The sequence below is a fragment of the Panthera uncia genome (genome assembly GCF_023721935.1).
Source record: "Panthera uncia isolate 11264 chromosome D3 unlocalized genomic scaffold, Puncia_PCG_1.0 HiC_scaffold_8, whole genome shotgun sequence".
In the NCBI taxonomy this organism is placed as follows: Eukaryota; Metazoa; Chordata; class Mammalia; order Carnivora; family Felidae; genus Panthera; species Panthera uncia.
This window is the reverse complement of record NW_026057586.1, coordinates 72,447,208-72,518,308: the sequence shown is the minus strand read 5'-3', so window position 1 is coordinate 72,518,308 and position 71,101 is coordinate 72,447,208. Positions and strand designations below refer to the sequence as shown.

At 46.2% G+C, this 71,101-nt stretch overlaps 2 protein-coding genes across 6 annotated transcripts in view; one reads left to right on the top strand and one right to left on the bottom strand.

Moving 5' to 3' along the window:
- GUCD1 (guanylyl cyclase domain containing 1) overlaps positions 1-23,121 on the top strand; it is a 27,278-nt gene extending 4,157 nt beyond the window's left edge. Inside the window, exons 2-7 of one of the 4 annotated variants that reach the window (XM_049619122.1) lie at positions 1,025-1,109; positions 1,891-2,056; positions 3,232-3,323; positions 5,429-5,670; positions 6,189-6,284; positions 6,374-10,177. In XM_049619122.1, coding sequence (XP_049475079.1) covers positions 1,025-1,109; positions 1,891-2,056; positions 3,232-3,323; positions 5,429-5,670; positions 6,189-6,284; positions 6,374-6,468 — 776 coding nt within the window. In that variant the 3' untranslated portion in view covers positions 6,469-10,177. Of the gene's footprint in view, positions 1-1,024; positions 1,110-1,890; positions 2,057-3,231; positions 3,324-5,428; positions 5,671-6,188; positions 6,285-6,373; positions 10,178-18,706 lie in introns of those variants that run through there. The other 3 variants (XM_049619120.1, XM_049619119.1, XM_049619121.1) reach the window with 3 other exon arrangements.
- Positions 23,122-25,940: 2,819 nt separating this feature from the next.
- UPB1 (beta-ureidopropionase 1) lies at positions 25,941-55,948 on the bottom strand. 2 transcript variants are annotated; one of them, XM_049619118.1, is made up of 10 exons: positions 55,123-55,948; positions 48,993-49,164; positions 46,896-46,983; positions 39,385-39,479; positions 36,877-37,038; positions 34,832-35,028; positions 30,961-31,042; positions 29,915-29,957; positions 28,489-28,643; positions 25,941-26,915 (listed from the first exon to the last, which is right to left on the bottom strand). In XM_049619118.1, the coding sequence occupies exons 1-10, from the start codon at positions 55,224-55,226 to the stop codon at positions 26,832-26,834; spliced, it is 1,182 nt and encodes a 393-aa protein (XP_049475075.1). In that variant the 5' UTR covers positions 55,227-55,948; the 3' UTR covers positions 25,941-26,831. The 2 variants fall into 2 exon arrangements, with proteins under 2 accessions (XP_049475075.1, XP_049475074.1); XM_049619117.1 differs by lacking the exon at positions 55,123-55,948 and having other exon boundaries at positions 34,859-35,028; positions 48,993-49,355.
- Positions 55,949-71,101: the final 15,153 nt, after the last annotated feature.

The following is a 71,101-nucleotide window of genomic DNA, read 5'->3' as shown; positions in this document are numbered from 1 at the left end:
GACTAGCCCTCTGATTTTCTCTTACACTTGCTTGTTGTTGCTGACCACCAGGACAGGGATCTGTTTATGTCACTTACACCACATCTCCAGTTCACATGCCAGGTGCTAGGCTCTTGGGAAATATTTGTTGATTGAATGACAGAATCAGACCAAAGTCCCCCACTTTAGAGATAGCCAAACTCAGTCCAGCAAGAGGAAGTCAGTTGCTCAGCCCACAGCCAGCCTGTGACAGAGCTGGGGCTAAAATGCTTAGGTTGGGTTCTTTCTGCTGCTCCACACTGTATGGCAAGAATAGACTGAGAGGTCACCTAGAGTAGTGTTGCACATACACAGATTACATGACACTATCCCTTCCTTCTAACCACGGACTTCACACTTTGGTGGCCTTGCAGGGCTTTGGAGTTAGGTAGACCATGAGGGGCCTCATGAATTCAGACTTGAATATCTGCTGAGCATCTCCCATGTGCCTGCCCTGTCCCAGCCTCCTCAGAGGTCCCACCAAAAAGAGTGCTCTAAAAGAGAGGCCTGTGGGTCTGTGAGTGCATGTAGCAGGGGGCTATGCATGATGGAGGCAACATCGTGGAGAAGTGATACCCAAAGGCAGGAGTTAGGTCAGGCACCTGGGAGGCCAGGAGAGCTCAGGCAGGGGGAAGAGGTATGCAAAGGCCCTGGAGCATAAGGGATCACAGCAGGTGAATGTTCTGCCTAGAGGTAGGCCTAATGAGGATGAGGGAGGCAAGAAGGCAGAGGGTGCTGGGGCAGCAGCCATGAAGGCATTGTCCTAAGAGATGCAGGAACCAACCCATTGCAGGGTTTTGTGCAGGGCTGGCCTACTCTGACTGGTTGTTTTGGGGAGATTACTGCTGTTGTAAGGAGAATGGATTGAGGCACCTGAAAGGCTGTTTACCAGCTTCTGAACAGCCCCTACCGGATCTGGGCAGGAGCCAATGATGGTGGCTCCAATGGGGGTGGCAGTGACAGGCACAATGCCAAAGGTCTGTGACTTCCTTGTGTTTCCACACAGGAGACTTTGTGCAGCTGCCCGTGCCCATCATCCAGCAGCTCTACCACTGGGACTGCGGCCTGGCCTGCTCCAAAATGGTGCTGCGGTGAGTGCTCAGGCCTAGGCTCTCCCCATCCACACCATCTGCTCTGGCTGGAAGGAGAAACAGGGCAAGACCTGGGTGGGATTCATCATCCATATGGCTATTCATGGTTAGGGTTTACAGGAGGCTCAGCTTCCATCCAGGCTTGGTTCCATCTGCAAAAGCAAGCAAAGGGTGGACTAGGCTCAGGGGATAGCCAAGGAAGACCCAGGTGCCCAGTCCTGGCCCACAGAGTGACCCCATGACAGGGACATGGGACCTTCCAACCTCAGGCTCCCTAGTGACACAGTCACTAGGGAGCCGACTGTTGAACTAAGGCTATGTGAATGAATATCACAGGAACCTTAGGCATCAGAGCATAGAGGGACCATAGTGATCTCCTTGTAGGAGATTTTTCAGGCAGCTGCCAGGAACCTCAGAGTAACCTCTCCCATACCTGTTTTATATCTTGGAATTCCAGGAAAGACAGTGTTCAACAAAAGGGTTCTGTGTCTGAAACTTAGAAAACCACTGATGTGGTCCAAGCATCTCATCCTAGAGATGAGGCCAGAGTGGTTGGCAACTTATCCAAAGTCACACAACCTGCAAGAGACTCAAGAAGCAGAATCCTCGACTCTGGGGCCAACACAGTGCCCCAGGCAGCCTCACGCTGTGCCCAAGAAGTAGACAAGATGTAGGATCATGACAAAGGATGGAGCCTTCTGATAGTGGCTGGTGGGCCCTTGGGAGGAGGATGACCCCAGCCAGCTTGGCAAGCCAACCTCAGCAGCCTGTCTGCCCACAGGTACCTGGGCCAGCTGGACGACAATGAGTTTGAGAGTGCCCTGCAGGAGCTGCGACTAACCAGGAGCATCTGGACCATTGACCTGGCTTACCTAATGCGCCACTTTGGCGTGAGGCACCGTTTCTGCACACAGACCCTGGGCGTTGACAAGGGCTACAAGAACCAGGTGAGCACTCAACCGCCAGGCCATCACCCAGGCCCAGTAATTGAAAAAGGGTATGGTCAAGGCCTTGACACCCGAGTGGGCACACAGGGGCACAGAGACCGGGGAACAGCAGCAAATGTCCAGTGGGCAGGACATTCGAAGCAGTCAGACCGGGTGACCTTGAGGTCCAGCCTGCCCAAAGCATCTAAGCAGTGAGAGCTGCCTACCTTCAAGAGCACTTGATGATGTGCAGGGGAGCATCTCAGGCCGCCTTCTGCATCCCTCCTTCCTGTTGTCCAGGGCCTTTGAGCATGTCATTCTGACCTCACCCTGCTGCCACTTGCCCATTTTCTTCCTTGTCACAGGGACAGCTGGCTCCAATCTGGGTAATTGCTATTCAGGAAGAAAAACTAAAATGCCACCTTTCCTATTTTTTTCTTTTTGAAATAGAATGTCAACATAGCCTCGACATTATACCAGTGCACCCCCACCCCCCAACCCGTGTAGTTAGAGCCAGTCTTCCCTGCTGCAGAGGCACATGTCGGCCCAGGCTCCAAAACTTGGCAGAACAGAGTCTCTCCTGGCCTCGCTGGCAAGAGGGTTGTCACATGGTGGCCAGTGCCAGTCAACCTAACTCTCCTTTGAACCTTCCAGGCCGGGGGAAGAACGCTAATGGATCTGGCTTGATCACTGTGGCTGCAAGGCAGAGAAAAGAACCCAAGAACAGGGTCTCTCCTGCCTCTGCCCTGAGGGCTTTAGCCCCCTTAAGTCCCCTATGCCAAATAAAGTATGTCCCATGAATCTCATCTTGCTAAGCCAAGCAGTGGAGGAGCATCTGAGTGGGCTCAGCCACCCCTTTTGCTCATTTACCACAGACTCCCACTGATGTCCTTGGGGTTCACAAGCCCAGGGATGACTAGCCTTGCTGGGGGAGCTAGGCTGCCTGAGCTCAACTGCTTACCTGTCTCCTGAGCGTCCTCCTCATGCCTCTGTGTGGTCCTGTGCATTCTGGCTAGCCATCCTGCCGGCTTGAGACAGACGCAGCTTTCTGCCCGGGTGTGCTGCATCTCCCCTAGCAGGCCGGGCTCGTCCCCTCTTTCACCATCTTTAACTCCATAACATGCTCTTTACTTCATCCAAATGGGGTGAGGACAGCCAGGACAGGCATCCCCTCCAGCCTGCTCTTCCCTCTTCAGTCCTTCTACAGAAAGCACTTTGACACAGAGGAGACCCGGGTGAACCAGCTGTTTGCACAAGCCAAGGCCTGCAAGGTGCTGGTGGAAAAATGGTGAGCCTCCCCTCACTCTTCCTTGTGCACCTACTCACCCACATATTTACTATGGGGGAGGCCTTGGGATGATGTACAGGAAAGGCTAGGGACTTGGCAGTCAGGCGGAACTGGGCTTTCCTACCCAGAATCTCGGCCAATTCTGAGGCTAAGGGCACACAGACTTGGGCTCCTAGGCCTTACTGTTTCCATCCATAAAATGGGGACATGTGGATACACAAAACTCTGGCCTCAGGTGGATCATGAGCAGGGGCTGGAGGAACAAGTGAGCAAGACAGACTCCAGCCTGCCCTCAGTCTGCTCACAGATGGTAGCATGAGACAGAACACAGGAAGCCTTAATGAAGGGGTGACAGCCTAAGGAATGTGCTGGCACGGTGATGGAGAGTAACGGGACAGCCCAGTGTGTAGGGTCTCTAGGGAGGCCTGGCTCTCAGATCTCCACAGACTGCTATGACCTTATGTGGGTCTCCCCCTTCTCAGCTATACGTGAGGAACACGATTCGGGCAGATCCTGGAAATAACTTCCTCAGAATCTAATGACTTTCTTCTCCAGGCTTAGGCATGTTAGCTTTGATCCTGGTTGGGCTCCCCTAGACCACTCTTCTCAGGTCTCCCTGTTCTTTACAGACCTATGTTTTCATTGTTAACATAATGTTACTGCATGATAGGTAATTGGGAAAATGGGAAAAGTCTCCACACGTCCTTCAGCCATGTGAGCACACGTTGGAAGGAAAAGAACAAATGTTTATTTAGTGGCACCTGACATGTGCTATCTTGTTGAGTGGGAAGCTGGTGCTGTCCCCATTCCTCAGGTGAGGAAACTGAGGATGGGAAAAATAGTGTGAGCTGCCCATGGTCACCTTCGGCAACTCGGCCATGCTGTGATCCAAACCTGGCTCTTCCACACCCAATTATTCCATGAAGCACGATGCATTTGTTCCAGCGCAGCCCCCGCTTTTTCTCTGTAGTTGAAATCCCGTTCTTGTACGTACCATCAGGAACTCAGCCAGCTATTTTATTTCAAAGACCAAATGGAAAAATGGCGTCTTTCTCCAGGCTGAGGCAACCAAACCAAAGCGCCTTGTGACTTAGCCATGGGCTGGAGTTGGGTCAGGCCACGTAGTGCTAACGTTGCCACTCCTGAGGAGACTGCTGAGGAAGGAGGCCCCCATAGCCTAGAGAACCACCACTTCACAGCCCCTCTCCCCTTCTGGATTTGCTGCCTTTTGTGGGGCATTGAATGGGGCAGTGCCTGATAGTCTGCCTCAGGGAGCAGCTGGCTCAGCTGAACTGGGGGGTCCCCTGGAAACGCTGCTGACCAGCCCTTCGTGGGCAGCCCCGTCTGCCACAAGGAACCTTAGAGAAAAGAAAAAACAAAAAGAAAAATAGTCCTTTCAGAGAAGCATGTGGCTTTATTTTATTTAAGTTTTTTTTTTTTTTAAGTTCTTATTTATTTATTTTGAGATAGAGAACACGAGTGGGGAAGGGGCAGAGAAAGAGGGAGAGAATCCCAAGCTGGCTCCGCAATGTCAGCACAGCATCGTGACTCAAACCCACGAACCGTGAGATCATGACCTAAACCAAAACCAAGAGTCAGACACTTAACCTACTGAGCCACCCAGGCGCCCCGAGAAGCATGTGGTTTTAAAACTGATGAAGCCATGCTTGGCTCAGATTTTGGGAATTAAGTTGAACTGATAGCTTCCAATGTAAACTGCACGTGATTTAGGGTAAATGATCAAGGAGGGTGCTCAGCAAAAAAAACTTCACTAGCCAGGGTGGGAGGTGGGGTCCCATGTATTGATCCAGTGGCCCTTGACAGGGTCTCATCTGGAGCTGACTTCCTGCCACCCCTAGAAGGATGTGACAGGGCCAGCTGGTCCTTGGGCACATCCAGAGCTCTCCCACCCCCTGCACTGGTCCCATGCTGAATCCTGGGCTGAGCTTGGGCCGTAGTGACAAGGCAGGATGTTCCTATCTGCAAAGAGCTCAGGAGGGAGGGAAGTCAGCCATGTCCCCAAGCTTCGTGATCCAGGCAGGGGTCCACTTGAGAGATGGGGAATGGGACCCAACGGTGCCAGCTGACTCTCCTCCCGCCCACAGCACAGTGAGCGTGCAGGATATCCAGGAGCACCTGGCACAGGGCCACGTGGCCATTGTGCTGGTCAACTCTGGGGTGTTGCACTGCGACCTCTGCTCCAGTCCTGTCAAGTACTGCTGCTTCGCTCCCAGCGGTCACCGCTGCTTCTGCCGGACCCCTGACTACCAGGGCCACTTCATTGTTCTGCGTGGCTACAACCGGGCCACTGGCTGCATCTTCTACAACAACCCAGCCTATGCTGACCGTGAGTGCTGGGCGGGCTGGGGAGAGTGGGTGGGGCAGGCTGCATTCACAGTCCAGTCCCCATGATACCTTCTCATTCAAGACCTCCCTCACTGCCTTCTCCCCAAACTTTTGCTCCTCCTGAGCTCCTGTCATCTGCGCTGCTTCTTTGGCCTACACAGAGCAGCCACAAACCCGAGGTCCTGCCAGCCTCCACACCCTGGTCATTGCTACACCAGGCCAGGCCATCTCCCTCCCACACCGCTGCCCAGGGCCCTGCCTCACCCTTACTCTGCTGTCCCCCACCCTGGTCCCTGCCATCTCCCTCATTCCAGCCCTCCCAGGACAGCTAGCAAGCATACTTGTCAGAGAGGAAGGTCTGCCCAGTTCCAGCTCTTGCTCCAGATCCAGCAAGGGCTCCCCACCGCCCTGGGGACTGGGAAGGACTGTCTTCACTCTAGCACACTTACCCCATGTGTCCTCAAACATGTTTCTTCCCCTCTCTGGGCCTCACCTTCTCCATCTTCGAAACTGGGGAAGGGTCAGAGAATGAGCTCATGAAGCCTGAAATAGGCAAGGAAGGCTTCCTGGGGACGGAAGACGAGTGGCAAAGGGTGGCCAGACGAGTGAGCCATGGTGAGATGTCCTCCAGCTCCCCTGGGCGCCAGTGAGGCAGGTACACCCCCCTCTACCTGCTGACCCCACTCTGCCCTTCCTGCCCTCAGCAGGAATGTGCAGCACCAGCATCAGTAACTTCGAGGAGGCCAGAACCAGTTATGGCACAGATGAGGACATCCTCTTTGTCTACTTGGACAGCTGACGGCGGGAGCCTGGTGTGCCCAGGCCCTCACACCCCACCCTGCCACACCCCAGTCAGGCCCACTCAGGAGGCCTTGGCGCAGGCCCCGAGCTGCTAGGGCTTGGATGCAGAACTGCATCCAGCCTTGGCCCATGTGACAAAGCCCCAGGGAATTCTTGGAGCCCAAGGCGTGCCTGCTTTGTCCACCAGCGTTGCGCGTGTCATCATGCCACTTACCCTGCACACCTGCTGGTTGCTGGAGGCCTCCGCAGAGCATCTGAGTAGAGCCTCCCCTGGGACCCCAGGCCCAACTCCAACCACGCCCAGGGGACTTCCAGCCCCGTGGGCGCCTTTGTTGCCTGCAAACCAGACCCAGGTGGAGAAGGCTGAGCTCGTCTCCCCACAGACCTGGGGGCTGAGCCCTGGAGATGCCACTTGTCAGGATGGCATCTGTGTGTTTGGAGACCGTGTAGCCAACCCCAGCTCCCAGGGCTGCAGACTGCTCCAGGCCTTGCTGGGAACTTCCCTCCCCCCTGTCCCCCCAGAAGTGCTATAGACCTCCCTGTGCCCTTTGGTGAATGCCGCCACTCTCTCACGCCTCCCCGTGGACCCAAGTTCCTGTGGCTGGTTGTCAGACCTCTGGGCCCTGAGGAGGGCTGGGCCTCAGGCCAAAAGGACCCTGAACCCCACCCCTCACCCTGCACCCTCCAGGTACTATAGCATTGTAGGGTGGAGGGCCCTGAGGGGAGTAGACAGGGCCCTGGCTCTTGCTGGCTGAATGTACTCTGAGAATGCCTGACCCTGAGGGCCAAGAACAGCCACTTGAGTCCCAAAGATCCCCCCGCCCCCGCAACCCATGAGGCCTCCTGACACTAGCCTAAGCCCTGACAGTGGGGCCCATTCTCTGGGTATGGGGAGCCCCAAGCCTCACAGTGCTGGAGGTGCTGGGGTGCTAGGGCCTGCACTGCTGAGGGAGTGGGGGGGGGGGGATAGCCTGTGGCCTCCCACCCACCCCAGTGTTCATGCCAGGACATTTTGCACAGAAAGTTGGGTCTCTTTTTTTCTTGACAGAGAAAGGTGGTACCTGCCCAGGATCACATAGCACTGCACGTAGCATGGACTATTTGTTTTGTTTTGTTTTGTTTTTGAGATTTAAGCTTTCACTTGTGGGGAGTGAGAGTCACCCTCAAGTAAGACAATAATAGTGAGATTCAGGTACTTCAGAACCACTGACACCTCTCTTCATAGGGCAGATAAGCCAGCCCAAGTTCTCTTTCAAAGAGAAAGGGACTCACAGCTGGTGGGCTGAGTGCCAGGACCCCTCACTTTATAGACAAAATCTGGCCATCAGTCTGGGGACAGTATGTCCAGGACAGTGGTGGGCCTGGGTCTTGAATGCAGATCTGCACCTAAAAACTAAGGGAAATGGATCATTCCCAAAGGGGCTGAGGGCACCCACCCCTCATGAGCGGTCATTGGCAAGGGAGCAAGGCTACCCCAAGAGCCACATGGCAGCTGCCATCCCTCTGGACCGCAAACCATGCTCAGCATCTGCTCCCACCAGCCGGCTGGCATCTCCCCACCATGGCTGCTCTGAGGGGCAGAGGTGGGCTCTGTTTATGAGGGCTGTCAGACCACCCAGCCAAATCGCTCCTCGGCACCAGATGCAGCCTTTGGCCGAGACGGAGGCGCTATTAGCTGGTTAGCTAACAGGTCAGCCACCCTGGTTTCAGAGACTAGCATTGCCTTCAGACTGGTCTCGTCTCTTTTGCCTTAATGCTGGGTGGCCCAAGATCCCAGGGAACTCTGGTTTCACGCCCAGGAGTACCATATGTGGCAGCTGAGGTTTGGGCGTCCTCAGGAAGGGTCTGGCTAAAATTGTGGTAAGAATAGATGCATCAAGGAAGGCAATGAGGAAGCGAAGCTGTGGATGACTGGTGGGGCTGTCATGGAGAGCGGCCTCCACGGAGAGTGGTCCCAGCACCTCAGTCCATCGTGTGACATTTAGAAACAGTCCCTGGGCAGGCCACAAGTTAGAGGTCACCTGGTCACCTGCCAGAGGTCATCTGGCAGATTAACAAGAAAGCTACCTGTGCCTGAGACGGTGCCATCTGCCCGGGGAGGGTCATGGGGGTAGGATGCAAACCACGCTACGTTGTGTTCTTGCACATGTCATGAAAACAAGGCTGGAGAGAGCCCAGACTTCAGGAACTTCTGCCCATAGCATGTGGCACCCATGACCCCTGTCCCCTTGCTAGGGGCCCAGCGAAGCCACACTGGACGGTTGGTTTTGTTCACTCCAGCCACACAGGGACAAAAGGGATCTTTTGCATTGCAGAGATTTTCTACATATATATATTTTGTTTGTAATGAGCCATTCTCAATAAACATTATTCTCACTGCAAAATGATGGCAACTTATGGCCCACCTTTGTGAATTCTTGTTTCCCTCCTAAATTCTCAGCATGAGCACATGTGAATCCAGGTCCTTGGCCTGCCATACCAGGTTGTAGCTCAGACTAGAATCCTGTTTAACTGCTTTTCAGTTCTGCCTCCCTCCTGATGCTCGTATAAGGATTAGGTAGGCAATGCTAGAAACAGAAGGGCAGAAGGGCGTCAGAGCTGAGCTTGACTGTGGTTCTTGAAGAGGGCGTGGAGGGCACACAGCTTTGGGCAGGAGGAGGGTCTGGGGGGTGGTGGAATCAAATGAGGGAGACAGTGGGGCCCATAGGAGGCAATAGATGGGGGGAGTCCTGTGGGCAGGACTCCAGCGTTCCCTGTACCATCCACCCCCAGTCAGCAGCTCCCCTTACTTGGTAGCTATTGGGGTCTTCTAGTGTTACATTTGATAAGGATTCTGTTTCTGAAAAAAAGGACATGTGTGTAAATCCTGCAGTATCTGGCAGCCTCGGACCTGCCCCAGGTCCCACAGAGAGCTGAAAGAGCCAGAGCAGGCCTCTTGGGTAGGGTCCCAGTCTCCAGCTGGGACCTCATCCTGACTGACTGCTGCTCTGCCCCTCCCCAAGCCCCACCTTGAGGGGATGTATTAGGAGTTCTGACTGAGGTCTTGGACCCTTCTCCAAACTGGAGAGCAGCCCTGTAGACATACTTTCAATCAGGGAGTTGACCAGCCGAGGACGGGGTGCCCTGCTAGAGTATGCCTGGCGGCACAGCACGTATTCTGCATGTGTAACCGACAACACTGGCCCCTTTCTGTGCTTCAGCAGGAGCCTTCTGCCCATCCTAGGGGAAGGGGCCCCATCCTGAATGCACATACCATGGTTGGGACAGGCATGGGAAAGACTGGCTTGGGGCCTCTGAGTGACCATTGAATACAATTGTGGGAGAAAAATGACGATGAAGGAGGTGTTGAACCAGGACAAATGTGGATAAGGTAACAAGAACTGGGTACAGCTGGCTGCTCAGAGCATGCAGATGAGGATAAGAGGGGGACAGGCTGAGGATTCCTGGGAGGGGCCCCACCGGAGCCAAGGGGCCCGGACAGAACAGAGAGCTGGGTGCAGCCAAACTGGTGCCTTTGGCCTGGGGCCTTTTAAGCTGTTGGCCAGGGCTGCAGTCACCTCAAGGTTTGACATCCTGGGGCATCTGCTTCCAGGCTCACAAATAGGGCTGTTGACCACAGACTGCCTGGGTGTCCTCATCATATGGCAAGTGGTAATGACATAAAGTTGGGGGAGGGGGTGGAGAGAGAGAGAGAGAATGAGCACCCAGTATGGAAGCCACAGCCTTTTTTTAAAAAAATTTTTTTTAACTTTTATTCATTTTTGAGAGAGAGAGAGAGAAAACATGAGTTCCGGGGGAGGGGCTGAGAGAGAGGGAGACACAGAATCTGAAGCAGGCTCCAGGCTCTGAGCTGTCAGCACAGAGCCCAATACGGGGCTCAAACCCACAGACCGTGAGATTATGACCTGAGCCGAAACTGGATGCTTAACCAACTGAGCCACCCAGGTTCCCCAAGCCACAGCCTTTTAATAACCTAATCTCAAAAGTGACATCCTAGGGGCACCTGGGTGGCTCAGTCGGTTGAGCATCCGACTTTAGCTCAGGTCATGATCTCACAGTTGTGGGTTCAAGCCCCATGTTGGGTTCTGTGCTGACAGTTCAGAGCCTGGAACCTGCTTCAGATTCTGTGTCTCCCTATCTCTCTCTGCCCCTCCCTCACCTGCTCTCTCTCTCTCCCTCTCTCCCTCTCTCAAAAATAAATAACTACATATTTTTAAAAATGGGGCACCTGGGTGGCTCAGTTGGTTAAGTGTCCGACTCTTGATTTCAGCTTTCAGCTCAGGTCATGATCTCACAGTTAGTGGGTTCAAGCCCCACATTGGGCTTTTTGCTGACAGCATGCAGAGACTGCTTGAAATTCTCTCTTCTCTCTCTCTCTGCCCTTCCCCCTGCTCACACATTCTCTCTCTCTCAAAAATAAACTTAAAAAAAAAAAAGAAGTTACATCCTATCATTTCTGCAGGACTCTGTTAGAAGTGCACCAGTAAATCCAGTATACACTGGGGATTACACAGAGCTAGGATACAGGAGGCAAGGATCACGGGAGTTCTGGTGGTTACATTTTTTAAATCTCATAACAGAGCTAGGAATACCCCTGGAGACCTCTGGTCTAGCACATCCTGAGGCATGCCCTTCAGAATATATCAGTGGTGAGAAGCTCTGTATAACAGGGTACCCTGGTCAGGTCAGCTTGGCAAACACTGCATGCTACCTACAGTCCCCTCTGGGAGATCTAGGATGTACAGAAAAGGCTCTGTATAATCCTGCAGCAAGGGGACTCCCTTTATTTAGGTTTTCCCCCAATTAGCCACAGTTGTTCTTGTGTAACACTAGTATCCCGTGAAGCATGCTGACACTTGAGTAACCGTTGGTCCAGTCCGAGGGGGAGAGTGCAGCCCAGCGAGGGGAGCAACTGGTCCAAAGTCATCACTCAACAAGCTATAGACAGAGCTAGACCCAAACCCACCACTGCTGCTTTCCCAGACCATAGTCAGAAGCAAACCCTGGTGACCCTGGGGGGGGGGGAGTAGCCAATGCCAGAAGAGCCAGGAAGTGAATTCTGAGTTCTGGGGCTAGAGATGGGCTGCCACAGGCCCTTGGGGTTCTGCCTCCAGGTAGAAAACCTGGCATGTGGCCCCAATACTCTGAAAGAGCGCAGATTCTGCTCTCCTTGCTGACTTGCCTCTAGCTACAGTATCCAGGGACACACATCACGGACTTGCCCCCATCCTCTAGCATCAGAACAGAATTGACAAAGCCAGGAAGATACTGAGACATCATCCTGCTGTGCTGCTGGTCCCAGGGGCCAAGTCATGGGACCAGCATGGACTTAAGTGTTCATGGGAAAACCTCAGTGCCAGGAAATGGAGGCTGAGACTCCCACGGGCCCAGCGCAGTGGCCTCTCCAGTGATTTCTCCATCCTCTCCTCCCCTTCACCTCTGGACTTCCTCCTCTTTGTCTCTCCCTGGCCATCTGCCTCAACATGCATCCTGAATACTGCTTCCTGAGAATCTCCCCCAGCCCTGGGAGATCTGGTAAGCTAGTCTCCCCAAGCTGTTCAGAGCCCCTTGATTTACAAGGGTTTAATGTTTACATCTCACAACAGACCCATGAGGCGGCCAAGTTGGCCTCCTCTCTGTGTCTCCCACATGTCAAACTCCTTTCTTCCCGTAAGGCTCTGCTCAGTGTCACCACTTTTAAAGGAGTACCTTTCCCTGCACCCCCCAACCACATCATCCTGTCTACCTGTCTCCTCTACTGTAGCTCCCAGCCCTTAACACCTAGTATGTCCTTGACAAAGTGTGTGAACGAATGGTCGGCAGCAGATGTTTAACAATACCTGTTTTAGTGGCTTTCCTGTATTTGTCAGAGCCAGAGGTCATCATTTAGAGGGAGGTTGCATTTGAACCTTGATGTCCTGCAGAATTCAGGAGACACTCTCTCCTACAAGGATGAGTGGGAGCATTTTTGCATGTCTCATGAGCAGAGGCCTTGGCTACCTTCATTCTAAACTACCTTTTCAGGAATGTTCATATAGCTAGTAGCCTTGGAAGACACGATAGTATCTCCCTTCAAGCCAAAGACAGGCAGATATATCGCCTATTATAAAAGATTCGGGTTCTTCAAACTCAGAGTTCCTCTCCTGTAACAGAACCCACTGAAAGTGCAAGAGTCCCTGGCCCTGGGGCTTGGAAAATCTACAAGAAAATGCTGGTAGTCTGGCCACTGCTATTGCTATAATAAACTGTCCTTTGCTCCGATCCAGGAGTGTTGTCTTCTACTAGCATCCATGAAACTGTGACAGGCCAATTTGAAAATAAGGCCCTTCATGGTTCTTAAAAGTCCTGGCAACAAGGGGATGCTCACAAAGACGTGGTTTTCTGGAAGAAAAAGAATGAGGGCCTTGCAGGCCATTAATGGGAAGTCCATGAGAATCAGTAGCAAAACTTATTGACCAACTTGTGTGGTGATCAGGTGATTAATAGTCCTTCACTCTATTGCCTGTTAGTGAAGAAGAATTGGAGAGGGGCCTGTAGGCTTAGTCCCTGCAAGTAAGTTCAAGACAGTTACCTGGATGGTGCACTGGTCATTGTTAACTCTCCGTGGGCAGGAGGCATCCTGCATTATCTGGTGGTAGTAACAACAAGTAGTAAGTCCTCTTGTGCGTACGCAGATGGTTGTGACCCCTTCCTTTTTTTTAAGTTTACTTATTTTGCATGTGCGCGAGAGAGAGCAAGCGAGCACATGTGATTGGGGGAGGAACAGAGAAAGAGAGAGAGAGAGAGAGAGAGAGAGAGAACCCCAAGCAGGCTCCGTGCTGTCAGCGCACAGCCTGACGTGGGGCTCAAACTCACGAACCACAAGATCATGCGTGACCTGAGCTGAAATCAAGAGTTAGACGCTCAACCAACTGAGCCACTCAGGCACCCCGGTTGTGATTCCTTTCAAACAACCGTTATAGAGATGCACATCTACACAGAGACTAGAGGATAGGGAATTCAAAACAGCTGTGGGAAGAAAGCAGGTGGATCATTGGAACCTCGGCTGGTTTGCTTGAGCAATGAGGGATTGGAGCACGTAGTGCTTGCCAAGGAGGAGTGGCACAGTTGGGCCCTCTATCCGCTCAGCCCTTCCTGCATTCTCTCATGCCAGCCTTAACCACACTAGGAGACCATGGTAAAAGTTCCTAGAGATTTTCTTGCAGTAGGTTCTGCCTGCCGAAAAAAAGCTTTGGCCCTCTCAGAGAGAGTCCCATGAGACAAATTCCTACAGAAAGCCATAGAAGAAGTACTGCCAAGTATTCGGGCTCTTACTGCCTCCAGTTGGGTTTGCAATGCAGATGAAGGTAGCTGACAAGAATGATAAACCCATCCAATGCTGGAATGCCGAAAGAATCAACTCAGAAAGGTTTCTGAGTAAGGGCACCCAGGCTGCTCTGTCAGTTAAGTGCCTGACTTAATTGATTTCGAATCAGGTTATGATATCACGGTTTGTGGGATCGAGCCCCAAGTCAGGTTCTGTGCTGACAGCTTGGAGCCTACTTGGGATTCTCTCTTTCCTTCTCTCTCTGCCCCTCCCTTAAGCTCTCTCTCTCAAAATAAATAAATAAACTTTAAAAAAAGGGTTTGGGGCACCTGGGTGGCTCTGTTGGTTGAGCGTCCAACTTTGGCTCACGTCATGATCTCACAGTTTGTGAGTTCGAGCCCCACATTGGGCTAGGCACTCAAAGTGAGGGGCCTGGAACCTGTTTGGATTCTGTGTCTTCCTCTCTCTTTGCCACTCCCCCACTCTCGCTCTCACTCTTGCTGTCTCTCTCGAAAATAAACATATATATGTTAATAAACATGTTAAACAATGTATACATTGTCATATATATATATATATATATATATATATATATATATATATATATGTTTCTGAGTCTATCTCCCTCACTCCCTCCTGGTCCACTCTCTCTCATAAAGCAGTTTGGATTGGGGGATTAATTTTAAAAAATTGTTTTAATGTTTATTTATTTTTGAGAGACAGAGAGCATGAGAAGGGGATGGGCAGAGAGAGGGGGAGACACAGAATCTGAAGCAGGCTCCAGGCTCTGAGCTGTCAGCACAGAGCCAGATGCGGGTCTCAAACCCACAAACCGCAAGATCATGACTCAAGCTGAAGTTGGACGCTTAACCAACTGAGCCACCCATGCGCCCTGGATTGGGGGATTTAAACTTGATGATTCCTGGGCATGTTGCTTCTTTCTTTTTCCTAAGAACAACTCCAGGCCAGCTTGTTTGGCATGTGTTCTAAAGTGACAGCCCAGTTGAAGGGAGGCCTAGGAATTCAAACTTGATTCTGGTTTAGCCACTTGGATTCTCCTGTTGGACTGACATGGTCAGAGATCATAAGGACAATGACCACTTGGGTGAGTACATTGCCTGCCAAGACCCCCTATGGTGGCCCATGTGGGATGAAGTTGGGAAAATAACAGGTCTCTGTGCGTTTTATAAAAATGTTCTTGTTCCTCTTGCACCTGACCCTTCCAAACAAAGGCTAGGGGTTTGAGAAAGGGGTAACTGGGGGAAAAAAGGTGATGTTTTAGCTATTGGAATTTATACTGACTTTGGAGGAGGAATGGCAACTTTGGCACCTAGATAGGAAAGAGCTTAGATTTTACAAGCTAGGGAGGGAGAAGCATTAATCATTAATGATTCTTGTCTTTCATAATTGCCTCCGGAGTCTTCGTTATGAAATATGTATGCCCCGGTGTAACATTCCCAAACTTTTGCAAGCATGTTAAACATAACCGATTGCAGGGATTTGCCTTCTTCCCAACCAGATGGCTTTGACCACAGTTTGATCACCATTCCTATTAACCTTACCAGAAGGCTGTTGGAAACACAACACAGGGGATATAGCCCTGGCTCTTGCAATCTCCCAGGGGAAACAACTGCAATGCCACCAGATGCCTTCCCAACCGCTGTCTCCATAGATCTCATTCAGCCATTCTATGGAGAAGACAAGTGTCACCCAGCTGGTGGCATGGGCAAACAGGAGAGATTGGACTGACTACCCTCAGACAGTCCTTCCAAATACAAGGATTAGATTCAATTACTCAAGCTAACTGGGAAACCGAAGGCCTACCAACTGGTCAGGACGCCACAAGGAGAGATATCAACTTGCTCCTTGACTGATGTAGGTCCCACTTGGGGGACCTCAAAACTTGTGGAGAACACTTTCTTTCTGGGGACACCACGGGAGCTCTGATGACTGTACTTGTATGGAAGCCAGGCATTAACTAGCCAACTTCCCCCAAAACGGTGTCTTGCATCTTCATGCTGGTCATGGGCCATAATCCATGAAGTCACTGCCAAGTCCAGTGTCATGAAGGTTTCTTCCTGTGTTTTCTTTTAAGAATTTTATAGGGTTAGCTGTTACATTTAGATCTTTGATCCATTCAATTGTTTAAGCAAATACCATTAATAGATTGGGTAGCCCACAGACAACTGTGAAGATCTCACTAAAATGAGGCTAGCCTCAATTACTCAGGGGAGCTTCCCGGACCAGTAACTGACTCGTTATTTATGTGTACTCTGTGGGCAGATATCCCCATGATGGTAGTCATCTGATTAGAAAAAGTGATGGAACATTTATCCTTGATTTTAGAAGAAGTGATCACTGTTACCACCTTGGCCCAGGAGGGCATTTCAGATCAGTATTAGGTCACTGGCTAGGTTGGTATAGATAATAATCTTGCCTAGATTTCTTCCTGTGGGCCAGGGTGGAGATTGGACAGTATCTAATATATCCTGCCATACCTGGATTAATGACCTAAGCCAAGTGGAAAGGTCAATATTTGAGAAAGCCACTTGGCTTTCTAAGGTAGACCTTCATGGTTCATGCAATTTGTCCAGGCTGTTGGGTTGAGGACCCTAGGAGGTAGGACTAAGGTTAATTTGCAGGTTGGGCTCATTCTCCTTGAAGTTCTATGGATAAAATTAATGAAATCCTATGAGACAAATGGAACTGATATGGTCCAGCCTCTGTCAGCCAAATTAATCAGAGTGACTGATAGAGTAGTACACTCATGGGGAAACTGCCAGAAGTCAAGATGATGCAGAAATGAGAAATGGACATTGCTAGAAGTTATTGCTGTAGGTCTCTCACTTTTCTCAAATTTTTGCAAGACTCATGAGCTAAAACCATGAACGCCTTTGTCTTGGACTGTGTTTTCCTGGACTGTGTTTTCAAGGACACTTGTAGAGCCAACAGCCTTAGCAGATAGAGCAAAGTCTCCCTCTGAAGCAAAATGCAGGTGTTCTTGCAACCTTGGTAGACAGAGATAGTGTCTGCCTTTAGAACAAGGGGCAGGCATATTTTACCTTCCAGTAAAAAAGATTAGAATTTTTTAAGCTCTTCTCTCTCTTTCCCTTTCTCTTCTTAATGCAACCCACTGCATGTGCAGGGATTGCTTGGCCCTCTTTTGTCTCATCCTGGGGGAACTGGGGCTCGGGGAACTGCCATAACACAGTGCTGGTACTCTGGCTGCTGCTACTGCTGTACTAAAAACTCCTTTGCCTCTGAGGAGTGCTGTGTCTTCCGCTAGCATCCAAGAGACTGAGGTCGGCTAAGTTGTCAGCTTCCAAACAGGGTAAGAGCGCAGATTCTTCCCAGTTCTTGACAATATGTTCATGTTTCTTTAACCTATCCTAAAGGAAACAATAGAAATAAGACTAATTTAGCCATTAATATGCTGTTGGATTCAATTTACTAGTACAGTTGGCCCTTGAACAACACAGGTTTAAACTACACAGGCCCACTTATGTTTGGATTTTTTTTGGATATAGTACAGTATTGTGCATGTATTTTCCTGCTGATTTTCTTAATGACATCTTCTTTTCCTGGGGTGCCTGGGTGGTCAGTTGGTTAAGTATCCGACTTCAGCTCAGGTCAGGATGTCACAGTCTGTGAGTTTGAGCCCTGCATCGGGCTCTGTGCTGACAGCTCAGAGCCTGGAGCCTGCTTCAGATTCTGTGTCTCCCCCTCTCTCTGCCCCTCCCCTACTCATGTTCTCTCTCTTTCTCTCTCTCTCCTCTCTCACAAAAATAAACATTAAAAAAGTTTTTAATATAAAAATTAAAAAATATAATATTTTCTTTTCCCTAGCTCACTTTAGTGTAAGAATATGGTATATAACACATGTAACATACGATATACGTGTTAGTCCATCATTTATGTTATTGGTAAGGCTTCTGGTAAGAGTAGGCTATTAATTTTGGGGAGTCAAAGGTTATACATCGGATTTTTGAGTGTGTAGGGGGTCAGCACCCTTAACCCTTGCATTATTCAAGGGTCAACTGTACTTTGTTGAGGATTTTTGCATCAGTATGCATAGAGGATATTCCTCTGTAGTTTTGTTTTCTTGTAGTGTCTTTTTTTGGCTTTGATGTCAACATAATGTTGGCGTCAATGAGTTAAGAAGTGCTTCCTTCAGTGGCGCCTGGGTGGCTCAGTCAGCTGAGCGCCTGACTCTTGGTTTCAGCTCAGGTCATGATCTCGTGGTTTGTGGGTTTGAGCCCCACGTTGGCTCTGTGCTAATGGTATGAAGACTGCTTGGGATTCTTTCTCTCCCTCTCTCTCTGCCCCTCCAACCCCGCCCCCGTCTCTCAAAAATAAAAAAATAAATACTAAAAAAAAAAGAAGCAGATAAGACGTGGTATTTTATACACACACACACACACACACACACACACACACACACACACAATGGAGTATTACTCAGCAATCAAAAAGAATGAAATCTTGCCATTTGCAACTATGGATGCAACTAGAGGGTATTATGCTAAGCGGAATTAGTCAGAGAAAGACAAATATCATATGACTTCACGCATATGAGGACTTTAATACACAGAACAGAGGAACACAAGGGAAGGGAAGCAAAAATAATATACCTACAGGGAGAGGGACAAAACATAAGAGACTCTTAAATATGGAGAACAAATAGAGGGTTGCTGGAGGGATCATGGGACGGGGGATGGGCTAAATGGGTAAGGGGAATTAAGGAATCTACTCCTGAAATCATTGTTGCACTATATGCTAACTTGGATGTAAATTTAAAAAATAAAAAATAAAAAAAAAAAAGAGGAAGCATTCCTTCCTCTTCAGTTTTTTGGAAGAACTTGAGAAATATTGGTGTTGGTTCTTTATTTTCATTTATTTAATTTTTTAAAAGTTTGTTTGTTTGTCTTAGTAATCTCTACACTCAATGTGGGGCTGGAACTCATGACCCCGAGATCAAGAGTTGCATGTTCTTCCGATGGAGCCAGCCAGGTGCCTCGATGTTAGTTCTTCTTTAAATGTTTGGTAGAATTCACCAGTGAAGCCACCAGGACCAGTGACTTCCTTTGGTAGGAATGCTTTGATTACTCATTAAATCTCCTTACTAGTTATAGGTCTATCTGGATTTTTTATTTCTTCATGATTTAGTCTTGGTAGTTTTGTGTTTCTAGGAATTTGTCCATTTCATCTAGGTTGTCCAATTTGTTGGCAGACAATTGTGTTGGTTTGCAAATGTGGCAACTCCCTGGGTGAAATCTGAAACTGGCCCCCATAAGTGGAAGGCAAGGAGAGAACAAAGAAAGATGCAGACCTCTCCAGATTGGTAGGTAGTAGGGTTTTTGTTTTTGTTCTTTTTTTGAGAGAGAGAGAGGGCACGAGTGAGGGGCAGAGAGAGAGAGAGAATCCCATGAAGGGCAGAGAGAGAGAGAGAGAGAGAATCAGGGCTCACCCAAAGTGGGGCTTGTGTTTACCTGAAGCAGTGCTCGAGCTCTCCTGATGCAGGACTTGAACTCACAAACCATGAGATCATAACCTGAGATGAAGTCAGATTCCTAATCGACTGAGCCACCCAGGAGCCGTGAGGTAGGTGGCAGTTTTAAAGCAAGGCCACTTACATACGAGGTTCGTGTCAAGTGGTCACAAGACAAGTAGATCTCTGCATATGCCCACCAGAATCTTAAGAGTTTACATAGAGACCTTAATGGGGTTCAGTCACATAGGCTGCTCAGATGGCCTTAATAATACATTACTTTCTCAAGGGCCAAGATGGCTAAGCAGCATGGAAGTTCTTGGCTTCTCTCTGCCCTGAAATGCAGCTAGATCAGCACCAAACCATTTTGCACACCTAGAAAATTGACCTGAGGATTAACACAACAATCTGCATAACTTGAGCCATAGAACTTGGCAGGTACACAGTGTGGAGAGGTGAACTGGGGGAGAGAGAAGCCACTGAGGGTAGGAGGCTGTTTTTGCAGAGAGAGGACAGAGAAAGGGTGAAGAGTGCAGGAAAAGTAGCTGGAGAGAAAGAGAAAGAGAGGAAACACAAGGGACTGAACAAGAAAACTGTTCCCCAAAACCATTGACAGGGAGAAAGGAGAGAGTTTCAATACCATTAGGTCTCTATAAACAGGAGAGTGCAGAGTCAGAATTCCAGAACTCAATACCTGGTGGTGCTCTGGTGGGGAGGAAGGGCGAATCCCCAGGAGCAGGCAGAGAGGTCTGAGGGGTCCATGGGCCACACAGGGAGAAGAAGTTCCCCTGCTTGGAGGGTGTTTGGTAGAGGATATATGACCTCCCTACAGGCAAAGGTCCCACCAGACCCCAGAGAACAGCCGCATTTGCTGGTGTTGGAACAAAGAGATGCCAGGGTGTGGTGAAACCTGGAGCGGGCTGTGTGTTGTGATTTGCCATAATCTCTGAACTGCTGCCACTGCACAATCACCTGAATGCTACAGGGGGCTACAGACCAGGAGAACTACAGGCCAATTTCCCTAATGAACATGTATACAAAAATTCTCAGCAAGATGCTAGCCAACTGGATCCAACAATACATTAAAAGAATTATTCACTATGATCAAGTGGGATTTATACCTGGGATGCAGGGCTGGTTCAATATCCACAAATCAATCAATGTGATTCATCACATTAATAAAAGAAATTATAAGAATCACATTATCCTCTCAATAGATGCAGAGAAAGCATTTGACAAAATGCTTTCAAGAAAGTAGGGATAGAAGGATCATATCTCAAGATCATAAAATCTGTATACGAAAGACCCACAGCTAATATCATCCTCAATGGGGAAAAACTGAGAGCTTTCCCCCTAAGGTCAGGAACACAACAAGTATGTCCACTCTCACCACTGTTATTCAACATAGTGTTGCAAGTCCTAGCCTCAGCAGTCAGACAACACAAAGAAATAAAAGGCATCCAAATCAGTAAGGAAGAAGTCAAACCTTCACTCTTTGCAGGCGACACAATACTGTATATGGAAAACCTAAAGGATTCCACCAAAAAACTGCTAGAACTGATCCATGAATTCAGCTAAGTCACAGGATATAAAATCAATGCACAGAAATCAGTTGCATTTCTATACACCAATAATGAAGCAGAAGAAAGAGAAATTAAGGAATTGATCCCATTTACAACTGTACTAAAACCCATAAAATACCTAGGAATAAACCCAACCAAAGAGGTAAAAAATCTATACACTGAAAACTATAGAAAACTTATGAAAGAAATTGAAGAAGACACACAAAAAATGGAAAAATATTCCATGCTCATGGGTTGGAAGAACAAATATTGTTAAAATGTCGATACTACCCAAACCAATCAACACATTCGGTGCAATCCCTATCAGAACAACACCAGCATTCTTCACAGAGCTGGAACAAACAATCCTAAAATTTGTATGGAACCAGAAAAGACCCTGAATAGTCAGAGCAATCCTGAAAAAGAAAACCAAAGCTGGAGGCATCAGAATTCTGGACTTTGAGATGTATTACAAAATTGTAATCATCCAGACAGTGTGGTACTGGCACACAAACAGACACACATAGATCAATGGAACAGAATAGAGAACCCAGAAATGGACCCACAAACGTATGACCAACTAATATTTGACAAAGTAGGAAAGAATATCCAATGGAAAAAAGACAATCTCTTCAGCAAATGGTGTTGGGAAAAATGGACAGCGACATGCAGAAGAATGAACCTGGACCACTTTCTTACACCATAGTCAAAAATAAACTCAAAATGGATGAAAGACCTAAACATAAGACAAGAAGCCATCAAAATTCTAGAGGAGAAAGCAGGCAAAAACTTCTTTGACCTTGGCTGCAGCAACTTCTTACTCAACACGTCTCTGGAGGCAAGGGAAACAAAAGCAAATGTGAACTATTGGGATCTCATCAAAATAAAAAGTTTCTGCACAGCGAAGGAAACAATCAGCAAAACTAAAAGGCAACTGACAGAATGGGAGAAGATATTTGCAAATGACATATTAGATAAAGGGTTAGGGTTCAAAAATCTATAAAGACCTTATCAAACTCCACACCCAAAACACAAATAATCCAGTGAAGAAATGGGCAAAAGACATGAATAGACACTTTTCCAAAGAAGACATCCAGATGGCTAACAGACACATGAAAAAATGCTCAATGTCACTCATCATCAGGGAAATACAAATCAAAACCACAATGAGATACCACCTCACACCTGTCAGAATGGCTAACATTAACAACTCAGGCAACAACAGACGTTGGCAAGTGTGCGGAGAAAGAGGAACACTTTTGCACTGCTGGTGGGAATGCAAACAGGTGCAGCCACTCTGGAAAACAGTATGGAGGTTCCTCAAAAAATTAAAAATAGAACTACCATATGCCCCAGCAATTGCACTACTAGGTATTTATCCAAGGGATGCAATACAGGTATGCTGTTTGGAAGGGGCACATGCACCCCCAATGTTTATAGCAGCACTATATATATATATATATATATATATATATATACAATGAAATAATACTCGGCAATCAAAAAGAATGAAATCTTGCCATTGGCTACAGCGTGGATGGAACTAGAGTGTATTATGCTAAGCAAAATTAGAGAAAGACAAATATCATATGACTTCACTCATATATGGAATTTAAGATACAAAACGGATGAACATAAGGGAAGGGAAGCAAAAATAATATAAAAACAGAGAGGGGACAAAACATAAAAGACTCTTAAATACAGAGAACAAACCAAGCATTGCTGGAGGGGAGGGTGGGGGGATGGGCTAAATGGGTGATGGGCATTAAGAAGGACACTTGTTGGGATGAGCACTGGCTGTTCTATATAAGGGATGAATCACTGGATTCTACTCCTGAAACCGTTATTGCACTATATGCTAACTACCTTGGATGTAAATTTAAATAAATAAATAAATAAATAAATAAATAAAATTTTTTAAAAATAAACATTCAAAACCCCTCCCCCCAAATAAATAAATAAATTATGCATGACTCATTAAAAAAGAAAGAAAGCTCCACAAGAATAGGTATCTTGCCCATCTTGTTCATCTTTGTCTCTGTGGGTCATATTAGTTCGTTTTACAATGTTAGAATCTTAATAAATATTTGCCAATTGACTAGAAAAAAAATTACTCTCTCAAGCTGTATCATTGAAGTAGCTCCTAGTGTGGAGCTAAGAGTGGGCAGAATGTACCTTCTAGTGGGCAGAGGAGGGGAAGGGGCCTCTGATTGCCTGGGTCCAGTCCATGAGTCAACCAGCAGTCATATGCTCTTGATGACCTCCTCTAACAAACTGTTCATAGTACTCTCTTATAACCCTTTTTATTTCTGTACAATCAGTAGTAATGTCCCCACTTTCATTTCTGATTTTAGTAATTTGAGTCTTCTCTTTTTTTCTTAGTCAATCAAGCTAAGGCTTTGTCAGTTTTGTTGATTTTTTTCAAGAATCAACTTTTGGCTTCATTGGTAGTCTCTATTGTTTTTTCTATTCTCTATTTTATTTCTCTCTGCTCTAATCTTAAATATTCCTTCTCTATGGTTATCTTGGGTTTAGTTTGCTCTTCTTTTTCTAGTTCCTTAAGGTATAAAATTCGGTTGTTGATTTGAAATCCTCTTCTTAATTTTTATTTTATTTATTTATTTTAAAAAATTTTAAGTTTATTTATTTTGAGAGAGAGAGAGAGAGAGAGAGCAGAGAGAGGGAGAGACAGAGGGAGAGAGAGAGAATCCCAAACAGGCTCCACACCATCAGCACAGAGCTCAATGCGGGGCTCAAACTCACAAACTGTGAGATCATGACCTGAGCTGTAATCAAGAGTCAGACACTTAACCAACTGAACCACCCAGGTGCCCCTATTTTATTTTTTTTAAAGTAAACTCTATGCCCAATGTGGTGCTTGAACTCACAACCCTGAGATCAAGAGTCACATGCTCTACGGACTGAGCCAGACAGGCACCCCCCTTCTCTTTTAATGTAAGTGTTTACAGCTATAAATTTCCCTGTCGCCCTGCTTTCATTGCATACTATAAGTTTTGGTGTTTTGGTTTTGTTTTCATTTGTTTCAAAACATTTCCTAATTTCCTTTGTGATTTTTTTTGATCCATTGGGTATTCAAGAACATGTGGTTTAATTTTCACATATTTCTGAATTTTCCTTTTGCTACTTATTTCTAGTTTAATTCCATTGTGATTGAAAAAGAGACTTCATATGATTTCAATCTTTTAAAATTTATTATGACTTGTTTTGTGGCCTAAAATGTGGTCCATCCTGGAGAATGTCTTTGCCTTTTTTCCTGTTGGACACGCTGTGGCTTGGCACCACTCTCCCCTGATACTCCAGATTCTAGCAATAAAGCCATGGGCTATCAGGAATGTTGTCTGAACAGCTAGGGAGACCCCAGAAAGCCTTAATTAAGCCCAGTCACCTCTCATCTTAGAGGTGAGAAAACCAAGGCTCAGAGTGTCAGAAGCCTTCACCCATCCACCACAGGCCCTGTACACAGAACCACTGCAACTTCTCTCCCGTGGTATCAGCAATGATCACATAGAAACAAAAACTTCTACCCTAGGTTTCAGCCAACAAATGTTTGCTGAGTATCTAAATGTTCCAGGCATGAGTTAAACCCTTAAATGACTCCATGTGTGCAGGGCCCATCTACCCTAAGGCAGGCTTGAACATTTTGATTCTGGGCAGTGAGAGGTGTGGATAATCAAGTCCTTTCTGGTGTATTAGAGCCTATTTCATAAATACACCAACTTGTCATCTCAGCTGGCTTCTGTATTTGGTTGACTACACACTCCTTTTAGAAATCACAGGCATAGCGTTTCTGGACACTGAAGGCCAAACAGAAAAGCTCACTGCATCTGCAGGGCTGGATTCTATGGAAAAGTAAGTACAAAGGGGGCTTTTATGTGAAGGGAAAAGGCTGCAGCTCAGAGAGGTTAAGGGGGTTAACACAGAGGTATGGCTGGATAGTTGCAACTGGTTTTCTCACCCCATGCGGCTGTCCAGGAGCACTCCAGCCCTGACATGGGTTGATTCATGCAATTCAGCTGCTGGGCCAGGGAAGGAATGAGGCTACCTTCTCTGACTGGGCACAGTAAGGGTAGAACCAGAGGACCCCCTCCCACTTTCAACACTGTGGCTGGCTATGGAGGTTTGAGACTTCACAGGTGGGACTCTTGCTGTGTGGTGCAAGGTCACATAGGCTCCCTGACCCATCTAGTCTTTCTCTCACCACTGTCCTGTCGTATAAAGCAGGAGAGGGGATATGGTCCTACTTTACAGATGTGGAAACCAAGGTGCAGAGAAGTGGAAATCTGCTATGTAAGTCAGGCAGTCAGTGCTCAATCAGAGAAGCAGAATCAGCAGGGGATACAGATATATTTATATATATAGGAGACACAAATGTACATATGTATGTTTGTACATATATATGTATAAGCATGTATGCATATATATATATATATATATATATATATATATATATAAAGATATAAAGAGATTTAGTGCAAGGAATTGCCTTATACTTGCAATTGATGGGGGCTGGTCAGCCAAGCCTAAAATCCACAGATGGGACAGGCCACCAGGAATGGCAGACTGGGACTCTTGCGTGCAGGCTGATGTCCTGTTCTTTCTTTCTTTTTTTTTTTTTTTTTAAAGTCATATGGGCTTTTTTTTTTTTTAAGTTTATTTATTTTTGAGACAGAGAGAGAGCATGAATGGGGGAGGGGCAGAGAGAGAGGGAGACACAGAATCAGAAGCAGGCTCCAGGCTCTGAGCTATTAGCCCAGAGCCCGACGCAGGGCTTGAACTCACAGACCACGAGATCGTGACCTGAGCTGAAGTCGGATGCTTAACCGACTGAGCCACCCAGGCGTCCCTGTCCTGTTCTTTCTATACATCTCTATTGCTACATCATACCATGGACTAACCATTGCCCTCTTTACTACTGGAAATAGAGTCATTAGTGTCTTTAAATCAACCAAATTAGAGAAGAATTCCAGGAAACCTAGCACCAATGCAGAAAACTCGTCCTGAAGATTCTGTTCCTCTAGAACCACTTCTAGTACCAGAATCTATATCAGTAAGGGTCCAACCAAAGAAGCAGAAACAGTCGCATATATATTTAAAGAGATTTATTGCAAGGCATTGACTTAAGTGATTGTGGGGGCTGGACAGACAAGTCTGAAATCTGTAGGGCAGGCCACCAGGAAGGACAAACTGGAACTCAAACAGGCCTGGGAAGGAAGCTGCTGTCCACAGGCAGAATTTCTTTTTCACTGGGGAAGCCTCAGCTCTCCTCTGAAGGCCTTTTGACTGACTGAATCAGGCCTATCAGGATTATCTAGGATAATCTCACTTGCGTAGTTAACTGGTCACAGACTTTAATGACGTCGACAAAATACCTTCACAGCAACACCCAGATTAGCGTCTGATTGAATATCTGGAGACTGCAGCCTGGCCAAGTGGACACATCTAATGACCGTCTCCCCTGCCCACAACCACCCGGTAATTCAAGGACTCTGGATCAGCCTCAGCTTTTCCCTTGGACATACACTCCCACCCTTACCCTCAGGTTGCTGACAGTCTAAACAGAGGAGGTGAGGAACCTTAGGACTGGGGCATCCCATGTGTTTAAATGCAAGTCAACCTGCACAAGCAGTGCGTGGAATTTTTAAAAATTATGTAAAATTCATATAACACAGAATTAGCCATTTTAAAGTATACAATTCAATGGCATTTAGTACATTCATGTACATTTAGTACATTTAGTACATTAGAGGTATAACCATCACCTCTGTGTAGCCCCAAAACATTTCATCACCCAGGAAGGAAACCTCATATTCATTAAGCAGTCACTCTTCAATCTACCCTCCCTGCCTGGGCATTTTAAAACCAATCTGTACAGCAATGTTATCAGGGCATCATGAGGGAGAACTTGAAAGTGTAAAAGCCTGCTGTACTTGATGAGCTGTTAGGGGCAGAAGTCCCCTCCTTGGTAGGCAGGGACTGACATCCAGCTACTCTTTCACAATATTGGGGCTGTAGTTGGGTTTGATGGCTTCGGCAAGTTCCCGAGCGTACATCTCATATCTGCCCGTCATCTGAAAGCAAAACACAGGCAGAAATTCTTGTTTCATAAACGTCCCTCATTTACTCACCACCACCTCTAGCCACTAGAGGGCAGCCATGGGACAGAAATTTGTTTGGAAGGCCCGTTGAGGGGATAGTTTCAGACTATGTAACACAGAGAAACAACCCCTGTGTGACCTCTCGGCACTGATTCCGGTGCTATAGCTAAGATGACAGATGACAGAGGACTCACACACTCCAGCCCCTCCTGCTGGAAGACCTCTGTGATCTGTTATCCGGAAGGTGTGGCCTGCCCCAAGGCAGAAGGGAAGAGGGCTGTCCTTCCGTCTTACAGAACCCCAGAAGAACAGCCCACAGCCCAGAGAGGGGAGTGACTTGCTCCAGGTCCCCAGACGGCAGTGAAGTTTGCAGGTATTTGCACTCTGGTGCACCCTCCCGGCTCTGGTCTGGGAGAGAATGGGGGCAGGGCTAGAGAATCTACCCAGCATCTCCTCCCTCTCTCCTCCCCAAAGTCCCAGTAGGAGCTCAAGCCCATCACCATAGTTTGGGAGGGCTTTTGCATTCAAAAAGTTACTGATGAGGAAACATTCTGTTTATTGTGTGGAATACAGCATTAATCTGAGCTTCCCAGGAAGAGGAGAGACCTTCCCAGGAAAGAGGAGATGTTCATGTGGGCCTTGTTTGTCTTGTTTGTCTGATGCGGATCTGAGACTCAGGGAACATGCCCAAGGACCCATGCTCAGGTAAATGGAGGGGAGCTGGTTCTTCCCACAGAAGCTGGGCAAAGTCATTCAGCTGTGAGGACATTCATTTGTATGTATTCATTGGCGTGGGTTCTGAGTTGATAGAATACTGTTGGACACTAATGCAGCAAACTCCATCTGCATCCAGGATGAGACAGTATATTCCAGGGGGGTCTGGGTCCTAGGCCATGGCTGCCATGGAATGGCTCCCCATTCCAGGAAGGCGGGCACTTATGCTCCTCCCATAACCCCTGGTGTCACGCAAGTTAGGTCTCAAAGGCCACTTGAGACCTTGCAGTAAAGCCTTCTGTTTTACAAATGGGCATACTAAGGCCCAGGAGCAGAAAGGGCTTGCTTAAAGTGACTGGGAAAGGTGGGGAGGAGGGGGCACACAGCTGTGATAAGATGCCATTTCTTTGCATGACCCATTTCCCTCTACCATCAAGGCCTAGACCATGGGGCCGGGCCACAGGCAGAGCCAGACACCCACATTTATCTTGTGATAAGTACAAATGCCTGGAAAGGAAAAAAAGGATTAGAGAAGCCAATCCACTCTATTCTCCAGACAAATGAAATTGAGATTAATTTGTTTGAAGGCGCCCAGATTCTAAATCAGACAAGAGGAGAATTTATTAGGGTCTGCTGCCTGGGCCTTACTTGATGCAGTGGTTCCTCCCTCACACACCAGCTCTGGGAGGAAGAAACCTGCCCCTCCACTCAGCTTGGAGTCTCATCTGGCTGTTCTGGAGAGCAAACCCAGCGGCTGTAGTTTCTAGCCCTGAGGGCAGGATGGGGGCTCAAGAAGAGGAGCAGGGCAAGATCAGGGGACTCAGGGACCCACCTTGAAGTTCCAGATGTCATTCACCTGCCGGCAGAGGTTCAGGTCAAGCTCGGCAACCAGCAGCCCGTCCCGATTGCGGGAGAGACCAGGGGTGCGGCTGCTGTCCGGGCCTGCCACGTAGCTCGAGCCATAAAAGTAGCCGAAGTCCTGGTGAGCTTTGAAGGAGCAAAAGAAAGAACCTGTGAGCTTGTGCAGGCACATAGTGGATTCTTCAGAGAGATAGGCACATTGAGTGACATCCTAAACAAAGGGTCAGTGCCACCCTCCCCAGCATCTGCCAAATGCTGAGGCCCAAGTCCCTGAGTCCCTCCTCAGGCCTGAGGTCAAGGAAGTTTTTCCAAAAGTCAACTTCACAGCCCTCACCTCTGCCCCTGGGAACATTCTTAAAGGTCACCCTTGTAGAAGTATTAGCCCTTACTCCCAACATTAGCCACCCACAGCCCAAAGGAGTCACATGGCTCTGTAGGGCTTCCTGTGTGACCTGCTTCCTGTGGTGGCCCAACAACGTGAGCTGGAAGCTCTGCCCTCACTTGCCTTGCCAGCTCTGTCTACTGTACCCACCTCCTTCCATACCTCGGTCCCCTCACAAGTGGGCTAATAGCCACCCCACAGGCATGTAAGGAGTAGGTGGGCACAGTGCAGGGCCCAGCAGGGGCTTGGACACAGTAGATTCCCAGCAGACTTCATTTCCCTGCCTCTTCTGTGACTCTGACTGCAGAGAGCTACCTGGGATTGGAGACTCTGGAAGTCTGGGGCCTCAAATGAGGGGATCTGGAACCCTTTCAGGAAGTGCTTTTCTGGGAAACAGACCTGCTCCATCCCCTCTGCCTTATCAGGGGATACCCTGAGGTAGTTCCTCCTTGGTGGGCGCTTCCCTCCCACATTTCCAGCCAGAGAGGTGGGACCAGGGGGTGGGGAATCCTAGTAGAGGTGAGGTGGTACCTGCCCTCAGATCAAAACAAGCTGTGGATTCTAGGAACCCAAGACAATCCATGCCAGTGTTCTGGGACAGCTGTGCAGCTTGGGGTGGGGGATGGTAGCAGATGAACAAGGACAAAGGAAGAGAGGGAAGGAGATGTGTAGGGTGGATAAAGCACCCCGTCTTTCAGGGAGCTCACAAAGGGCTCCCCCATATCTTCTAGGCCCATCTTATACCAATCCTGGGGGAGGGGTAGAGTCCAATCCAATGCCATTCAATTCCCATCTGGGGAATGATGTGGTCACAAGCCCAGGACTGCCTATCCAAACGTAGCCATGGTCAGGCTGCCCCCACACTGTGGGCCATAAAGATGAGAGCAGTGCACGCCTCCGACAACATGCCACATGTGCAGACAAGGCCTGTGGCACAGACCCTGTGGCAGACAGAGAATGGGACAGCGAGGCCCACCCCTCAATTGCAGCCACCATGGAAATTAACAGAACATACCTTTCTTCCCATCTCCAGAGGTAAATTCATTCGGGAAGTGCTCCTGTGAAATAAAACCAAGGTAAGGTAAACCTATAGGTGGCACTACCACTGCATCCACCACAAAGTCGGGCTGAGGAGGCGTTTTTGTGAACAGTTAAAGCCAGAAGGAATGGCCTGTAGTCACTGGGCAATCAACAAGTGCTTATTAAACGTCCCTGCTAAGTAGCCAGCATTGGGCCAACACAGGCGGCCGGCGGGGAATTTGACAGGCAAGGTAAAAACTCAGACTTCATCTCTGGGGAGTTTATAATCTCCTGGGAGGGGGAAAAAAAAAAAAGATGCTTTGCAGAGTGGTTCTCAGGGCTGTGGAAGGCATCTGAGGTGTATCCGCCTGAGAAATAAGCCCCAGCTTGGGGTCTATGAAGGGAGTAAGGGGGTGTCCACACGTGGTTTTCAATATCTTCCCTAAAGCCTAATGGAAACTGCATATCAAGCTGTGATGGGGTTACACAGGCTAATTAAAACACTGAGTTTGTTCATGTTGCCAGAAACGTAGAAACCTCGGTTATCTCAGACTGAGCAGATGCTCTGATTAGATTTTGGCATCCGATTAATAAGAATAGGAAGGAGATTATTACGTAATAAACGCATTGTGTTTTTGTAGTCAGGGTCATTCAGTGCATGGGGTCAATGGGGAAAAACACGAAACTGGATACGTGGTGGGGATAGGGTGACAGCCATTCAAAACGGTTTCAGCTAAAAACCAAAACGGACAAAAACAGAAGACGGACATAGGAATATCTTTAAAAGTAACAGACCAAGCCAGTCTACCCCCTTTCGGGACCCTAGCATTTATGGCCTTCACACAGAGGGAGCAGGGAGAAGAGGTGTGACATGTCCCCACCAGGGCCAGCAGACAGTTGCTTCCCCTTGTGGACTCTGCTGGCCGAAGAGGCCGGGTCCCCTCTCGGCAGGTAGCCTTCCTAGCAGCTTATCACTCTGTCCCCTCCCCAGCACACCTGGTTAACCAAACCTGAGAGACCAGCCAGACCTCAGGGACTTACCTGGCCCACACGGTTGATAGCACAGGTGAAGCAGTGATTTGCAATGGCTGCGTTTCTGGCCTCGATTGGCCACAGGGACTCACTGTGAGAGAGAAACAAGAGGAACCATGTGGCTGACTTTCCAGCCAGACTGGGAGGGTGCTTGGTCCTGAGTGACAGCCAGGCTGTTGGCCTTCTCAGGTCCGCAGTGGGGATGGCCAGGGAGACTGTTTGTGGCTGTGGGTGACCCCAAACCCACAAGCAGGCCAGCTTGTCCCTTGCTCAAGCCCAAGCAGCCTTTTGGGGAGGGGCTGCTGCAGGACAAAGCAGACTTGAGCCTCAGTTTCCTTTTCTGAAACTTCCTTAAAGGAATATTGTAAAGACTGACCACACATGCAAAGCTTCTAGAGGGGGCTGCGTGGCAGAAGCTCTGTGACTAGCTCTCTCTCCTTCCCTCCTCCTGGGTCGGGTGAGGAACTCACATTCTGCGCTGGGCAGAGCCTCACCTGGCAAATGTAAGAAGGGAGCTCAAGACTCAGACTGCTGCACTAATCCCGACCCTGCTCTGTTGCCTTGCAAAGCAGTCTCTAGAGAGGGGGTACTTCAGGCCAAGCAAACAGAGTAAACCTGCAAGGAATTGGGGTAACTGGAAGGGGTAGATTCTGTAGCAGGTGTCACCTCCCCTGAGCCTGTCCACATTTCCCAGTGCCTTCCTGTTTTCCTCTTCTGAACCCTGAGACTCTAAGCAGGGGATCCCTGGTTCTCTTACTGGCCCAGGAAGGAGGCACCATACAGGTACAGCTGAGCTGTGGGCCTTCTTCAGTCCAGTATTCACAAAGGTAGGACATGGTGGAAAACCTTGCCCCAATTGAAGACCCTGTCCTCCAGCCCACCAATGACAATGTGCCATGGAATCCAGTGGGCCTTCTTGTCACTCTGTTGTCTGAGGAACAACATCATTAAGATTCTGGATTGACAGGTGTAATGCCCACTTAGAAACACTGAGTGACTGAGAGCAAAATGCCCTGGAATCTTCCTTCCTGTCAGCATGCACCTGGTTTAAACTGGGAGTAGGTGGAGGGAGTGGGTGCTTGTCACAAGCCTAATTCTCGGGAGGTTTCACGGGTCTGTAAAAAAAAAAAATCACAGGCTTGATTGAGAGGACTCATTTTGCTGCTTCCCTGCCCCCCACCCCCCAGGTGCTAAGCCAAGCTGACAAAACTTTTAAGAAAGGATTTTTATAGAAACACACCCGTAAATGACATTTTCAGGAATTAAATAGACAGTTGCAGGGTGAGTGCCAGAAAACATCTTTCTTGCAATTCTCCTGGGAGGGTGCACTGTGTAGGACTCAAACCCACAGCTGGCAATAAAACTTTGGCTCTCAAAGCAAGCAAGGGAAAGAAGATGGAGGCTCGTGAGAACCCAGGGTATGCGGGAATCATGGAGAGCCCGATGGGGGTATGGGGACATCTGCCTTATTCCCAGTCACAGTGTGACAAAGACATGCATTGAAGAGATGGAACAGCGACTCTCCTACTGACACACATACACGGCCACATGAGTCAGGATGACTCAGGTCATCAAAAAACACTTCAAGTCTATCGTGTGCTTATAACTGTGGGACCCTAAAATGAGTGAGGACACCCCACCAATCCACAGAGCATGTGTGTATGGGAGGGGGGACATGCCAGTGAAGGAATGGATGGTTCCAGAAGCCATTGCTGCGTGCAGCTGGTGGGGATTTGCCCAGCCCGGTGCTGAAAAAACACTCACCATCAATTCCATAAACACTCATTTATCATTTTAAGAAAATCACCCAGAATCCCACCATCCTTATAAACCATCTGTTGTAATTTTTCCACACTCCATACCCATTCTTGGCAAAAGAGGTTTACAGAGTTCTGACCATAGCCTGAAAACATCTTTGCTCACAGGCTTTTGTCATGATGTTGCATTATCTTCATAATGACTTTTTAGTGACTGTGCAATAACAAGGAAGAGATGGGCCGAAATCTACCTAAGTCTGACATTTCTCTCACCTCTGGCTTCAGCCTTTTCCTCCTCTTTTAGGTACTCTGTCAGGTAAAGTTCTAGGCGTATTATCTGGTCAAGGGTGTGAACATTTTAGGAGCTCATGAAACATACCGCTTTCCAAAGGACGTGTTACCGTTTTAACTGTCAGCCTCACCATACCCTTGAAAGGCATGAGTTGGATGACTGTTGGTTGAGGAAGGAAAATCAATAATTTTTAATAAGCCTAATAGACTGCTGGAGACATAAATAGTTATGTGCATATTACATTGGGGTGCTTCTGTTTGCTTAATTGGGGATAATAAAAGCTCAACAGAATAAGGTCAGGGAGCTGGCCATCCGAGTCTGAGGCCACAGCTTTGCCTGCCCTGGCCCAAGAGCCAGTATAGGCACTGATGCTCAGCGAATTGGCTTCAGGTTCCTCAAGGGACCCTTGCAGGTAGATGATGCTTGCTGAATGTCTTACACATGGCCAACAGGAGGGGGCTGCTCCAGGGGGGTGGCCCAGAGGTTCTGCCCAGGTCTGGATGCTGGATGACCAGTAGTTTACCCTATGTCACAACTGCCTTGGACTCTGTCATAGTAACTAAGCTGCCATGATGCCCCAGGGAGATTCTTCAGGGGATGTCCAAAGATTTTTCTCTTCTGACCAACAGCACCCCTCCTGGACACAGAGAGAAACTTCAGGTGCATGGATGGGGCAGTTGACTTGAGGGAGCCAGCTAGGTTTGTGCTCTGCCTCACCGAGGGGGATGCTGTGGAAACTGGAATGCTATAAGGATGTCGCTCTTGAGAAGAGAGCCCCATGCTCAAAAGAAAAGGTAAAGTAAATATCACATTCTGACCTTCAGAAGAAATTTGACTAAAATTTAGTCAAGAGAGAAGAGTGACAGGGATAGGCCATCAGGGAACTCAAAGCTGCCCACCAGAACTGCCCCAACCACTCCCCATGGGTCCCCCAGGGGCCCACTGCTAGGGCACTGGCAACCAGTACAACACAGAGTGAAGGCCAGCACCTCCTGCTCCAGGAATCCTGCTTTGGAGGAAGTGAGTTGGGGAGAAATATAATTGCACATAAATTCCTAGAGTTCTGGTACTTGTTAATGATGCAAAACTAGAAACCACCCAAATACTCAGCCGTTGGGGAAGAGACAAGCAGAGGAAGTGCAGTCATGCCAGGTCATCTTAGCTTGCCCGCCATTATTAAGTGAGCCCCAGGGGTCTTGCACAGGAACCCAAGGGCTGCCGGGGCCCACCCCACAGCCTTGATCAGAATAGATTTATCTGTTTCAGGATTAGGCTGACACCTAAACACGTGTTAGGTGTTACAAGAAAAGCCCTTTGCTGGTTAAAACCAAGTTTCAGAGTCACTTAACTGATCTCTTAAGGACCCTCACAGCTTTGAGTCTCTCATTTACTCCTTCTCTCATCCAGATGTCTGACTTCCATGTGCTGGATGTTGCAGATAAGAGTCTTAGGTATCCTCAGTCCCCCTAGCAGGGGCCATGACAGGGAAAGGAGCTTATGCTGGCCAGGCACCTACTATGCTCTGGGTACTTTAGAAGAGGAGCTTTTTGGAATCCTGACAATTATAGGATGGAGGGGAATTATTACCATCTCAGTGTTCAGAATAATAGCAGAGAATAGTATTTTACAGCAAAGCAGCTCTTAGGGGGAATTTTAATTGACGTTGAGTAATTTTTTTCCCATAGAAAAGTTGCGTAAATACACAACACACAATCCCATACTCATATTTGTAAGACAACCTGGTGGCCGCAGCTGCGCACGGCAGTTTACTAAACCCATCTCGGAACCCTGCAGCCTGGCGGTGGGTCTAAGATCGCTAGGTCCCAAGAACCCTCCCAGATCCTGCAAGCTGAGAGACCTGAGTGCTCCGATGGTGGCTGAGGGGTTGAAGATGATCTCAGCCCCGTTGATGCTGTACATGAGCCAGTTGAGAGGGTGGTGCCGCCCGTAGCAAATGTTCACCGCAATCCTCCCGAACTGAGTCTGGAACACGGGGTGTCCGAGGTTTCCCTCCATGTAGTAAGTTGACTGAAAAACAAGGGCCATATGTGAAAACCTCTGGGCTATACAATTTCTCTTTCCTTAGACTTGACGGAAAAAATAAAATATTGCCAGTTCTCTAAAAGTAACAGTCTTGGCTGTGACTCATGTCTGACTTCAGCTCAGGTCATGATTTCATGGTCCGTGGGTTTGAGCCCCGTGTCAGGTTCTGTGCTGATAGCTCAGAGCCTGGAGCCTGCTTCAGATTCTGTGTCTCCCTCTTTCTCTGCCCCTCCCCTGCTCACACACACTCTCTCTCTCTCAAAAATTAATAAACATTAAAAAAAATTTTTTTAATCGAAGAGGGGCTCCTGGGTGGCTCAGTTGGTTAAGCAGCTGACTCTCTCTGCCCCTCCCTTGCTCATAATCTGTCTCTCTCTCTCTCTCTCTGTCTCTCAAAAAATGAATAAATGTTTTAAAAAAAATTTTTTTTAAATTGAAGAAACCAGACACAATAACTACAAGCCAACAACTGGGAAATCACCATGGCTTAAGCATTTACCCACAATTTCTTTTGTGGCATGTCAGAAAAATCCCCAAAGCAACTTCCCACAGTATTTTAAGGATAAACTTTAGTTAGGTTTCAATCATGGTACAACTAAAGGCTAAAGTTTGGTCGATGTTAACATGAGTTAGTCAATGTCTTCACCAACCACATGTTCCTATAAAGAATGTCAGAGCAGAAGGGACTGGAAGCTCATCCAGAGCAACCGTCACCTGCTAGGGGAAAACCACCATGGCCTCATGGGGCATGTGACTTGCCCAGCTGGCCTCTCTGCCCCCTTGGGGTGCCAGCCCTGGGACATTTTCATGGATGGCACTGAGTGGGGGCTAGAGGACTAGTCAGGGTCCCAAACAGATATGATTCCAGAACATTTTGCCTCCTCCCATTAATCTCAAAATTTGTCAGGGTCAGGCAGCAACCCGGATGTGCACATGTGGTGGACACTGGAGTAGATCCTGGTGTGTTGAGACAAACCCTTCACTATCTGCTGGGAGCTAAAGATTAATCCCAGGGTAAACAGGTGATGAGCACGTCTTCCCACCCGCATCTCCAGCTGTTACTGAGAAACACTCGGTTTTTCTTTCTCCCTAGGGAATGTCATCTCCCTCTATAGATCCTTCTTTGTCCTCCTGACCAGTCTGAGTGTGGCTGGAACTCCTGCAATCAGGGAGGGCAGCAAAGGACTGGGGAGATTGCATTCTGAACAACTGTATTCATCGCAGATCAAGTTCAGGTTTCATATCTCAGGTATTAGCTGGAGTTTACTTCCCTCCTTCAAACGTCCACCCCTCTTCATCTAATCCACCCGTGAATTGGCATTAACTCATCAAAATAGCTCCCCTGATTTATACCTTGATCATGGGCACAAAGCTCTACCTAATACCCCTGTGCACAGACACGCACGTTAACCTACTGCCATCCCACACATTGACATGGCTAAGACCTCATGTGACTTACAGACAAGGACCCCCTACCTCCCAAGCAAGGGCTAGCCTATGATGGGTAAGGAGCTCAGAGCCTGAAAGGGGCTGAGGAATCATTTCACATTTGTGCATGACTTATTTTCGTTTTAATCAATATATTACTTAACCTCAAAGACAAATTTCAGAAAGCCACGTCAGGTTATATTAGAAAAAGAAATACCCCTCTGTGCTTGGTGTTTGGGACTCACCCAGGACTTCCACCAGAATCCTATCGTCCATGTGATGCAGGACAATGGCGGCACACCCCAGAGCACTGCAGCCACACAGTGTTCCAGCACTGTGTGACATGACATGATCCAACACAGAGTTTTGCTCACAGAAAGATCCACAAAGGCTGAGCTGGCTCACCTCATTGAAGTCACCCACTCTGGGGATGTGGTTTTTCCTGGTCTTTCCCAGGACAGCTCCAGAATTGGAGATCACCACAGCTGTGTTCCACAAAATGTCCCCATGCTCTCTGTCTCGTTCCAGGATGGGGGATACCACCACCATGTCATGCTTCTTTGCCAGCTGGAAGAATGATGAATATAGCAGAGTCCTACTTTTAAATCAACTGTCATAGTTGTTTTTATTGAAGAATTAAATGATCCTGCTAAATAATTAGACTTGGTTCAGAGCTATCTATCATTTTTATTTGTTCTTTGGAAGAATGTCAGTGTTGTCCTGATGCCCAAGCTTATTAGCTAAATAAGAATAATCATCGTCCTTATGCACTGTTGGTGGAAATGTAAAATGATGCAGCAGCTGTGGAAACTAGTATGGCAATTTCTCAAAAAATTAAAAATAGAACTACTATATGATCTAGAGGTCCCACTTCTGGTTACATATCTGAAAGAATGGAAAGTAGGGTCTTGAAGAGATATTTGCGCACCAATGGTTATAGCAGTACTATTCATGAGAGCCAAAAAGTGGAAGCAACCCAAGACTCCACTGATGGATGAATGGATAAATAAAATGTGGTATATCTGGGGTGTCTGGCTGGCTCAGTCAGTAGAGCATATGACTCTTGATCTCGGGGTTGTGAGTTCAAGCCCCACGTTGGGTAGACATTACTCAAAAATAAAATCTTTCTAAAAATGTGCTATGTCCATAGGGTGGAATATTATTCAGCCTTAAAAAGGAAGGAAATCCTATCATCACATGAATGACATTGATGTCATCCTTGACACGGATGAGCCTTCAAGACATTATGCTACATGAAATAAGCCAGTCACAAAAAGACAAATTCTGAACGAGTCCACTTCCGTGAGGTATCTAAAGTAGTCAAATTCATAGCAACGGCAAGTAGAATGTTGGTTTCCAGGAGCTGGGGGTGAATGAAGAGTTGTTTAATGGGTACAGAGTTTCAGATTTACAAGATGAAAAAGTTCTGGAAATCTGTTTCACATTACATACAATGTGAATGTATTTACCACCACTGAACTATACTTAAAAATGGCTAAGATAGTACATTTTATGTGTTGTTTACCACAATAAAAAAAAAGAATATTCATCATACTTCTCATCTATAACCAACCAAGTCAAACCAAACCAAACTCTTTGATACTGAATTCCTTTTGTCTCAAGTAAGAACATCAGGACCTGGTGACAATTATGATGAGCAGCCCCAGACGGTCATTTGTCCTCAACTCTAACCAGCCTGTCACTACCTCTGGCTTTAATGACAGAGAAAGGAAAGGCACAGTGGGCAGAGGTGCTGCTCTGAGCTACGGAAGGGCGTCTGTGGGTCTTGGGCCCCTCTTGCAGACAGGTGTCCCTGGCACCAGCTCTCATCCCCACTCCCCCTTTCCTCTTCCTCTGGCCCTGGTTCAAGCGTGTCATCTACAGTCACCACTTAACCAGTCCCCTCCTCTTTCATCCATAGCACAGAATCAACCTGGTGGATGACAGATTTTTTCCAGTAGCGTGAAAACACTGATGTTTGGAATTGCAACCCAATTTTGATAGAATCGCTTATGATTACAGTGCTGCTCAAAAAATCCCCTATATATATATATTTATATATATATAAAATCTGAATGGAACATGGAGAAGTGAAAAAACTGCTTTGTTCAAGGTGAGAATAAGGATGCCATCATTCGTAACCTCTTTGGTGTTAGGGTGTGTGTGTGTGTGTGTGTGTGTGTGTGTGTGTGTGTGTGTGAGATAGCTGCTTTATTAGGATAGTATTCACATGGTATAAAATTAGTCCTTTTAAAGTATGCTGTTGGGTGGTTTTCGGTACATCCACGGAGTTGTGCAACCATCACCACAATCTAATTTTAGAACATTTTCATCACCCCCAAATGAAAACCCCATTAGTAGTCACTACCCATACCCTCTCCCCGCCCAGCCCCTGGCAACCACTAATGTGCTTTCTGCCCCTGTTCATTTGCCTATTCTGGACATTTCATATCACTGGGGTCATACAACATTATAAGGTTTTAATAAAGACAAATGAAGACCAATCTCTGTACTGATGAGACAGGCCATACAGAGAAGCTTCCATAACGCAGGCAAATAGCATGGTCAGTAGCAGAGGTTAGGACAAGGACTTGACCTCATCTCTGGTCCCCGAGGGCCACCTCTGCCACTTGCTGCCTATAGAACCCATCATGGGAAGTCACCCCTCCCTGGGCTGTGGCTCCTTCACCTAAAAAAAGCCATTAAGGGCCCTTCTGGCTCTGAAATTCTATGATTTTAAGTGAAAGTACACTAACAAAAGGGCAGCAAATAGTCTTATCTAATCTTATCTGGCAAAACAAGCACCAAATGGTGTGTTTTCCATGGTAAAGGGCCACACCCAGCAGCTGTGGTTGTGCTCTGTGACCTGCACGTGTTTGGCAGCTGCTGTCAGAGGAGCAGTTAATGTCCTACCTTCTGACAGAATCTGGTGGTGGGTCCATCCTCTGCTGACTCAGCAAATTCCGTCCAAGGGAGCTTCTCTCTCGTACAGAAAGCAAAGGGCATAGCTGTGAAGAGGACAAAGTCAGAATCATATCTAAAGCTCATGGCCTTTGACGGGGAGCTCCTCGAGACCAGCAGCTGAGGCTCTCCACAAGATGACAAGGCTCCAGTTGTCTCAGCCTGGCTTCTGAGTCCTGTCCCTGAATATGGGCCCCAGGCAGACCCTGACCCTTCTAGGTTTTATAACAACACAAAGGGCTGGGCTACATTTTCTTTATGACAGTCTTAAAAACAATAGAATTTAGGGAAGAAAACAATTCAGGGACTTGAACAGATAGATATCTGCAGACCCATTTCATAGCAGCACTATTCACAACAACTGAAAGATACAAGTAACCCAAGTATCCAGTGATGGATGAATGGATAAACCAAACTGGTGTATATCCATATAATGGAATGTTATTCCACCTGAAAAAAACAGGACATTCTGACACATGCTATAATATGGGTGAGACTTGAAGACATTATGCTAAGGGAAATCAGTCATAAAAGGACAGAGGCTATATGATTCCACCTATATGGGGGGACTGGGACAGTTGGATTCATAGAGACAGAAATTAGAATGGGTGGTTGCCAGGGGCTGGGCAGGGAGGACCTACTTTCAGTTTGGGAAGATGACAAAGTTCTGGAGATGGATGGTGGGGATGGCTGTACAACAGTGTGAACGTGCTTAATGCCACCGGACTGTATAAAAATGGTTAAAGTGGTAAAGTTGATCTTGTGTATATTTTACTGAAGATTCTGAACTGCTGGCCAATCTCTGGGTTGGTAGAAGCACAGCCAAGACTCCCTGGGGAAACTACCAGAGGGCCACGGAGGATGGCACTGGGACCCCGGGCACGTTACAGAAACATTCCTCCTCATGGGGACAGAGACACTTCTTCAGGACCAAGAAAAGCCACTTGCTTAATGACCCTGTAAGAAGTCTGGGAACTGCTGGATGATAGGCTAAATGTTCCCCTAGGATAAAAGCATTATTCCCATGTTCTCTGGCTAGATGCCACCAGGGGGTTAATTAAATAAGAAATTTCATTCAATTCATAAACTGATTTTTGTGTGCCTTTTATTTTTCGAACAGCAGGTACCTATATAGGTAGTAACAATACACAGAACACTACACATACCATGTCCAAAATGATATTTGCCTTTGTGGGGGAGGGCAAGGGCTGCAGTGGGGATGGGCACAGGGATTTCAGGCTACGTGTGTTCCATTGCTCATAACCTCAGCCATACTCTTTAGTGTCCACCAGTCTGATGGTGTGAACTGGTATAGCACCATGATTAAAAATACGCATTTCTAGGGGCGCCTGGGTGGCTCAGTCGGTTAAGCGTCTGACTTCGGCTCAGGTCACGATCTCGCGGTCCGTGAGTTCGAGCCCCGCGTCGGGCTCTGGGCTGATGGCTCAGAGCCTGGAGCCTGCTTCCGATTCTGTGTCTCCCTCTCTCTCTGACCCTCCCCCGTTCATGCTCTGTCTCTCTCTGTCTCAAAAATAAATAAACTAAAAAAAAAAATTAAAAAAAAAATACGCATTTCTCTTATCACCAGAGAGGTGGAGCCCCTGGCCACATGGTCACTGGCCTTTCTGGGTTCATCCTTCAGGCAACCTTGTTCCTACCCTTTGCCCATTTCCTAGTGGGACGTTTTGTCTTTTTCTTCTTGTTTTAGAGTATCGAATTCTTTGTTTGAACCAATTCCATGTACTCTTTAGACCTTCCTTCTTCCAATAAGCCAGGTCCATTTCTTTCAGGGGGATTAGTCTAAAGGAAGTTTCCAGATGTTTGCTATTGTTCCCATTGCTCTGAACTGTGTGATGTGAATGGCCAGTGCCTTAAGTGGTCACAGCATGGGGGGTGTGGTCTGTTTGGGGCTACTAATTGTAGCCAACCTTTCTTAAATGTGGACCATGAGCCCAGTAATAGGCAGCTGGTCCTCATATCCTTGCAAAGCAGGGGCGATCTCATTTCACAGAGAAGGAATAGAAAGAAGCATTAGCTTCCCAATTCCTTTAAGTCACAGGATGGCTGGTCCTAAAATGGTGCCAGTGTGAAGAGGCTACCAGTGGCATCACCACTGTCTCGGCCACCTGGGTTCTGCCAGCAACAGCCCCAGGGGCCTTGGCACCAGACTCAAGACACTCCAGGCTTGACTTCAGGAAAGAGGGAATAAACTATTTTAAGGAAGCCAACCAAAAAGCTGTTAATGACAAAAAAGGTCCTTAATGACCATTTATTCTCAGCTTTCAGCACATTAGGAGAGATTCAAATACCCCAAGAGAATAAAACCTCCCTTTCTGATTTCATTTCAGGTTGCTAAGCTCTCCAAATTTCTCCATTTCCATTTTAATGGCCCCTTTTCCTGTTTACACAACCACTGTAAACAAACTCTCAAAGAAGCATGTGGAATGGAGGTTGGGGGAGGCTGGCTGCAAAGTTCAACTGCAGCTTTCAAATCAGAGGGGAAGAGGGTTCCCCATTTATTGAACTAACACTCCAAATTTAGACTCGGCCTTGCCCTCAGGAGCTGCCAGCCCAGATGAGGGGACTGAATTATAACCTTGTGTGGCTGCACGATAACACAGAGTGCCCAGTTCTATGTAGGGGAGCTTCCAGGGTCCCCCAAAGAAGGGGGTGTCTGTGCTATGCCTGGATGGATGAGTGGGAGCTTTCCAGATCCAAAAAAGGGAAGAAGGTGGTTAAACCATCCAATGAACATTTTTAGTGTCTATCATGTGGCAGGGATTGTTCATTAAAGATAAAACAGAGGTGGGGGAATAGACAAATGAAATGTGGTCTATCCATGCAGTGGAATATTACATAGTAATAAAAAGGCAGGACATTCTGACACATGCTACAACACGGATGGACCTTGAAAATATTATACTAGGTGAAATAAGCCAATCACAAAAGCACATACTTACATGAGGTCCCTAGAGTAATCAAATTCACAGAGACAGAAAGTTAGAACAGAGGTTATCAGAGGTATGGGATTGAGTGGCATTATTAAATGAGTACAGAGTTTTTGTTGGAGATATTGAAAAAGTTTTGGGTGTAGATAGTGGTGATGGTTATACGACTTTGTGAATGTATTTAATGTCACAGTTGTACACTTACCGATGGGTAAAGTGATCAATATTATGTTATGTATATATTTTACCACAATGAAATATTTTCAACATTAAAAAAATAGGGGTGGGGATTGGAATGGGAAAAATAAATAAGCACCACCCAGACAACGACCTCATGGAGCTTATGGTCTAATGGAAGAGTGAGACAAATCAAAAGTGCTGTACCAATGAGTGAAAGTATAAGTAATGAGGAACATGAAAAGCGAGATGAAGTTTGGGGTACAGATGGCAGACTGGATGCACACCTTCGCTCTTTCCTGCAGGCCCACCAAATGACAAGAAAGGGATATTTATGCAAATGTATAAACCCACAAGGATGAAGCACTGAGAGAAGGACTAGAGCAACAAAACACTGGAGGCTGGCGAGCCGAGGGATGAGGGTAGATACCGTGGTAGACCTGGAAAATTCAGGCTCCCAGCAGTAGAGGAGGATGGGAAACACCCTACTCTCCACCCCATACCCCTGCAAAGTTCAGGAGTCAGAGGTACCACGTGGCTCTGAAGGTGGGGAAGCAGGGAGGGGAAATGGCAAACAAAAATTGGTCAAAAGTCTGCTTAAGAAGCAGGCAGAGGGGCGCCTGGGTGGCGTAGTCGGTTAAGCTTCCGACTTCAGCCAGGTCACGATCTCGCGGTCCGTGAGTTCGAGCCCCGCGTCAGGCTCTGGGCTGATGGCTCGGAGCCTGTTTCCGATTCCGTGTCTCCCTCTCTCTCTGCCCCTCCCCCGTTCATGCTCTGTCTCTCTCTGTCCCAAAAATAAATTAAAAACGTTGAAAAAAAAAATTAAAAAAAAAAAAAAAAGAAGCAGGCAGAAGCCCAGATCCCTCCTACTGCACGAGGCCAGCAGGTGTCCCTCCCACCCCAGCAGAGGGCTAGAGGTTCACTCTCGGAGGTAAACAGAAGGCCTCTGGCCGTGGGGAAGTCAGGACAGATGCAGATGAGTAGAGTGTCAAAAACAGAGGGATTCAGTAAACATCAGCACACTGGACCCCTATCCTCTTTCTCTTCTTGGCAGGAGATAAGAAGAATATTCTCCGGGGACTCTGACCAGCCTGAAAAAGAATGACCCAAAGATACTACTATGAGGGATTACCTAACAAACGGCTAAACCAAGCCATCCTATCATGAAGCTCAGTGGGAGAGGAGCCCTTCCCACAGACTCAGAGCTTGCAATCAGCTTTTTAACCCCCAATTCTTAAAATACACACAATCAGGGGGGAAGAAAGACCAATCTGAAGTAGGAAACTGGCAAGGAGAAAAAAATGCTACCTAATATTGTCAAAGATAAGAGAAAGTATTGTAATTATAAAATAAGAACAGGATGTCATAAAACAGGAACTTTCAGACCAAAAGAACTCTTGTAAATTCAAAATATGACAGGGGAAACAAAAGACCATATAAAAGGCTGAATGACAGATAAAATCTACCAGAAAACTGAGCAAAAAGACAAAGATGAAAAACAGGAGGAAATACTTAAGAAAATCATGGATCTAGTCCAGAGTTGCAACATCCTAATAGCAGGAGTATCAGGAGAGGAAAGAAAAAAGGGAGAAAATCACTAATGAACAATAGATCTGAAGGACCCAAATTTCTAGCCTGAAATATCCCACTGAGTTCCTAAAATAATGGATTAAAATAGGTACACACAGTAGCACCTGGGTGGCTCAGTTAGTTAAACATCCATCCAACTCTTGATTTTTGGCTCAGGTCACAATCTCACGGTTTGTGAGACTGAGCTCTACCTTGGGCTCTGGATGACAGTGTGGAGACTGCTTGGGATTCTCTCTCTTCCTCTCTTTCTGCCTCTCCCCTTCTTATGTGCTCTCTCTCTCTCTCTCTCAAAATAAGTAAATAATAAAAACATTAAAAAATTTAAAAATAGATTCACACAATGGCATATCATTATGAAACTTCAAAGTACTAGAGAATATCCTACAACTTCTAGAGAAAAATAATTAATAATAATTAATGATAATTATTAATAATTATATAAATTATATAAATTATATAATTATATATAATTTATATAATTATATATAATTATGTGATATAATTATATATAATAATATAATTATATATAATTATGTGACATAATTATATATAATAATATTATTTAATAATTAATAATAATAATTAATAATTAAAAATAAAAATAATTAAAAAATAAAGATTAAATGCAATGGGTCATAAGTCAAAATGGCTTTAGACTAGTCAACAACACCTGAAATCAGAAAACAATGGATCAATGTGTCCAAACTTCTGAAGGAAAAGTATTTCTAACCCAGAATTCAACACCCAACCAAACTATCAAGCAAGTTGTAGGAGGAACATATTTTCAGATATGCAAGATCTCCAAACGGTTACCTCCTTCCTGTTCTTTCTCAGAAAACTACTCAACCAAAAAGAGGGAGCAAAGCAAGAAAGAGGAAGATGTGGTATAGGAGAGCACAAGATCAAGACAAAGGAACCCCCCAGCATGATGGTGAAGGGAAATCACCAGAAGGACAGCTGTGCAGCCAGCTAAATCAGACTAGCGCAGCCAGAAGGCTCTGGGGATATGTTCCTTCAAGGTGATGGAACCAGGGTGGGGACATGGAGTGAAATAAGTGATGGGGATTAAGGAGCGCACTTGTCGTGATGAGCACCGGGTGATGTATGGAAACTGCTGAATCACTATATTTTACACCAGAAACTAACCTAACACTGTATGTTAACTAACTGGACTTAAAATAAAAACTTAAAATTAAAAAAAAAAAAAAAAGGAGGAGGTGGAACCGACAGGCAGCTTCACGTGTCTAAAGCTCTTAAGCAGATTCAGGAAGCTGGAAGAAAGCCTGGGGTAGAATTTGGGGTAGGTGTGCAGAAAACAATGTAAATTCTAGGGAAAACAGAAAGTTATTCGGAGAAAGAAATCTAAGTCTAGAAAATGGCTTGCAGAGAACGGATGGAGGATAGGAAGGGTATGTGTGAACAGAGCGGGCAGAGGAGGTGAGGAACTAATGCTGTCTTCTTCCACAGTGGGAAGTTAATAGATGGTGCGAAACTGAAAAATCAAGAAGCAAAAACACAGAGGTAGATTCCTAAAGAACCAGCTAAGAGTAGAAAGTGGTTGCCTCTAGGGAGGAAGACAGCTGTTTTTTGGTAACAGACTTGTAGACCATTTGACTCCCAATTATAAGCATGTGTAACTTTGATAAAGAAAAAATAAAGGTACATGGTACCAGGAGTATATAACCTGGATGTAATATTAGATAGGGAGGTGGGCTCTGAGCTTCTATGTGAAGGTTGGATAGGGTCTAAAAGGCAAGGGGAGGGAGAGAGAGACAAAGGCCAGGCAGAGGGAGCAGCTGCTACAGTGGTCTGGGTGGAGGGAGAGGGGAATGAAGGATCAGGGAGGTGAGAGCAGAGCCCAGCAGAGATGGGGTCACAGAGATGGGGGAAGGAACAGACTAAGTGGTATAGAGTTGAGTTTTGTAGAGATCTTTCCTAGAATGGGTCAAGAGCCAGTTAGAAGGGGCCCAAGTGGAGAGCACAGTGGATGAGTTAGAGGCAATTATCGAAGCCAAGGTATGAGCTGATGACTCCTCAGACCAGGGCACTGGTGAGAAAGTGGGGAGGGGGCACCTGGGTGGCTCAGTCAGTTAAATGTCAAATTCTCGATTTCAGCTCAGGTCATAATCTCCCAGTTCAAGGGATTGAGCCCTGAATCTGGCTCCACACTGACAGCACAGACCCTGCTTGGGATTCTCTCTCTCTCCCTCTCTCTGCCCTTCTCCTGCTTGTTGCTCTCTCTCTTTCTAAATAAATTAATAAACTTAAAAAAAGGGAGGGGACGCCTGGGTGATTCAGTCGGTTAAGCGTCCAACTTTGGCTCAGGTCATGAGCTCATGGCTTGTGGGTTCAAGCCCCGCTCTGGGCTCTGTGCTGACAGCTCAGAGCCTGGAGCCTGCTTCAGATTCTGTGTCTCCCTCTCTCTCTGCCCCTCCCCCGCTCATGCTCTGTCTCTGTCTCTCAAAAATAAATTTTAAAAAATGTTAAGAAGAAAAAAAAAAGAAGGTAGGGAGGAAAAGCTTAATGGGTTCCAAACAATTTGGGAGGAAGAAGTGGCAGAACCAGACAACAGACTGGGGTGCATGAGAGGGAGGGAGGCCAGGATTTCTGCCTTTCTGGTATTGTTGACGAAATAATCTTTCCATAGATCAGAAGAGATTTTCAAAAATCAAGAAGTCCTCTTGGTGACATGGAGATAATACACTATTGTCTGAAGGCAGCAGAGAAAGCACCCCAAGACAGACTTACTCCATGCTTCCTGGAAACAGATGATGTTCACTCCACACATTGCAGCCACCTCTGCAATGGCTTCTATGCGTCTGTGAAGGGCAGTGACCTGGCAATTCAAAAAGCAAGGATTAGAACCCATTTTCTTTTATTGGTTGAGATCTTTTTTTCCCCCAAGTTTATTCATTTATTTTGAGAGAGACAGTGTGCCACACAAGTAGGGGAGGGGCAGAGACAGCGGGAGAGAGAGAGAATCCCAAGTAGGGTCCACGCTGTCAGCACGGAACCTGATGTGGGGCTTGAACTCACAAACATGAGATCGTGAACCGAGCCAAAGTTGGACACTTAACCCACTGAGCCAGGTGCCCCTGGTTGAGACCATTTTTAGAACTCATCCTCACACACGTGGAACAACCCCCAACCTAGGCAGCTGCAAGAGGACAAGTAGGGTGGAGGTTCTGATATATCCTAGTCTCATCAAGTCCAAAATCTGCAGGAAAAGGTGGAGGTACAGAGGCTTTAGGGTTCCACACACTTAATGCTGCCTTTCAGAGCCTCAGTTTCTTTACCTGGAGAATGGGGAGAATACCCGCTGCCCTAAGGAGTTGCTCAAAGGAGTACATAAGCTTGTTTGCTTCTTACTGCAAGAGGGACCCACACCCAGTGCACACCTTGGCCCTCCCCTGGGCTAACTGCTCCTTCTGCCTTAGGACACAATCCACTTCCTACCACCCTGCACTTGAGCCTTCCGGCATGCCTTGTCCTGCCATTTTCGTTTTCCTGTGTGCATCTTGTCATCAAATGAATGGATCCCATTTCCCAGCTGTGTCCTCCATCAAGAATGCACTTCCCCACTCCACCCAATCTTCCTGGGATGTGTTATTCATGTCATGTGTCACGCACAGAGAAGTGACTCTCCCAGCAGAGGGCTGAGCATCAAGAGCTGCCTCAGCACTCCCTGGTAGGTCCCTTTGGTGGCGCTGTTCCTGCTATGCTGTTGTGTTCCTCCACTGTCTGTCACTCCCCTCACCCCATGGGCTCCTCAGGGGCAGGAGGAAAGTGTCTTCATCTTCTTGGTGTCCTCAGCACAATGCCTGGCCCCCAGGAGATGTCTGGAAGTGTTTGTTCAAGAAAGACCAGAAGAACCAGGTTGAAAACCAGAGAGCACCTACTCTTTATGATGGTCTCTCCTGTGAGACTGCACACCAAGGCTCCGTGGATATTTGCTAGGTGCTGACAGTGTGCAAAGTGTGCTCCAAGGAGTTGTGGGGGAGAACAGTGACCCTGGCCCTGCCAATCTGGGATGGCTGAGGAAACACATTCACAGTCAGCTAACCCAGAGACAAAAAGTGAACAGGGAGCCAGAAATCTTTAAATTCAATAAAAACAGAAGGACCAGAGTGAAAGATGATGCAGAACCCGACCTGGAATCCAAATGGCCTTTTCTTGAGAATCCCTAGGAGTTCTGAGGCATGCTGTATCCCCAGGAAACCTCTGCAGAGAAACTCTTAAAAGTTTCAACAGCTAGAGAAATGCTGTGAAGAAGTATACACAACAAATCGCCTGCGTCTGTGATAACACGTTTCTTTAGGGACATACAAGATGCCGTCACATTTATATTAACTGTAAGGTCATAAGGAATTGCGTATCATATTCCCGTCACCCTGAGGCACCATCAGCTGACAGACATCTGGGTTCAGTGAGTCCCTGCTCTCAGGATCAAGGCAGAGGAACATGCAGATGGACAGACAGGTCCTGACTGGTGTGTGCCAGCATGTACCCTTCTGGCAAGAGACCGAGAGGCAGAATTCCAGAGAAAGAGCGTGAGGCAGACAAAAGGACACCCTCTCAATTGATAAATGGAACTTCAGATCAATCACAGGAGAGGACGTGGAGGGGCAGGCAGAGAGAGGGTAGGAGCCAGAAGAGAAAGAGGAGCCAGAGATGTGGGCTGCAGGGAAGGGGGGCTGCAGGGCAGAAGCGTCTAGGTGACACTCGAGGTGCCTACAGACCTGCAGTGAGCAGTGGACCTGCAGTGACCCAGGGACTGTGGACGTGTTCAAAACACAGAGCAAGCCACAGCTCCGTTTATGTATTTATGGTCAAAAGAGGTTGCACCTGTTTTGCCACAGGGGCATCGGCAGGCAGGGGAGTTCTGTTCTGAACAAGTCCCACACGCATGGTCCGAGGTGGCCTCAGTTGCTCCTTTGCTGCCTCAAAGGCATATCCTTGCAGCTCAAAGTCCCCTTCAGAGGCAGCTTCAAAAGCCCTGCCGGGCAGATGGAGCTTCCTAAATGGACAGGAAAGTAGAAGGGAGACAATTTGCATGAGGTCTGCTGAATTTAAATTCACTTCCAACCCCCCAGTAGTCATCTATCTGGTAGAGAGGCGGCAGGGATGTTTGGCAGGAAGGCACAGAGAGAAGCCCAGGGCAAGGGCCCACTTGTGGGAAGCTGGAGTGGGGGCCAGGAGGAGGGAGGGCCCCGCCTGGTGGAGAATGGATACTACGCTGAGTATGGACTTCACCAGGGAGGTGCCGTAGTCTTCTGGCCTGGGAAAGCAGGGGAACAGGGAGGGGGGCTGCAGAATGACTGGTCAAGAGGTTGATGTTTTAGAGCTGCTGACCTCAGGGTGGGGATTGGTTTCAGCAGTCAGCACAGAAGAGGAGAGGTAATGGATTTCCAAAATGTGTGTAGACTAGAATCAGAGGGCTGTGCTGAGCCTGGTGCAGGCTGTGATAAGACAAAGTGGCTGTTGAGAACAGGACTTAGGAGACTGATAGCATGAGGGAGGGTCCTGTAACCATTCACCACTAAGGGTTACAAGTCTCTAGTGAGCCCCACTGCCCTGTCCTGTTGCTGCTCCCACTGGGGGCAATTCCATGCCCAGTGCTGAGTGGGCTTGGTGAAGCCCAGGTGTCCAGACCAACGGCCCAGGCACTCACCCTGGTTTGTAGTTTATTAACAAAGGCAAGTGGATTATTTATAAAATCTCCCAGCTTAAGTGACCACTGGCCAAACGGCAAACACCTCCTGATGCTGGTTGGGTGCTGTGCCCTGAGGTGAAACCCACAAGAGCAGGGGACATGGCCTCTGGCCAGGAAGGCCTTACCATCTAGGGGCGAGATGGTTATGAAATACTCAGAGAACACATCAAAAAATAACCTGACAGCCATTATCTAATAATAATATTTCTCTCCTACTTTAAATCACTTTTTTAAAGATGTTTCTTTCAAAATCACAGCCCTGTCAGCCCAAGCCCCCTGCCGCCGCCCCCTGCCAGGCGGTTTCCATGTGACGGCCCTGACAGCTCCAAGTTGGGTTCCGCCCCTGACAATCAGCCTGCTTTTCAACTAGTCAGAGTTCCGTTTGCTAGCAGGTTAGAAATAGCAGCAGTGCCCACACCGTGCCTCCCCTTACTGTGACTGCCTCAGACACAGTCCCCTTGCCCTCAGGGAGAGGACTCCCCACTCCTGTAGACCTCAGCCCCAGGACAAGTCATCATGGGGGACAGGAGAAGAAGAAGGGCTCTGTGTGTCTGTTTCCTCTTAGGCCCACGGGTGGGGGGAGCAGGACCATCCTTTGGGAGACATCTTGTCAGGCCCATCCTCAGTCTGGGTCTCATCCCAGGAAGATAACAGATGGAAGAGATCTTGTCTCACCTTTCCAAGTCCACCTGTAGCTGTCACCTGGATGACAGATATCCCTCAGCCTCTGTCCTTCCTCATCCACTGCCCACAGCTGTTGGCTCTCCCCATCTGTTCACCACCATGAGCCCTGTTATTCTGTGATATGCAGCCTTCCTGCCTTCTCACTATGTTGAATGCTGCCACACACACCCCTTCCAGCAGCCTGTGGACAATCATTCTCTTAGGCTTGGGGTGGTGCAGACCACACCACTCTATCCTCACACGGAGTTACCTTCAGGGCTCTGCCTCCTCTCAGTACTCCCCGGTTGTCTTGTCACCTCAACCCTCCTGTTATCCAGGTGGTCCCTCACCACATCCTGCTTCACTTAGTCTTGGAGAACCCAACAGACCCTCGAGCCCCATTCCATAAACAAGTACTGTGCCCACCAAAGGCTTGGCACAGGGAGGTGGTGGGACATAGACCAGCTATGGCTCATGTGGGGGCAGAGACCAGATGAACCACAACCTCACAGAGGCTCCGTGCTGCCCCAAACCCTCCCTTGATCCCTAGAGTCGACCTTCTGCCCTTCTACCCCTTATCCTGCTACTAAGGCCCCTCATGGGCTCACCTCTAATGTCAAGGAGGAAAGCCCATCACTTACTGCTCAGCCCCAACATACCCTCCTGGGCCCCTCCCCCAGCTCCTACCTCTCCAACCCAGGGTCAGGGCAGACATGGCCTGAGGGAGCCCAGCTCCTGCCTCCTCTGCAACCTCTGGCTTTTGGAACTTCATCTTTCCCCACTAATAGCTCTTTTACCATCAGTGTTTTAAATAATTAAACTAGAGCTTTGCTACAAAAGAAACACATGCTTGTGGGAGGAAAAAAAATCAAACAGTGGGAAAGGAAGGTATCAAGTGAAAAATGAGTTCCCCTCTCCATCCCACCATTAAGCTCCTGTCCCAAACCTCAGAGGCAACCCCTCTTAACAATGTTTTAGGTATCTTTCCAATATTTTCTTAAATGTGTGTCCTAAATGACACCCACATTGGTGTCCGTCTGTGTATTCTGTTCTTCCACTTACTTGCCTTTTTTACTTAGCAATATTCATAGCTTGGACACCTCGCCCTGGCTCCTACAGACCTACCACATCCACCATTAAAGCTATTTGAGTCTCTCCCATTAAAAAATAAATAACAGAGAGAAAAAAAAATAAAAAGTAGGGAAGCACACTCTCCATAGGTCCTTCTGGTTACCTCACTTGCTCTCCTCACCTCCCCTTCATAGGGACCTTCCCTGAAGCCCTCACCTCCCACACCTTCCTCAGCCCCCTGTTCCCTGGGGCCCACTCCCCCACTCCAAACTGCCACCAGCCTTCTGGTTGGCTTTAGCAACAGGAGACAAACACCTGTCTTCATCCTCCTAGACTTCCCTGTACTATCTGACATTTTGTCCCTATCCTGCTCAATGTCCTTGATACCTGCCTCAGGGCCCCCGATCCTGCTTCCTCACCTCTGGAGTATCATGCAAAGTCGCCATTTCTTCTAATTCCTTTAACAGCAGGTTCTCCAGAAACCCACCCAGGGCCCTTCCCACTCTGCACCCACTCTTGGGCCTAGAATGAGGGCAGTCCTGAGCCCCCTGTGAAGGCCACCTCTACACAGTCCCTGTAGTGGGTTAAACTGTGACTTCCCCGCCAAAAAAAAAAAAAAGATATGTCCTCATCCCAATACCCAGAACCTGTGAATAAGACCTTATTTGGAAAAAGGATATTTGCAGATATAACTAAAGATCTCGAGATCATACTGGATTATCAAGGTGAGCCCTAAATCTAGTGACAGGTATTCTTATAAGAGATGCCCAGAGGAGAGACACAGGGAGAAGAGGAGGTAGTCATGTGAAGGCAGAGGCAGAGATTGGGGTCATTCTGCCACAAGCCAAGGGATGTCAGAAACCACTGGAGAAGGCAAGGAAGGATTCTCTCCCACAGCGTTTGGAGAAGTGTGGCACTGCAGACACCTTGATTTTGTACTTCTGGTCTTTAGGACTGTGAGAATAAATTTCTTTTGGTTTATGCCACCAGTGTGTGGTAATTTGTTACAGCAGCTCTAGAAAACTAAACAGCACCCCCAATTCAACTCAGCAGCCTTCCCTAAAGCTGCTCTTCATCAGATGAATGAATCAGCCATCTGGGGGTCCAAGCCAGAAACTGGCATGATCCTTGCCTCCAAATTCTTTGAAGACTCCCACCACCATTAGGACAGGTTCTGCTGCCTTAGCAGGGTGTACAGAGCCCCTGGGTCCACCATGGTCACTTTTGCCTTCTCCTCACAACATTCTACACCTGCAATCCCTAAATGAGCATGTTCCCTGGTGTCTGGGCCTTGACAAAGGGTACCTGAGCCCTTCCTGTCTCCAAACCAATTTCTCCATCTCCTTCAGGATACAGTGCAAGCATGATGCCCCTGAGAAGGCTTCCTAACCCTCCTCCAACCCTGCACACGTACACTCTCTCCAGCTCAGCTTGCATCTTTCTCTCACAATGTAGGGCAACCATCAAAAGACAGAAAGCCCCTCTAGGACGGGAACCATGGCTTACTTATCCTTGTACTCTTAGTGCCCAAGACAAAAAACCACACACAATAAATGTTTGTTACATGAATAAATGCTTCTTGGTTCTGGCTGTCTTGAAATCGAGAGTCCATGTTCTTTGGGGATTTCATCTGGCTAGCCCAGGCAAAAGCCCATTCACTTAGCAAACATTCACTAAGCATCGTCTCTGTGTTTGACACAGCAAGTAACTGGGAGAGAAGGTGAGGTGTGGAACACAGTTGGAAGTCCAGAGGAGGGGCTGAAGACTCAGGCTCCACCCAGGCCTTCACAGAGGTGACCAGAAACAAGTCAGGTTATGAGGAGTGAGCAGGGGTTTAAGTGGAAGAAGAGTTTTTAAATGACTAATAATTTTCTATCTTTAGTTCGCAATCCTGTGCATAGCCAAATCCCACCCACCTGCAAGGACTGAGCAAGTACAAAGGTTTATACCCTAGGGGCAAAGCCTGGAAGGGCTCAGTGCGGAGTGGAATAGAACACTTCGTGAACAGTTACTATAAGCCAAGTCCCAGGATGAGGCCTAGCTGTTGTTGGTCAATAGACGTCGGCTACCATTATAATCCCTCCCCATAGAAAATGCCTCTTTCAAGGTAGTCCTTATCCCAATCTCTAGAATGTGCTCCAGCCAGTCACCTATAAGAGACACTTATTTCTCTTTTCCTAAGATTCTTGTGCTTTACCTCTCCCTGACACAAGCTCTCTCCATTTCTTTTCCTAGAAGAACATGTCCACCTCATCCTTAAAACAAACCTCTTCCCATCCTGAGACCCTTGATTAAGATACCTCTGGGAGCCTTAACTCTAAGAGGCTTCACACTTTGACAGGTGTGACAGGAAAGTAGTAGTCCAGCACGATTTCAGGAGGGAACTTGAAGTTCACCCAGTCCTAGGTATCCCTCTTTGGGTAGGAAGAGTCCTTTTTGACCGAGTTCTCTACCACTCCTACCCCCAAAGGCAGTTGTTCTACCTTTACCACCCACTAGCACTCTTAGATGTGAGATCTGTCCTCCCCCATCCCCCCCCCCCCCCCCCCCCCCCCCCCGCCGTAACTCCATTGGAGCCAGTGGCTGGGAACCACTGATCCAATCAACATCCTTGAGTTTCAGGTGAGTCTATCAGGTTCCTGCCTCAAGGTCACTGCCACAAGGTCAGGAAGCACATGGTCTGGCTGGGTGGGGGCAGAGAGACCACCAATGGGCTAGAAAGTGGAAGGACATTAACTCAGGAGCTGTATGGGATCAAAGTTTAGATTTCATTCTAAGAGCCATGGGAAACCCTTACAGAGTTTTAAGCAAAGGAGCCAACAAGATATGATGCACATTTTCTGGTTGCTTTGAGTAAAGTGGACCAAAGAGAAACAACAGTGAAAGGGAAAGCATCTTCCAGCTTTGTATACACAGTGTCCAGCAGTGCACTAACCTCAGAAGGTCCTAGTGATGCACACAACTGGCTGGGAATGGGAAAACATTTGCGCTGAGTGTGGTAACTAACTCCTGTGGCTTGCCAGTGGGAACAGTTCCTTCTCCAATTAGATTCAGCTGGCCTCTACCTCCAAGGATCTGCCAAAGGCCCAGTCACTGCAGGAAGGGCTGGGACTGGACAATCAGCTGACCTACTGGGGGCTCTGGCTGGAGGCACTGACCCAGACAGACACCCAGGGTACAACCCTAGCTCTTGGGAGGAAGCTGGTCACTGGAAGTAGGGAAGGAGAGCCAGGTAACCACAGAGAAAGCCACAGAGAGTAAAAACCTGACCTTTCCCTCCCAGGTTCTTTTCCCTTCTGGGTGCTGGGCAACAAGGAGAGAAATGGCTTGTAAAGGTCACTTGGGGGTTGTGCAACCCCTGAGAGGCCCAGAGATGTCACATCTAGACTTCCTAAGGTCTCTGCTCACCAACTCAGATCTTCATTGCCCCCTCAAGAGTCCTTCAGATCCTGAAGCACTCTCCCTGGTTCCCCAGACCCACACTCGCTGGCCCCAAGGTCTCCCCACCCCAGCCTCTAGGCCCCAGACCTGGTTTCCTTGCCATAGAGAATGCGTTTCACCTCCCTCAAGTCTGCGGGTGGCAGGTGCTTCTCCAAGCACTGCTCCAGCGACTCCCATTCAGACCCCTCCATGGCCGGAGTCTGCAAGTGCCTAAGTCCAGACTAAAACCGCCTACCCTTTGCCCCTAGAAAGAAGAGAAGGAGGGGCCTACAACCAGGTTCGCGCAAGCGCTCTCCCCTCTACACCCTCACCTTGGGCCCCTGCAGGGCTCACATGAGGACACGCCTCCTCCTCGCGCCTCCACGGCGCGCAGCCAATCAGCGTTCCAGGGCTTCGCGGGTGGGACTGCCCCTTGCCCCTCGCACCTCCTCCCGCACGCGCCAGGACACGCCCATTCCACGGGCCGACCTCCCCAAGCCCTCGCGCCTCGGCCGCGTGCAGCTAGCTGTCGCTGCTTCCTCCCCTGCGGACTTCGGAGGGTCCCCAGGACCGTTGTGTTGCCCTCTCACACTCTCTCGCTGTCCGGTTCCTACCCAGAGGTGTGGGGCGGGACCGAGAACCCGAGAGGCGATGAGGGAGTCCCGGCGCGGCCTCTCGGAGGCAAAGCGCGGTCTGAGGGAAATGCCTGGCAAGTCCTGTCGGACCCTCGCGGGACCGGTTCCCACCGCAGCCGGTGGGCAGGGCTTCTCCCCGCCCGGAACTCGTTCTCCGGTCCGCTGAATGCAGACAGCAAGCCGGGCCGGCCCACCGCACGGGACTGCGGAGGAAGGTACGGGACGAGTTTCAGTGTCCCAAAGGCAGTGGCTGCACTCCCGTCTTCCAGTGTCCCGGGTTTGTGAGGACTTCTAGCCCCCACGAGGGGCCAGGCTGGGAGCCACGGTCGCGCGCGCCCACCCGAGCTTCGGGGTCAGAGCCCCGGCAGCGCTCAGAGCTTGAGCGAAGGGTCGAGTGATCCTGTGCGCTTTCCTGGCGTGAATACTGCAAAATGCTGGGTCCCTGGGGGGTGGCTCATCCGCGGGACCCTTGGGCCCCCTCTGAGCTCTGCCGTGTGCACTGGTTGCGCCCACAGGGGCACTTTTGCCTGAGAGGATAGGGGTGAGGCCCGTCTCACAGTTCCCGATCCGGAGAGTGCTACCCCTCAGGAGGTCCACTTTTCAGCCCAAGTGAGAATTAGGACAGAGCAGCTCAACTCTGGTGGTGAAGCAAGTCGGCCCAATCGTAGTTAAGCAACTTGCAAACCTTGTGAACCTTGCAAACCTGAAAGTTATTCAGACATTCTGGCCTGCTGTTGCTTTATCTGTAAAATAGGAAAATAACTACCTTGCAGGGTTGTTTAAAAGTAAGATAAGATAAGCACAAAAGGAGCTAAAAGTAGGGGCTGTAGACCAAATGCTTTAGATATTTTATATAAGTCGCTAACACACAAGTTGTGGCCATTGTTTTGATAAATGTTAACTGACACTTCCTAGTATCTGATGGAGCTCCCTTTTCAAGAATGCAAACTTTGGTTGAAGGTTTTTTTTTTTTTTGTATATAAGGCTCTGAGATAAGGACAATGCACAGAGAACAAGACTAGTACTTTTTCTTCGTGGTTTAAGGTGGGGACAATTTTGTGAATACTGAGATAACAGCAGATTTAAATAATTTGATGTGAAAAAGATAGAAAATATGCTGTGGAGTTAAGAGGAAGGGGTGATTTCTGGCCTAGAAAGGGACATTGTTTAAGGCCGAATGGAAGAGACCTCATTACAGACTCAAAATGCCTCAGAAGAAACCTCACACACACACACACACCACTTCTCAGGCCTGTTCTTATCTTTGGTATGGTATTTCTTATTTTAGTTAATGGCCTCACTGCCCACTCATTTTGCCAAGCCTTTGGGAGTCATCCCCAACTCCTCCATGTTCTTTCTTTCTCCTGCACAACCAAGCATCAAATTCTGCTAAATTTATCTCCTAAATTTGATAAAATCCTTCCCCCTCCCACCCCATGCCTATAATCATGTCAGCTTTTGCTTGACTTGTTGCTAGTCTTCTAACTTATCCTTCTACCTCTGATGTCTATCCCTAGTTGTCTTTCTAAAACTAATATCTTATCATCCTTTTTACCTTCACACTCAGTGTCTCCCTACCTGGAATGACATTTTATCAGAAGATAGAGTTTGTGAATTCCTGCTCACCCTGTAAGATGCAGCTCAAATATCGCCTCGTCTGTAGTGTCTTCTCCAATTGCTCTAGGAAAGGTATAGGCTTTGCTAACCTTTTATGGATATCTCTATTAGAGCATTTATCAAAAACTATTGTGTGATTATTTCTGAGCTCTAAGCAGGAAGTGGGTCTGATCTACTTTTGTGTCTACAGGGCTCTGGCACTCAATAAATGACTGGTGAAGGAATTAATTCTGATGGGATCAAGGACAGATTCATTAAGGTGGTGACATTTGAGCTGGACCTTGAAGCAGAAGTAGAAACTATTATTATTAGTTAAATTGCTTAATCCATCTTTCCCTATTGTTCAGTGACAGGTCATTCACACTAGGTCATTATAAACCAGGATTTCACAAATACAAAATGCTAACTTGAGAAGGATAAAAAAATATCATATTTAAATTTTTATATTTGCCTAATTTATTTTTCACTTTAAATAGTAAGACACTTCACTAGATCCTTCTGTGGTAATCATTAAAAAAGACTTTAAGCTCTGCCCTAGTTTCTTTCTGAAATACCTAGCCAAGTCCCAAAGGTTTTAACTACATGTAAGTGTACTAGAGTGAGGGACTCCTCCCTGTTTTGAAGACCATCTCTTTTTGTGGCAACATGGTGTGGTTTATGGATATATAAGCATTTGAGTTTATACAAACTTGAACAGGAAGAATGGAATATGCCACAACCTCAATATGGTGGTTATCTCTGGAGAAGGAGGTAGGGGAATGGGATAGAGGAATGGGCATTATCTGCTGATATATAATATTTAATTTTAAATTAAATATGTTTTAAAAAATATTTGAAGCATTAAAGCGCCATTTCCTGTCCAAAAAAAAAAAAAAAAAAGATTTGTAGCATATGATATTAACATTTTAAAAATCTGGGTATTCATTATTATGCTTCTCCTTATATTTGAAATATTTTATTAAAAATTATTTTATAGAAAAGAGAGCCTTAGACCGGAGTCAGGAAATCTACAGGTTAGTCTGGGTTCAACCTTTACCTCAGTTTCCCTGTTATAAGAAAGGTAGGGGAGGGGAAGAGGCTGGGAAGACAGTTTACAGAGATAAACTAAGCCTTTCCTAATTCTAATAAAATATGATCCTAATATTTACATGCTTATTTGTGACAGAAAAAGTTCATTATAGAGGCTGGTTTTATGGAAAGAGCACATTTGTTAAAAATGTATTAGTGTCTGTTTTTAGGTGTTAATTTTAAATTTACAATGTGCGTTAATTTTAATTCTTTTTTTTTTTTTTTAATTTTAGAGAGAGGATGAGCAGGGAAGAGACAAAGGGAGAGAGAGAAAGAGACAAAGAGGAAGAAAGAGAGAGAGAGAGAGAGAGAGAGAGAGAATCTTAAGTCTCCCCACTCCCATGCCAGGCTCGATCTCCCAACCATGAGACCATGACCTGAGCCAAAATCAAGAGTTGGATGCTCAACCACTCAACTGACTGAACCACGCAGGCACTCCCAATTAATTTTAATTCTTAAGGAAAGTGTTGAAGGTAGTGTGGCCTCTGCTCATCAACATTTGAAGGACTAAAATTTTATGATAATCATTGGTGAGCAATCTTTGCAAAGGCCATGACATGGAGATCCCACCTGTCCTCTTTTCTCCTGTGAGCCAGAGGCCTGATGATGCCATCATTTAGCACTTTACAGCACACACAAGCTTTTGCCTCTTTTTGTCCCATTTCCTCCTCCCAGTAATACTGTGAACTATGGGGCAAGTGTTCTTGGTATTTGTCAGATTTCCAAATTAAACGTGACACTTAGTAGAAATGAAAATACAGGAGATAATATTTCACTTGTAGTCATGGGGGAAAAATATCTGAGGTGACGCGATTTCTTTTTTTTTTTAATATTTTATTTATTTTTATTTTAGAGAGAGCAAGAGAGAGGGGGTAGAGGGAGAAAGAAAGAGAATCCCAGGCAGGCTGTATGCTCAGCACAGAGCCCAACACAGGGCTCAATCCCACGACTCTGGGACTGTGACCTGAGCCTAAATTAAGAGTTGGACACTCAACTGACTGAGCCATCAAGGCTCCTCGAGGTGACTTGATTTCTAAGTTACTTTCTAAAGGCCCAGTTTCTGTGTTACATTGTCTCTGCATGGTGTTCCTTCAGCTCATAAGTCACAGTTCTTTGTTTGCTAGGGTTCATTTTATCATCATTATTATTATTATCCTTGTGTAGACTTAAGTGTCTCACATGAAAGAGTTTTGGAATAGTATATCCAAGCTAACTGAAAATGGATTTTGTAGCAGAGCAGAGCCAGCTCAGCCAAAATGGTGATTTAGTAAGTTTCTTTGTCTGCCTTTAGTGGCCTGAACGTTTTCTCTTTTGTTTTGCTTTATCCTTTGTTTTACTTGCTTCTCCTCTCTTGACTAGCCATGTTCTTCCCTGCAAGGCCTTCTTTACTCATATTAAATTTGCATAATCCACTTTAATGTTAGTTGACCAACACTAAAATGCTCTGATCAACTCCATTTTAGTAAGGGACTCTTCAAACTCTGTAGAATGAAACTCTGATGGTGGAAGTATCAGGAGAGGCCTTGAAAGAAATATTTAGATCAGGAAACCACATCCCTCAGATAACGTCATTCAATGGCCTCGATTTTTTTCTGGAATCCGGCCTATCTGATGCATCTTTTCCATTCCTATTGCTACTTATACATTCCTTGTACAGGCTTTTATCATTTCCTAAATTACTTCACCCAACTCATAATCAGTCTTTCTGCCTCTCAACTTCAATTTCCCCCTTGGCCTTGATTCCCAGTGATCTGTTTTTCAAGAGCACTCCATTAGTTTAGTCTGAAGTCCAAGAGAGCATGGAATAAAGCCCATGATTTGACCTCATTTCATGCTGTCACTCTTCCCTACCCTACACTTTGGATTCCAGCATTGTCAAACTGCTTCTAGTTGTATATTCCGTATCATTTCATGCCTCTGTCTTTGTTCAGCTCCTTCTTCACTTGTATAGTTCTTACCCAAACCTTAAGATTCAAGTATCTCTTCAATAAAGCCTTTGCTGGCTCCTTCAGGCTTACCTAAGTTCCCATTTCTGTGTTGCCATAATATTCAATCTGTTAACTTTCTTGAGGATAGAGGTATGACATTTCTTTGAATCTACAGAGCTTCACATGTAACTGGAGCTCAATAAATGATTGTTGAACCAAATCGAACACCATATCAGTATTTATAAATGTTTATATTCACTTGATGAGTCCTTTTTACATATATAAACTCAGTACCTACTTATTTAGTCTGCTTTTTGAAAAGACCACAATTGGCTGTAGCAGATTCATAATCCTCTTCTTTCAGTAAGACTCTCAGCCTTTGCCCCCTGATCATCTAGGATACAAGTAGTCCAAATCCTGAGTGGCAACAACAGTAGATATTGGGGGAGGGAGTCCATCCTTGGGGGCTACTTCATATAGAAATCTTCTGTTTATGGGAAGTTGCTGGTTCAGTATGTCATAGTTCATCACTCTCTAATTAGCCTCCTGGTTCATATTTCTTTGTATTGAGAGTTTGGTGGGATCCTTGTCCATAACATTCTTGAATTATAGGTAATATGTTTCAGATCCCATTTTCAGAAAGTCCTAGCAATAGGTAACAGACAGCTGCCTACTTGTATTTTGAGAAACAGTACAGTGTAACAGAAAGAACATTGAATTGGGTATATAAATAGGTTCTAATCCTGGTTTTGCTATAATTGCAGCTTTAGGTGAATTACTTGATAGCACTTCCTAATCTGTTAATTTAAAGGTAGTGGACTAATTCTCAGAAATTCTATGATTTCGTTATTGCTAGAGCTTGGCATCTCTTAAGTATTGTAATAACTGCTTTCATTGAGGCTCCCCTCCCCTCTTTTTATGTGAATGGTGAGGGCAAGTAGAGCACACGTTGTCTAACACCTGGAGGAGAACTCCTTGGATATTAGCACCTTAAGGCCAGGACTGGGCCACATTTATATTGGAGTGCCATGGGTACAGTGGGGGCTGCACTGGACTTGGACAACCCTTGGACAACCCAAGGACTTGGGGTTCAACCCTGGTTCTATACTTTTTTTGGCTATGTAACCATAGACAAATCATGTCCTTTCTGGGCTTTAGTTTCTTTACTTATAAATGAGAATAACAAGGGGTGCCTGGGTGGCTCAGTTGGTTAAGTGTCCAACTCTTGATTTTGGCTCAGGTCATGATCTCATGGTTTGTGAGATTGACCGCATTGAGCTCTGTGTGCTGACAGCGTGGAGCCTGCTTGGGATTCTTTCTCCCTTTCTGTCCATCCCCTGCTCATGCTGCTCTCTCTCTCTCAAAATAAGTAAACTTAAAAAAAATGAGGATAACATCCATTCCACTTCCTTTGATTTGAAACAAATAAGCTAAGTTGAAAAATCTTTAAAAATCTATACAGGAGCACCTGGGTAGCTCAACTGGTTAAGCATCCAACTCACAATCTCAGCTCAGGTTTTGATCTTAGGGTTGTGAAGTCAAGCCCTGCGTTGGCCTCCACACTGGGCATGAAGCCTACTTTAAAAAAAAAAAAAAAAAAGGAAGAAAATCTACACAGTGTTATCTCTGTAAGATAATTTTTAAGATAATTATTTTTAATAAAGGAAAAGGGGTTGAATATAATATTCCTGTGGGAAATCATAAATATACTATCCTTAATGTGCTGGATACTTGTCTTTGAGGTGTTTTTCCAGTGGTGATAATGCCTTTGCACTGAATCATTTATACTCTTTCCACCAGTTCTTCTGGTGATGAATAGTAAACATTTTAATGATGAGTAATTTTTGAGGAAGGCTGTGCTTTGAGGTCATGAAATAAAGCAACACTGACTAGCCTAAGCTGAAATCCAGTACATGAACCATCACTAGTTTGTTAATCATTTAGGCTAGCAAACTAAGCACAGACTTGTGTATCATTAGGAATGCAAAATCCGAAGTTGACTTTTTGGGACCCAAATTTCATGAAGTATCCATGTGATAAATAAACCTTTTCTACCTCCTTCCCCCCCCCCCCCCCCGAAACAATTGCATAAGCATGCAGTAGGCTTAGCAGCAAAACATGTGGCATTTAGAGATACTCAGTTGTCTATAAGCTCAATGTGATCCAACAATGTGGCTGCCACAAAAGCTGTTAAAGCCTTAGGCTGCATATTGAGAGGTGTAGTATCTAGAGCACACCTGAAATTTATCTAGCTCTGGGCTAGATACAAAGCATGTAAATCATCTTGAATACATCCGGAAAAGAAAGAGTGATGTTGGTGAGAACATTTAACAACAACAGATAGTCAAAGGCACTGGGAACATTAGCAAAAAAAAAAAAAAAAAAAGCAAAGTCAGGAAGAATATTGTCACTTTATTCAGATTATCTGAAGGTGGCCACATAGATGCAAATATATTTGTTCCATTTGGCCCTAAGGAGAGGAGCTGGAGTCAATGGATAGAAACTCAGGGAAGCATATTTCAACCCAAAGCGGTTATTTCCAATAGGTGATCCAAAATGAAACAGGCTACCTCTGCAGACAATTAGTTCTCAGTGATTCTGGGTGTTCAAGTACAGTCTAGATGACCACTTGGTGGGAGTATTGTAGAAGAAAGGCAGTCATCAGATGGGTAGTTGAACCACATGGTCCATGATTTGTGTATATTGCTTTAACATGAATGAAAACAAAACAACTTAGGCATATTAAATCCAAAAAAGCATACACAGACCATAGAATAATACAAGACAGCTTGGTATCTGAAGAAATGAAAGTCAACAAGTGTGTTTTACTGAAGAATCAGGTGATGAGAAGATTTTATTATTAATAGTAGTAGTAGTGTATTTGGTTTGGTTGTTTTTAAAGGAAAAGGACCATTTTTATTGCTAGTGTGAGTGGACCTAGATTCTAGGACATAATAGTGACTGGAGTTCTGGTCACAGAATCAGAGGAAACAACTGTCTTGCGGTTTTAAAGGTAATTTCTTTCTTTCTTTTTTATTTTTTTAGTTTACTTATTTTGAGAGAGAGAGAGAGAGAGAGAGAGAGAGAGAGAGAGAGAGAGATCAGGGGAGGGGCAGAGAGAGAAGGAGAGAGATAGAATCCCAAGTAGTCTCTGCACTGTCAGTGTAGAGCCTGATGTGGAGCTCGAACCCATGAACCGCAAGATCATGACTTGAGCCGAAGTTGGATGCCTAACCGACTGAGCCACCCAGCCGCCCCCATAAAGAGTAATTTCAACTTGGAAATGGTTGGGGCTCAGAGTGGAAAAACACTATCTGGGGGTTAAGAGACCAAGCAAGTACACAGGTATACACACAGCCTATGGGTGAACCAAGTATACAGAAAGAATTAGATATTTGTGAAGCCAAGCCAAATGCATTTGTGTTCTGTACTTTATTTGCCATCTTAGATACTGGTATCTCAAAATCCTAACACTGAAGCAAAGTAGATTTTGTGTTCTGAGAGGCTGTAATGTGTGCTAATGATCCATCATGGAGGGCTTGCAGTACTGTTATAAGATACCAGTCTCTTTGCCCCACCAGGAACCTTACCACTGGCAAGTCCTGCCCTTAGTCCCAGGATCTGAATCCTACTTCATATCTCAACCTTGCTGCTAGCCCTGCTTGAATGAATGCCCCAAATTAAATAACTAGTCTACCTGTTTGAGGCATTAAGCCCTCCTGCACTTCAGCTCAGTACTTGAAACTACATTTTTTTTCTTTAAACTCAGGTCTTTCTCTGGCATCTCAGTCACCGTCCCCTTTTAAACTTGGCACTGCCAAAGACTTGAATCTAGATTTTGAGTCTCACTCTGGTTGCTGAGCCCTACTAGTTCTTGCCAGACTCTAACATGATCTACTGCCTTGACCACCAACTGCTAAATCTCAAGTCCCCAGAGCCTTATCTTTGGGTCTCTGTGGGTGCTATAGGTAAAGGCTTCAGTTTGCTAAGAATCAGGGCCCCCTTCATCACCATGAGCCTTTCTTACCATCCCAGGTTTCTCCCTGATTAAGGGAGTTGGTCTGACCATGCCATCTACACTTGAGGAGCCAAACCAATACTAGCCTGTGCTGGAGTAATCCATAGAAGCCCATCTTCCATACTCAGCCTCTGCAGCTACTAGCCAACAAGAGCTTCCTGAACCTGGTATCATGTGTTCTGCTGGACTTTGGGGCTGTGCTTCTGGGCTCCCCTGCCCCATCTCTGTTAACCTAATAACTGGGTACTTTTCCTGTCTGGACTTTAAAGAGTTAGTTTTAGCAGTCCATGGAGAGCTGTATAGCTTGTCTCACAAGGATCTTAAAGGTGCTTAATATTTGTTCTCTTCATTGGTTAGTTTTATAAACATGTGTTGAATGTGCCAGACATTGTGCTAGGCACTGGGGTGAAACATGAATAAGTTTTGGTGCTTGTTTTCATCATCATAATAGTAGCCGTATAGAAATTTCTGGAGCACCTGCTATGTACCAGGCACTGTGGTAGGCCTCTAAGAGACAGACTTTATAGGGTATGGAAGGTGAGCTATAACGGGGCAGGAGGAAAAGCTGGGTAGTTTGTATTATATACATAAGGCTCCAGTGCTTGATAAACAATAGCTGTGTTTATAATATTATGTGATAACATTACTGAAAGTGCCACACAGGTCCAGAGGTGGGAGAACAAACATCTGAGCCGGAAGGATGTGTGGAGGACACAGGAAGGTCAATCCAAAAAAAGAAAAAGCAAGACTGCAAGCAGAAAATGGTGACCATTGCAGAGTAGCCAGTCTGTCTGGAACACCAGAGTAGATAAAGCGTTGCGCTGCATCAGTGTATGGAAAGATGTCTGGAGAGTTCTAGATAGATGTGTGCTAAAGAGAGATTTTAGCCATGAAACCATTAACCATATTCACAAGAGAAAATGACTGCGTGAAATTGTAAAAACCGGAAGGATCAGACAAGCCTGAAAATTATCCAATTAAAGGAAGGAAGATTGCAGACTGCTTAGTCACCTGAAGAGAGAGAGTAGACCTTACAAAATGAGAGGAGATGATTACATCACTTAAGCGAGCATTGATCAACATGGTTGGCAGGACAAGTGGAAATGTTTTTCTCTTAAATAATTCAAGCCTGCTGGCTTCCAGTTCAGTTTAAGATAGTATAAACGTCTGCTATATATAAATGTGTATGGCATTCCAGTGGTGAATGAGTAGAATTTAAAAGAGGAATAAGTAAAACTTACTGTCTGTTTTCAACTGAGTGCTCATGAATAAAACCCCTGATGGTAAATACACAATAGCTTTCAGTTGAACACATTATATAACGACAAGGAAATAGTATTTGCTTGTTGACCCGACTATAACATACTTAAGCCATATAGTAATAATATAATCAGAGGGTGTCAGGTCTGATGATTTAAAAACATTTCTATTTCTAATGTGTATTTCTATAAGGTAGACTTAATTCAAGTTCTATGACAAATTTTCATGGCTGGTTGTTTATATTTTCATGAATTGATAGGTTATAGAAAGCAGTGGGAAAACAAATGAAATTAAAAGAGTATTAAAAGTTATGGCTACGGTGCACTTGGGTGGCTCAGTCAGTTAAGTGTTGACTCTTGATTTCAGCTCAGGTCATGATCCCAGGGTTTTGGGATTGAGCCCTGTGTAGGGCTCCATGCTGAGTATGGAACCTGGTTAAGGTTCTCTCTCACTCTTCCTGTGCCCCTTCCCCACTCACATGTGTGCTCGCTGTCTCTCACTCTCTCTCTCAAAAAAAAAAAAAGAAGAAAAAGTTTAGGGGTGCCTGTATGGCTCAGTCAATTAAGCATCTGACTCTTGATTTCAGCTCAGGTCATGATCTCACAGCACGTGAGTTGGAGCCCTGTGTTAGACTCTGCATTGACGGCGTGGAGCCTGCTTGAGATTCTCTCTCTCTCTCTCTCTCTCTCTCTCTCTCTCTCTCTCTCTGCCCCTACTCCCCACTCATGCATCTGCTTTCTTGCTCTCTCATAAATAAATAAACATTAAAGTTATGGCTACATGAGATGAGATTATATTAGTGTTGCTATCCTTTAAATAACTTTACCATTCATTGGGAAACAGTGCTCTTATTTTTTTCTAAAAAGACTCTTTAAAAAATTTTTTTTAAATGTTTATTTATTTTTCAGAGAGAGAGAGACAGAGCACGTGCAGGGGAGAGGTAGAGAGAGACAGAGACACAGGATCCAAAGCAGGCTCCAGGCTCTGAGCTGTCAAGCGGGGCTTGAACTCAAGAACTACGAGATCATGACCTGAGTCAAGGTTGGCACTCAACTGACTGAGCCACCCAGGCACCCCAACAGTGCTCTTATTTTATTGGAAGCAGAACAGTATGGTAACAAAATTATAAGTTTTTAACGTCCTGGCAGAGCTATCTATTAGTTTTATAACTAATAAAAGTTACTTTTCTGTACCTTCTTTTCCTATTCTTTCACATGAGATGATAGTACTTAGGTGTATGGCTGCTTCAAAGGTTAAATGAAAAGCAGATCTGTAAAATAATTAGCAATACAATGCCTAGTTCTCAGTAAGGGCAACCCTTCCCCACAGTGATTTTGTCACTCCTCAGGATATTTGGAAAGCCTCTTCCATCCCTACAGAGTCTGTGGCACAACCTCTGGAATAATCTTAATGCTGATGCTCAAGAAATCTAGTTTGGGTTGTTTTGTTTTGTTTTGTTTTGTTTAGCGTTTCAAGGAGGGGAGGTTGAAGGAAGATTTTATTTTTGAAAAACCAAAAACAAGAAAAATTAACTCAAAGCTAAGTTATTGGGTGATCAAATTTGAGATGTTAGCAAAGTGTGTCAATAAAATTTGGGTTGTAGACGGACCCTGAAAGCAACTCCGGAACAGAGAATTTCCAGAGAAGTGTTGAACAAAAACAGCGTTTGTGTATTCAGTTTCAGATAGATAAGTTCTTGTATGTTTAAATGTCAGCTTTATTTTATTATAATCATACCTCATTTCTGTGGAAAGTGATGCAAAACAGCATTGATAATAGAGACTAGCAGAGTGTGAAGAGAAAATAAAACTGTAGCAAATACATAGAGGCCGTCCTACTGGCATAGAGTTAATTAAAATGTTTAAAAATTCTATCTTTATATACAACTCAAGCCTGGGTACAAATAATTTTAAAAGTCACATTTCTAAATCTAACTATAGTAAGACCTATTACATTATCTCAGAGCAGAACAGTCCTACTTTGTCTTCAACTCAGTATGCCTTCAAATGAAGATACCTTTCTCTTTTTAAAAAAAACTTTTTTAGTAATTAATTTATTTAGAGAGAGACAGAGAGTGAGTGGGGGAGGGGCAGAGAGAAGGAGAGAGAGAGAATCCCAAGTAGGCTCCACAAGCTCAGCACAGAGCCTGATGTGGGGCTCAAACTCGTGAACCACGAGATCATGACCTGAGCTCAAACCAAGAGTCAGATACTTAACCAACTGAGCCACAGGCACCCTGTGGTTACTAACATCCTTCTTTCAGCTTCCCAGACTTAAAAAAACTTCAGTGTAGGGGCACCTGGCTGGCTTAGTAGATGGAGTACGTTCCTCTTGATCTCAGGGTTATGAGTTCAACCCCCACATTGGGTGTAGAGATTACTTATAAATAAAATATTACCCCCCCCCAAAAAAAAAAGAAAGAAAAGAAAGAAAGAAAACTTAAGTCTGATTCTTATTTCTTTTTCAAATCATTTTTAAAGTTTATTTATTTATTCTGAGAGGGAGCGACAGACTGAAAGCAGGGGAGAGGCAGAGGGAGAGAGAATTCCAAGCAAGCTCCACACTCAGCACGGAGCCCAGGGTGGGTCTCGATCCCACAACCATGAGATCATGACCTGAGCTGAAATCAAGAGCCGGTTGCCCAACCGACTGAGCCACCCAGGTGCCCCCTGATTCTTTTTTCTTACATTAAACCTGTTACTATCCTTTCTGCCTTTGAAATGTCTTGCATTCTGCCCCTTTTTCAGTCTTACTTTATCCACCATCATCACCTTCTTTGCTGGAGCTGGCCTGGATCACCGTATTCTCTAGGAAGCTCATTTCTCTGATTTCTTTTGTCTCCTAATAGAGCTGTTTTAGATTATTTTTCCTAAAATAACACTCCCATCGTATGTATGTATTTGTTACAAGACCTAACACATTGATTTATAAGTAATTATTTATGAGGTACTAATTTGAGTACCCGAGTACCTGTCTCTGCTTGGATTTTGATATCTTTGAAAGCAGGAACTATGTTACTTATCTGTGCCAACAGTGCTTATTACACAGCGGTATGGCCCCAATTAAGTTATTTACCTACTCTGTGCTTCATTTTCTCATCTGTAAAATGGTGAGAATAGTATCTATCCCAAAGCTCTGCTGCATTAAAAGAGCATGCATGTGTGTATCAAAAGGTAGCTTTTGTGTTATGATAGCTTTTGTGTATGGTTGCTTTTGCATTATTGGAGCACTCAAAAACAGTTACAGCTTTCTTATTTGAGGCAAACTCCTTTTTTCCTGACTCTTGAGGGTCTCTGTTTTCTGGACCACCTTATCTCTCCAGGTTGGTCTCATTGTCCCCCAACATAATCTCCCATCTCCCCATTAGGTCACACTGCTTTTTGTCCAGCCAATGCTCGGTGCTATTTACCATACCATTTCCATCCTGGAGCATCCTGCTCCTTCCACTGTCCCCTTGCAAACCCCACCCATCCTTTAAGGTCCTCAGGAACTCTCTCCTCCTGTGTGAGGTCTTCACCAGAAGTCCACCTTACACCCACCTTTTTCTTCTGAGCTGCTCTGGCATTTGCAGTTTGTATCTCAGTTTATGTACTTAATACTGTAGTTTCTTATGTTTATTTTGTCTCTCCAAAAAGAATATAGGCTCCTAGACGATAAGGAGTATATTATATTTCTTTCATATTCTCTACTATCCATGGCATTGTTCTGGGGTTGTATTCATTCATTTAATAAGCTTTTTAAATGCATATTTAATGACTCTAGTAGGCAGTGGGATATGATATTAATAAGAGATGCCTCCATTCTAATGGGGAGCTAGAGATATAAATATTCAGGATTTTCTATGGTCAGTGCTAAGGAAGATTTTAGAGCAGATGATTAATGCTCAGATCTATTAATTAGGTAAATCACAGATCTGAGCAGAGGGTGAGCTGGGTGGGTGACTGGAAGCAAGGGCTTCCAGTTTAGAGCATTAGCTGTGGCATGACAAAGGCCTGAACTTAGCACTGTACGTAGAGAGGGTGAATTTAGGAAATATTGTGGGAATAAAAGGGATTTGTGACCACTCAAATACAGAATATGGAGGATAGAAAATACATCCAAGATAACTCAGGCTTCTCACTTGAACATTAGTTCGATGGTGAAACCGTTTGGGAAACAAGAGCCATGGGGGGGGGGGGGAAGCGAATTTGGAGATTTAGATACCTATGGAACCTCCAAAGAGATACCCTGTGATCTGGAGTAAATAGTGGTGGTTGAATCCATGGGAGTGGAAGAGAGCACCTGGACACAGGATGCAGAAAGATGAGAGGTTGAAAGTGACTGAGACAGCAATGTTCACAGAAGTCAGAGGAGATGCAGAAATGAGCAGGCCACTCAAGGTCAGAGTGCCAAGCAGTTGTTAATGCTCCAGGGGTCAATTCACAAGTGTGTATTGAATTTAGAGTTTGGGAGAGCACTGAAATGGGCTAAGCTGTCCCTAGCAGTTCAATATATAGTGGCCAAAATGAATTGAATAGGGAGAAGGAAGGGCCAACTGTGAGGATAAACGTTCAATAAGCTTGGAATGACAAGAAGGAGAAAGAACAGTTCATTGAGGATGAAGTCTGGCTATTTGAAAAAATGAAGCTCTTTTGAATGTTTTTTGTGAAAAAAAAGGGAAGGAGCCAGAAGGTGGAGAAGGCAGTGTCTGTTGTGTGCTGGGCTATCTACAAACCCTTTCATACATTCTTTGTTTCCATTCTCATCATCACCTTGAAGTGGGGTCTCCTGTCCACTTGACATATGGGGCTTGGCATGGCTAACTAACTTACCCAGAGGGGTGAGGATTTGTTGGACTACAAAGACCAAATACTTTCTACCACATGTTACTGTTTCCAGGCCTTTCTCACTCCTTTAAAATTTGTTGGTTCAGATTTAGAAGGAGGTGGGAAGGAATGGGGCCAATGTCACTGTATAGAGACTGCCTCAGGAGCAGTAAGAATACTATCGCCATGACAAGAGGCGGGATGTAAAGAAGAATCTGAACAGAGTAAGGCCTGGAGATGGACACAGGGAGCTGAGGGGACATACCAAGCCTAAGTTGATCGTCTCCTAAGAAGGGGGAGCAGAAGAGGGTAGAGCGAAGATATAAAACACTAACTGGATGATTGACAATTAGAAATCATCACTGAATAGCAGTGTTTAAAGTACTTTGGTAAAAGAAGGGAAAGTTGGTTAAAGATTTTAAAGATTTTTTTATCCTATCTGAAAATGCTTTCACTTTCTTGGGATTTAAAAAAAGGAGAAAGCAAAAAGGAGCCAAGTTAAAAAAAAAAAACAAACAACTTTCTAAAAAGGGGTAGGAAGAATTAGAGGATCACTATATGGTAGAAAAACTATATGAAAGTATTTTTATGTTTATATAAATTTAAGTTCCATTCCCTAAAGAATAAGTGATAAAATATCAAAGAACTCCAGATTCTTAAGATGATGCAGAGAACCCAAGGCCTTCTGATATAACAGAGAACACTGAACCCTGGTGTGAACAGCCTTCCTCGAATCCTGGCTTTGTCACTAGGTAA

What these genes read in the sequence shown, in the direction of transcription:
- UPB1 (XM_049619118.1), bottom strand. Translation starts at nt 55,226, where the DNA reads ATGGAGGGGTCTGAATGGGAGTCGCTGGAGCAGTGCTTGGAGAAGCAC. An exon ending in CCACCAGATTCTGTCAGAAG is followed by an intron (nt 37,039 to 39,384) that starts GTAGGACATTAA and finishes TCATTCTTCCAG; the next exon opens with CTGGCAAAGAAGCATGACAT. An exon ending in CTATCAACCGTGTGGGCCAG is followed by an intron (nt 29,958 to 30,960) that starts GTAAGTCCCTGA and finishes TTTATTTCACAG; the next exon opens with GAGCACTTCCCGAATGAATT.